At 30.4% G+C, this 72,089-nt stretch overlaps 4 protein-coding genes and 1 long non-coding RNA gene across 5 annotated transcripts; 2 read left to right on the forward strand and 3 right to left on the reverse strand.

Moving 5' to 3' along the window:
- The first annotated feature begins 13,337 nt into the window (after positions 1 to 13,337).
- LOC115698992 (protein GLUTAMINE DUMPER 6) lies at positions 13,338 to 14,219 on the forward strand. Its single transcript, XM_030626203.2, has one exon. The coding sequence runs from the start codon at positions 13,496 to 13,498 to the stop codon at positions 13,922 to 13,924; it is 429 nt and encodes a 142-aa protein (XP_030482063.2). The 5' UTR covers positions 13,338 to 13,495; the 3' UTR covers positions 13,925 to 14,219.
- Positions 14,220 to 26,450: 12,231 nt separating this feature from the next.
- Positions 26,451 to 27,144, forward strand: LOC115700833 (protein SOB FIVE-LIKE 4-like). The gene has a single exon (XM_030628498.2). It carries the CDS (start codon positions 26,618 to 26,620, stop codon positions 26,972 to 26,974), a length of 357 nt encoding a protein of 118 aa, XP_030484358.1. The 5' UTR covers positions 26,451 to 26,617; the 3' UTR covers positions 26,975 to 27,144.
- Positions 27,145 to 30,614: 3,470 nt separating this feature from the next.
- Positions 30,615 to 33,602, reverse strand: LOC115701244 (6-phosphogluconate dehydrogenase, decarboxylating 2). Its single transcript, XM_030628990.2, has 2 exons — positions 33,122 to 33,602; positions 30,615 to 32,339 (listed from the first exon to the last, which is right to left on the reverse strand). Exon 2 carries the CDS (start codon positions 32,329 to 32,331, stop codon positions 30,865 to 30,867), a length of 1,467 nt encoding a protein of 488 aa, XP_030484850.1. The 5' UTR covers positions 32,332 to 32,339; positions 33,122 to 33,602; the 3' UTR covers positions 30,615 to 30,864.
- Positions 33,603 to 48,105: 14,503 nt separating this feature from the next.
- Positions 48,106 to 49,271, reverse strand: LOC115698978 (ocs element-binding factor 1). Its single transcript, XM_030626192.2, has one exon. It carries the CDS (start codon positions 49,056 to 49,058, stop codon positions 48,381 to 48,383), a length of 678 nt encoding a protein of 225 aa, XP_030482052.1. The 5' UTR covers positions 49,059 to 49,271; the 3' UTR covers positions 48,106 to 48,380.
- Positions 49,272 to 56,040: 6,769 nt separating this feature from the next.
- On the reverse strand, positions 56,041 to 58,552 carry LOC133029957 (uncharacterized). Its single transcript, XR_009683889.1, has 2 exons — positions 57,097 to 58,552; positions 56,041 to 56,312 (listed from the first exon to the last, which is right to left on the reverse strand). It is a non-coding gene; the product is annotated as an uncharacterized LOC133029957 (long non-coding RNA).
- Between the last annotated feature and the right edge of the window lie 13,537 nt (positions 58,553 to 72,089).

Consider the following 72,089-nt stretch of genomic DNA (forward strand, 5'->3'; position numbering starts at 1 on the left):
CAGTGTGAGCGTTAGAGCATTGAGAGGACCTTCCTATTGGATTTTATTTTTTAAAAAAACTAAAAATTACCTTTCAAAAAAATTATCAAGCATAGACAAACAAGAATTCATATTATAGTGATAGGTGTAGTTTAACACTAAATATAATATTATTTAATATTTTTATTCTAATCACAACAACTAAAATTTATAAAAATATATATATTATTATATTATATTTTAAACAAAATTTAATATACATACATATATAAATAATAATAATAATATATATAATATGAAGCTTTCACAATGCTATCACTTTGAAAGTTACATTGATATATGCCTCCAACCGTGTCGACATTTAAGATTTTATCTATTTTTTTTTTTTTTACAGTCGTGTACATTTATAAATTTTCTACAAAATTTAATTTAAAAATTTAAAAATAATTTACAATATAGAAAGTAATGTCTTTTGTTTTATTATTATTATGTTTTAATTTGTCAAAAGTTTATAAGATATCTCAAATATTGATGAATGTTTTTTGTAGGTGAACCATGAAATTTTTCTAATATATTATAAATTTAAACATTATTAAAAAATAATATAAAATAAAAATGAATAATAATATGTTTTAGTTGACACTATAGTACTGTATAATATAGCTAATATAACGTGTAAATGGTGCCACGGTTGGAGATGAAAAGTGAAAGAGCTGCATCAAATTTGATGCTAGGTTGGTCATGTTGCTCTAAGTTTCGATTCCACCTCTTAAAAGTATATTATAACTCGTCATATTTAATTATATAATATTAGTAAACTTAAAATCTAAAAGTGGTGCAACTCAATTTCTCCTCATTATAGGATAAAATATACAGTATTCCATTTTCTACATATATTTGCAACGCATATATTCAAAAAAAAAAAAAAAAGCATTTTTTTTAAAAAAATGAAAGTCATTATTTATTAAACTGAATAATTCTATTACCAAGCTCGGTAACAGCTCAACCGGAACAGTGTCTAAATTGAAAAGGCGATCAGGGTGAGATATAGAGACTCTTGCAAAGGAATGATCTGTTACATTTGTTGATTGTTTCACAAAATTAAAAAAAAAATATTACACAAAGTACTTAAAAAATTTTTGCAATCACTAACAACTTTGCCAAATAAGAAAAGCATAACCACAGATTTACAGATAGCTTGTACCACAGAAAGATAATCCGTTTCTAAAATCACATTGAACCACGAATGATCTTTGATCCAACTCAAAGCCTCCCGGACCCCAATTAATTTGCAACGCATAATACTTGCAACGCATAATATTTTTAGTTCATAATTACCACTTACCAACACACACCAATTAATTTCGTAGTTGATCCACTTTGTTTCACTACTCAATTAATATTCTTGGTTGAATAACATACAACTATAAATCAAACGGGCTCATCTAATAATTTAATTAATTTTGTAAACATAAAATATGTTGACTCACATTTATATGGTGTTTGATACCTCATATGTGGATCATGACAACACTAATAAATAATTGCGGTGTATTAATCAAGCTACATATATATATTTATATACCTTTGTTGATCTTTGTTATCATTACTTTATTTTAAGTCCAAAATAATCAAGTAATATACATAAGTTTGACAAATATTTATAATAGGTTGCCCCAGACGTGGCGTCTCGAACATGCATACATATTATATATATATCTATCTGATTACTGTGGCTAGTGGAGAAGACCCCATAGAAAATTAGTAATGGTTTGTTGAAGAAATGGACAATTAAACTATAAGGCACCACACCACACAACCCCACCCCAAAAGAATAATTTAGGTGCTTTATTTCAGAGAATTCCTACCAAAGCTGGATATATATGGCAATTTAGTCTAAAGAGAAGTGCACTTCCACGTCATGATTTTCTTTAGTGGGAGACATTAAGAAATTATGGATGCTTAATTCAATTCAATTCACATGTTTCTTGATGGTTTTTTTTTTTGGTTTGGGTGTTAGATCCATTAGCTAGACACTAGTTAGTCTTAGTAGTTAAGAAGTTGACCAATTAAGTTCATCTTTCTTTAGCTATTGCTCAATTTGTTTTTTGCTTTGTTCCCATTATATGAGTTGGTAGTTTTGGGAAGCAAGAGGCGCCGTCAAATTGAGCTTATAGCTAATGGGTATGCGCCGATCTCTTCCTTCCTAGATCCCAAATTGGACCATTGGAATAATAATAATATATATCTAAACTAATGACATTGAGAAAAATGTTCAAAGATCCCTCATGATTATTTAGTAGAAAAATAAAAATATTATTTCGGTAGTTGTAGGACTGTTCATCCGATCCAATTCGCACTTTTTTGGTCAAACAATATCCAATCCGCACTAAGTGCGGATTTCATTTTTTAGATCCAATCTAATCCACACAATAGCTCAAATCCAATCCGCAAAAGTGCGGACTGGATCGGTTACTTTGGATTGGTTACTTATTAATATTAAATTATTTAATATTTATGAAAAAATATTTTTTTTTTCACATAACTAGCAACAAAATAAAACAAATTATAGTTATTTTATGTCTCCAACAACACATTAAATAAATAAAATAACATATAACAAATTCAAAGGAAGAAAAAAAAATTTATATATAAAAAAATATTTAATTTTATTTAAAATTGTATGTAGAATTATTCAAAAAAAAATTGTATGTAAAAAAAAAATATATAAGAATAGAATATACATTTTATCTATTAAGTTTTGCAATATAATTGTATTTCGTAATGTTATTTGTATATATAATTTTTTAATTTTGTTATAAATATGTGTGGATTGGATTGTATCAGTTACTTTTACATGTCGATCAACATCCAATCCGCACAAGTGCGGATTTTGAATTTTCAATCCAATCCAATCCGCACAAGTGAGGATATCCGCACTTTGTGGATTGGATTGAATTGGATCGTGCGGATTGGATTGGATCAGATCGGCTATTTTATGAACACCCCCTAAGTAGTTGAGAGAAGTGTAAGTTATCAATTATGATAGTGTGTGGATGGGAATTGATTATTGTTGTTGTGGTATAGTTTATTTAAATATAAAAATCTCAAAAAGTTATTTTTGGAAAGTTACCTGTTTTTCAGAAGTTGATTTTCGGACAACTTTCTTGGTCTCCTGGAAGAAATCTCGCGGAATGATAGTTGTCCTCCTAAAAGGTTGTTCCCGAATGACTATCATGTCTACTTTGGGTGTATCTTCAGGAAAGCTAATCCTCCTCCGAAAAGGAATTCCAGGTGGCTAGTTGTTCCTCCTGGAAGATAGTCCTGGATAGTTAACTTCAGCTGGCTCGTTCCTATCCTGGAAGGACCTTCAGCGAGTGCCTTGAACCGTGACTCCAGAAGCTCTCATACTCGCTCTCGGATGCACTCTTACTTAGGCTGACAGGGAGGCCTCGCTCATAGGAGAGTTGGTTAAGTTACTTATTTCCTAACTAACTTAACAACCTCGATTCTTGCAGCCACGGATTTTAAGATTTTGATCGTAAGCTTATATATAACCACACACACTTATTATTTCGAGAAGACGATCAGATTAATAATGAAAAATAAAGAGAAAAGATTGAGAGGTAAAGAGAGAGGTACAGAGAAAAGAGAGATTGGATTGTGTAAGAAGTCTTTTATAGATGATGAAGATATTTGGGTAAGAGGGTGAGAATTGAAACACTTTGAGAAAACTTATTAGAGAATCGATCTCGACTGTAATGTACCTGTTCTTAAATCATTAAAGAAGATTTGGTAGTATTTTAAAATTAGAGTAGAGTCATAGATTACATTGATTTATTAGACTTGAACCAATATATATCTTAGTATTTATTTTTATTATTTTACTACTTTAATTGTTTCTAGTTTCTCATTGTTCATTTCTATTTTTCCTAATTATTGTTTGTGATTTGGTAAAACCCTCGTGTAAAATATTAATATATAGTTATACCACATTATAGTATTAGTGGAAGACATTTATAATTATGTATAGTACCACATAATATAATAAGATATTATATATGTTACACTAAAATTACACATGCAATGTGTGGTAATATCTTATACAAATACAAAGATCATTATTCACTTTGAAAAAAAAAACACTTTATATATTGAGAGTTTGAGAATACACTTAATTTGGGCGAACTTTGAAAAATGTCATAGGCACATATGTATTTTTTTTTAAAAGAGTATTATTATTGAGTACTAATATTTTTATAGGTATCGTCTTATAATTAATTAGTAAATCACTACTACAAACCAAGCTTTTAGAGGCACTTTTTTTTAGCAAATATTAAAGAACCGACGTCATAGGGTTGGAAATTTTTGGAAGGGATTCTGACACCACCTATGGCGTCGGTTTTTTGGAAATAACCGACGCCATAGGGTGTCCCCCCTATGGCGTCGGTTATTTCTAAAAAAACCGACGCCTAAAGGGTTTATAACCCTAGCTCAGCCCATCATCTTCCTCATTCGACCAGCCAACCCAGAAACCCCCAAACCAGAGAACCCCAAACCCTCTCCGCCAACCACCACGAAAAACCACCCCCATTTCACCATTTTTTCACCATTTTAGCTCATTTTTGTTTCTAAATCTTCTATTTTTCATACCTAAAACTATATACCTGAAAAGATCACATTTTTCCTCATTTTTTAGGGTAAACCGAAGGTAGAGGTAGTGGTGGTGGTGGTTATACCTGCGGCCACCGTTTTTAGTGGAGAAAATATTGTATTTCAACGTCTATTAAGGTATAAATCTAATTTCTACTAATTTTATTACTGTACATTGCTTTATTTTTTATTTTATAAATTTTTTTAGGGTTTTTCTATATTATTAAATATGTATTGTATTTATATATTGTGAATGAGAAATGTATTGTGTGTATATATATTGTGAATGAAAAATGTGATATAGGAGAGTATATATGTATGTATTTTGTGTTGTATTGAATATGTATTGTGTGTGTATATATTGTGAATGAGAAATGAGATAAATAGGAGAGTATTTTATATATTGTATATGTATATATTGAGTATTTTAAACTAATAGTTTTGTTAAATATTGTGAATGAGAATGAGATAAGAGAGTATTAAAATAAAAGTTTAGAAATTGTTTTCTAAAAAATTAGTTTAGAAACAAAAGTTTAAAAATTAACTCTATTTTGTATCAATTTTTTTTCTATTTTCAATTTTATTCATGTGTTTTTATTTTTTTTAGTAGCTAGTAGATAGTTAATTACAACTACTTAGCAAGTTACTAATTTTCATTCTATTCATGTATTTTTAACTAGTTAGTAATAAATTAACTAGTTAGTAACTAAATACTCATAAATTATATAACTAGTAAGTAGCTAAATAAAAAAATTTGTAATTTTGTAGTATTTCTTTATGTTGTAGGTTGTGAGGTCAATTTGCAAGGATCTGACTTATTTGGTATTGATCGGTTTCTAGTTAGCTCGAGGTATACACTCACTAAATTTTATTATAAATTAATTATGAATGCTTAGTAGAGTATGAATATCTTAAATATTCATCTGTAGTGAAGTAGGTTCTGTAATATATTGTAATGCGCCGGATCGATGGGTGAAATAATATGCCTGTTAGATGAGTTTGAATATCTTCAATATTCATCCTTAGTGAAGTAGGTTCTGTGAATACATGTACTGATCGAATGGGTGGTAAATTTTTATATTGCTAAATGTTGTTGTGATTATTTCATATTGTTTTGAATTGTGTTTTGTTGTTATTAATAGGTTTGAATTTTTCGGAAACGTTCAATTATAGTCGTTATGCTGCCGAAATTTCAGTAAAATTAGGACAATATTTGATTTTAATTTCTCTTAAACTTGGTTGTTAGGATTTTATCGGAAGTGACTTTATCGGAAGTCAAGTACATAATTTTTGGTATAAGGTATGCTTTCTTTAACCTACTTTTATAAGAATATTTTTCATATATATTTAGATAATCTTTAAATGCTTAGAGTAATTTTAGAATAATATTGATGTAATACATAAGATATATATTGTTGAGTGCTAAGAATAGATATAGTAAGCTATAAAAAAAATACAAAAAAGGTCTATATTGGGATTTGAACTTGTGACCAAAAGGATAGATTGATAAGTTTTTACCAATATACCAAAACACAATAGAATTAACAAATACATTATAAACATTGATTCTAATACTTAAAATAAGAATTCTATTATGTTAAGTAAAATAGCAAAATAAAACACAAAAAATACACAAGTTCAAAAAAAAAAAAAAATCGCCTCCAGCGAACAACTCGATCAAAAGTTATTAATAATGTTCAAAGTTTTCAAAAAATTTCATGCAAATTTTAACCCTTTATCTATAAAAATACAATACTACAAAAATGATACTAATATATTAAAAAAAATTATAAAAATATACTAATATACTACAAAAATACAAACACATAATATAAAATATTAATAAAAAGATAGCTAATATACAAACACTTAGAGTAATGTAGATGTGTATTTATTCAACTTTTCAATTTAATTTGTATTTATGGTTATTATATATAATTTATACTTAATTTAATTATATTAATAATAAAATAATATATATATAAATTATGCTAAAATACAAAATTGGAAGCTGAAAAAAAAAAACCATAGGAAGACCCTATGGCGTCGGTTATTTCATAATAACCGACGCCATAGGACCCCTATGGCGTCGGTTATATGTAACAACCGACGCCATAGGACCCCTATGGCGTCGGTTGGCGTCGGTTGTTTTTAACCCTTTAGCGTCACCCGGAACAGCGTCGGTAGCGAATTTCGCCAATACCGACGCTGAAAGCCCTTAAAAACCGCCTCTAAAGCCCAATTTTGTAGTAGTGAATAATATTTTTAAAAAACTATTTTCTTAAATAATATGAGACCCGATACTTAATTTTATACAAATAAAAATATGATACCGAATAAGATGCTACCAATATTACTTTGTAACAATTTTCTTTTTTAGATTAACACGGTTCATTCACAATATAATTTGTCTTTTTCTTTTGTAGTTTATCCGTCAATAACTATTTAAAAATTCAATAAGTATGTTTAGAAATATTTCTCTCTTGTTTGTAAGGCGATTAATTAATGTGGTGGTTCAAAATTTTGCTAAAATTATTATTTTGTATTGATATTCATTTCTATATATTAAAAAAAAGTAAACTAAAGAATATGCCTAAACTGCAATCAATTAATTATGAAGAAGATGGAGGAAGCTTCCCTTTGTGGTCTTATCTGTTCTCTTTTAACTTTATTAATTTGACAATTGATAATATTTCTACTCACCTTTATTTTTTATTCATATATATGAACATAAACTATGAGCTACATATATACATACGCGACTACTCGAAAACGCAAGGGGGAGAATGTTTTATTAATTAATATATTAAATGGTGTATATCATGATGAGTAGTAGTACATCTGTACTAATATATCCTATATGGATTAATTTATATATTTTTTATATATATATTGGGTAGGGTAGGATTCAAATTGTTATTGTTGGGAGGGTGAGAAGCTTTTTTGGTGAATAATAAAAAAGGGTTTATCTAATATTAGTGGAAAAATCACTGAGCCACAAATATTTAAATTATTTAAATATATCATGTAATAATAATTTAATTTAAATATATCATGTACACTGAAAGCAGTGGTTCAGAATCATATTCTTTTGTGGGAAACATTAGTTGTTTTCTAAATCTTTCACTCTTGTCTCCACAAGGATTTCTTATGTTTGTTTGTTTCTTTTTTTAAAATATATATATCTACCAACTTTTTTTTCTCTACAAATTAAAAGTTATAATTTATAACCCTACTTGCTAAATTTATATATTTAATTATTTTTATTCGACTTATATAATTAAATAAGTTACTGCAAATCTTGAGAGGAAATTAAAATCTAGGGATTTGCTAGCTAATTTTTAACTTTGGATCTAGTAATATTTGCATGCAATAATAAAGTTTACATTAAAATATTTGAATATTGAATTACTTTCCATAATTTCATATATAATAATTTTCCAAATAATAGGGTAGTAATATTGGATTTGAAAATATAAAATACAAAACATGAAAGAATATAAATGGGTTGATTTTTTTTTTTTTTAAAAAAAATCAATTGAATTAAGTTCTCCCATAGTATACTAGAGATTATTTTTATTGTTGGATTATTTTTTAATATCCTCTCCCCTCCAATTTTATAATAAAATTTGTTATTCGCGATTCCAAATTAATGATGTGTACATTTCTACGACCCAATATCAATTAAAGTAGACCCATTCTTGGCCCTATTAAATTAATAAATTAACTCACAAGCAGATATAAGTCCAGCTTATAGACGCGACAAGGCTGGCCAGAGACTAAAAAGTCCATCAGGACAAATCTCGATAATCTCATGGGATAATTTGAAATGGGAAATTGAAGAGACATCCGGAAGACTCCAAATATCATCTTACGTGGCATCCTTCAGACAAGGCCCCACCATGTCGGGGGTTTGTCTCGTATGTCAGACCTAGGGATTGCGCTCACCACAAAAATAAAACTATCTATTTGTCCAACGACATATTCTCTAACATTCTCGGTACCAACATGGTTATGCATGACACCTGACATCACCAAAAGATCCTCACTTGCATGGACGACCGTTATCTTGTGAATTGACCCAAAGTTAATGTATATTGTATTTTACCCCGTCAGTAGGCCTAGTTGACACCTCTAAAATCTACCGATCGAGTTTGGGTTCACACATACTCGATTCTACCCTATAAATAAAGCATTAGCCCTTCATGTAAATGTTTGAAAAATCATTTATGCTATCAAGAGCTAAGAATTAGGGTTCTTCAGTTAGGGACAAAACACTCGTGTAAGAATAATTTGAAGCTTTTATAGCTCAATAATATTGACTTGTGAACTAAGGCTCATTAACGCCCTAACCATGTAAAATTATTGTTTCTTCTTTTTAATTATTTCTTTCTTAAGCTTATTTATTTTACAGTTGGTTTCTAACAATCTCGGTAAATATTTTAGTACTTTAATGGAGAGACAAAGAAAGATTTACCATACAATTTGTCTACAACAATGGTTGCAACCCGAAAGGCAGTGGTGAAACTACCTGCTCGAGATGGTAGGGAATGTTGCCAATGACGGAGAGAATCATGTCCCCCATTAAATGCTCAGGTGGGTGTCGTGGGGGACGAGGAAGCATCAGAGATAAGAAACCGTCTGCACGAAGAAGACCAACACCGTGAAGAGCACATCGCTGATGATTGCATCGACGAAGATGAGCAGAAAGGTCACGAAGATGACCCTAAGGATGACCACAACAAAAACCAAAATAAGGATTATGAAGAAGAGTACTATGAGCAAGACCATGAAGTAGTACTTCTGCAGCAAGAGCTTGCGGATACCCAAAGGAGGTTAGTGGATCAAGAGGAAATCTTACATCAAATGCAAGAATCTCTTGGATGTTTACAGGCTCAATCTAACCTCCCAGAAGAAAACCCTTCTGCTAAGAAGTTTAACCATCTTTGAGCTAAGTCGTCCACCCTAGGAAATGACAAAGGAAATGGTGTAATGGGCGCCCCTTCGAGAAGACCCACATACAATGTTCCACGGAACAAGAAAAAGGTAACTGCCCAACCCCAACAGAATGAAACAGACCAGTCAATCTACAGGCTAGAGTTGTGCAGAATAATGGGTCGGGTACTCAGGAAACAATAGGGGATGGAAAAACTGTCCATGTGATTCTGTTAATGAGAACATTCATGTGGATGATCTAGACCTGGAAGAAAGCATGCCAACTGCAGACCTCAGGAACTGTCTGAATGCGAAACGGGAAAAACAAAGGGTGAGAAAGCAAGGCCTCGTGGAGGCATTTTAAGAAAAAGCATCATCGATAGAATCTGTGGACTTGAGCTCCTAGATGATTACACCAGATGACTAGAGGATCAAATAATTGCTTTAACATAACTCACGGACAGTTTGGCCCGGAAACAAAGTGGAGCCAAATTCGACTTGAAAGATGAAGATTCAGAGCCATGTGTAAAAATAATCATTAAGGCACAACTGCCAGAGAAATTCCCAAATGTCGCAAATGGAGCTCTATGAAGGAAAGACGAACCCCAGAGCCCACCTGTCCAAGTATAATAGGCCGGTGCAAGTGGCGCAAGTTAGTGAAGATGGGAAATATTTGTGTTTCTCTTTAAATTTTTCCAAATATGTCGAAGATTGATGGAAAAGGTTGCCGTTCGACTCTATCTAAAACTGGAAAGATCTACAGTCCATGTTTTGGAAGCAATTTTTAGCTGCTAAGAACTTTGATATGGAGGTCAGCTCAATGACCAACATCAATCAGCAATCTTGGGAGAGCCTTAAAGCCTATATCCAACTAATGATGGAGGCAATAGCCAAGACGAAAGTCAATGATAACATGAAGTTTGTGGGCCTGTAGTCAGGGATTTTGACAGGATCCCTGTTTTAATACCTGGCCCTTTAAATTTCTTATTTCCTATTTTTTGAGGGGTAATCTAATCCCCACACCTTCTAGACTCAACTTGCTTTGGTTCAGTATCATCTTTTACCTTAGCTTCTTTGTCTTCCTCTACAATTACTTGCTTACGAGGCATGTTATCTATTTCACAATTCTGCTTATGTTCATTAACTTTATCCTTCCCCTGATCTGGGTTTTTCTTCATCCAAACTATTCCTTTATCTTTTGCAGAATTACTAACATTATGGCCTAGGAATCTACAAGTAGCATAGGTGGCGTTTGGTTGGGAGGAATGAAAATATAGGAATATAAATGGGAATGAGAATAGGAATAGGAATGGAATGAAATAAAATTTAAAATGCATAAAAAACTTGATTAAAAAAATCATTAAATTTATTTTCTTGTTACATTGGAATGATTTTTTTTTTTTTTTAAATGGAATAGTCATTCCGCCAAAATAGTGGAAAGAGCATTCCATTGGAATGTCATTACAATACTTTAAAATGCAACCAAACAAAGGAATGGAATGAAAATTGTTTCATTTCTATTCCATTCCAATCCATTCCATTTCATTACTTCCAACCGGACGCCATCTTAATGGGAAACTATTCATACTCCATATATTTCTCAACCAACTACTTCCTTTCAGTCACAAAACTAATAGAGCAAGGAGGCTCATCTTTAATCTCAATCTCTACTAGAACTCTCGCAAATTGAATCATCGTTTTGTCTCGAGTCACTTTATCAATCATAATAGACTTGCCTAAAGTACTGACTAGAGCACTAAGAGTCTTATTTCCCCAATATTGAAGGCCTAGACCATTCAATCTAACCTAGATAGGAACTGAATTCACCCTTTTAATCGACTCCAAATCAGTGGTCTAAGGAACAATGATTTTTTTTTTTTTTTTTTTTTTATGGAAATGGATCACACTAGCTTTGAGCACCAGATCTCTGGTAATTTCATCAAAAAAACTTACCAAGGTAAAACATGAGTGCATCCTCATAATTCGATCAACGCCAAGATTGACCCAAAATCTTTTGATAAAACCTTCAAAAACTCGAAAGGGAGACTCGGTCCCAAAACAACATACAAAGCACAGAATTCCTCCATAGTGAGGCCTAAGACTCAACCTCGTCCAAATCGACTTCCGCAACAAGTTGTTCAACATATTTCAAGGTTTCACTATATTCAAGCTTAGTTGATGGAGTTCTTACCTGATTGGTTGTAAAATTGGTGCACGAATCCTTCGCATTAGATTGAAAATTAGGTTTCTTAGAGTTTTCAACCTCGTCGACTTCAACAACTCATGATTTGTTCCTGAGCGACTGTTTTCACTCGATAACAGGATCAACTTCCAACTTTGACCGTGAATCAAGGAAATCATCTTGTTTCTCATCAACTTTTTGGTTCAAAGGGAGATCCAGTGTCAGTGCCATAAAACTAAAGATCTCAATATCAAGCTTGCGTGCCTCCTTTTTCCTCTACCCCGTGAAGAAATAAGAACACACTCGCACGCTTATGATTGGTGTGGTTTATTATTAATTTATATTTTATTGTACTTAATTCAATAAAGTTTTTAATTTTTTTTGGAAGTGTCCATACAATATAAAATTATGTAACAAGGCTAATGCAGGCTCTCAGTGTTGTTTACATGGCTTTCATAATGTTATTTTTTAGAATGATTGTCTTAATTTAATGTCTAAGTTTAATAATCATGTATTATTGGAGTCTTCTTTAAAACTTATTTTGGATGAATGTGGTTCGTTATTTAGAAACTTTAATATGGTGAATCTTGTGCATTGTCCTAGAACTATTAAGATAGCAGCTCACATTTTGGTTAAGTATGTTTTATTGGCTATTGTTAGTAAGATTTGATGGTCGGACTATATTCTCTTTTATTCAGTCTCTTATTTTGCATGTTGCAATTAATGAATGAGTACAGCTTTTGTGTCCCCTTGTTTCTTCTTAGAGGTTTTTCGATAAGAAAGTAGAGTTTCAACCAGGATCGTTTGTTTCATAAGAAAAAAAAAAAAAAACTAGGATCGTTTGAAAGAAAAAAAAAAAACAACATTAATTTTCACACGGTAAACGTTTGTGTGCTCTTTTATGAGAGAAACAGTACTTATATGTAATACCATTACAATATCTTTAAGGACAATTAAATGTTTAATTTTTTTTTTTCAAATAAATACATATATATATTAGTATATAATTAAATATTAAATATTAAATTTTACAATTTAATAATTATTATAGAAACAATTAACTATTCCCAAAAAAATCACCAAATTAGTAGTGTTATATATGTAAAGTAGTATAATGGCTAATAGCAATATGTAAATATAATAATATATATGTAACTTTTTGTAAATATATATTTTTTAATACATTCAAGTGTGCATCTAGTAGGACAAATAGTTTCTGTCCAGATGAGCCTGGAATATATCATTAATTACATATTATATCATATATCTTTCATAAAGTTAAAACTAATGATAATAATCTATTGATTATTGAGGAAAGAAGTAAACTACAAATTAGAGCGAAACTCATTTTGTTTGGTAGATAGATCTACACAGTATTGCTCCCCTGAATCAACAGTACACTTCATTATGTTGCACAGAAATTCGAAGAACCCCACCACTTTAATTTTTATATATAACCAATAAAAAGTCACTTAGGCACATCACCATATTAAAAAAAAAAAAAAAAGAATCTTCCTCTTAAACCCTCCAAGGACAATATGGTCAAATATCCAATTCAATCACAATTAGCTAAGCATTTCATTCTCATCCAACTTTTCCTATAAATTCAAACTCACCAACCTTGAGTTTCATATCCCAAACACCAAAAAAAAAAAAAAAAAACATAAAACCCCATAAACATATATTTAACCAACTACCCTTAATTCCTCTCCTCCTTAAAAAATCATAATATATATTTTTATAACCATGAGAGATTTAAAGGTAATGGGAGGTAGTGCAGAAACGACATCACCAACATCAGCAGTAGTGATTAAAACGACAACAAATGTATGGAAATCTCCAATCCCATACTTGTTTGGAAGCTTAGCTATCATGTTGTTACTCATCAGTTTGGCTTTACTCCTCCTCATTTGCTCCTACCGCAAACGCTATTCTTCTTCTGTTGACGAAAATGATGAGAACAAGTCTAGTACTAATCATAATAAGAACGTTAATGGTGAAGATGAAGATGATGGCCCCAAGATTGTGGTCATAATGGCCGGAGACGAAGCCCCAACTTACTTGGCAACTCCTTCACTACTTGCTGTTCTTCCACCTTGCACTTGCTCATCAGCTGATCGTGATGGTGATGATGATGATCATGATCATGACCAAGCCCCCCAATCACATGTTTGATTAATCTTATTATTAGTTTTTGGTCGTATGGATGATATTAAACGACATGTCGTTTTGATCTTCAAAATTTTGTTCCAAATGAGGCAGTTTTGTTATGTCTTTTCTCTTAGCTTTTTTGGTTTTAATTTGGTTCTTATTCTTGCGTCAAATCATCATCTCGCGCGAGATATAGAGAATATATAGTGTAGTATATATTTATATATATATATATATATATTTATATATAATGAGTTGTACCTTTCTTATGTTATAAATGTTCCGAGGAATCGAGATATATATCATCATTTAAACACTACACAATTATTTCCTATATTTATGTATATATATGTGGTATAGATTTCTTGCTGGCTTCTGCGTTGTGATCGTAAACATAATACATGTCTTATTATGTAGAAATCAGCATTACAATATTAATTGCAAATTGATTCACTTTTTTAATGAAAAGATTTTGTATTAATTAAGTAATTAATTAAGGGTGTGTATAAGCTAAAGGAATTTCTCTCTCTCTGACGTATATATTTTATAGTTTAAACAAAATCGTGTCTTTAGGAATAAAGGAACAAATTTAGTGTATTTTTCAGGGAAATAATGCTTCTTATATTTTAAACATAGTAGTGGTTTACTGGTTTTATCTTATCTCATACATAATTAGCAGCAAATTAAAGAAAAAATATTGAATTAAACACTTTTTTATTCCATGCCAAGGAATAGTACTATATTGTATTTAAAAATACTTCAATGTACTTGGACGCAAAGCATAATGAAATTAGAGAGTTTTTTCTTCTTTTTTTGTGTAGAAAACTCTTGAAAAAAAAAATGTGTGCTATATAGTGTCATAGTGTGATTGGCCAGCACAAGGCATCTTCAAGATCACGTGACTAAGATGATCGAATACCCCATGATGAGACCTCTAACTCTAATAATACTAATCCTACTTTTTTTTTTTTTTTCTGATGTCCTTGTTTCTTTTCATATATAAGGCATAGAGACCATTTTCTTAGCTTTCTCACTAAAAAGCTCTACAGAGAAAAAAAGAAGAAAAGGAAAGGAAAGGAGGGATGTTGGGTTAAGCACTAAAAGTACTTTTTTGTAATATAAAAAAATAAATATATGTATGAGTCTTGTTGGAGTTGAGTGGGCAGACGCGGCGGCTTGAGATTGCATTTTGGGATGATCATAGTCATGTTCATTTTTTATTTTTATTTTTTTTTTAAAAAAAATAAATAAAGTTTTTGGTGTATTGGAGGGCACTGTGAATAAAGGTAGGGTGTACTGTACCCCTTGGAACTTGACCCTATTGGTATAAAATTATTATCCTTAGGCGTCGTACGTAAATAAAGGGTTATATGGAATTGATAATATACCCAAGAATATTCTATGTTTGTATAGTTTCTATATATACACGTAAAACTAAAAGGCATTATATATATAAGATAGATAGTAGGTAGAGTAGTGATGTACATGTACCTCTATCAAGTCTCAACTCAATTCACATGAACCGTTACTTTACTATCCTTATAGAAATAAAAGTAAAGATTTCTCTTCTTTCTTCAATCATCATTTTCTTGATAAACCTTATAAAAGAAAAAAGATTTTCGTACATATGTAAACGTGGCTCCATTACCATCACGACATGGAGAGTGAACTACTATAAATTTTATGTGTCTTTCTAAATTATTTACTTAAACTTATTATTCATCTGATCATTCTAGCGAGCTGATGTTGGCCACTTTTTCGCGTCAACACTTAAAATGGAAAAGATGCCTAGAACACTTTTTAGGAAAACTGGTTGGAAATATCCTAAGTTGAAAAAATGTTAGCGTGGGCACTGAGCCTTGTGTCAGTGTCAACTTGAGCGCCGAGTCTAGATTTTTTCTACCAAATGGTTCTATTTGATTCCCAGAATTACTCATATCTCAGTTATTTGTGAAAACAGAGAATATGCCCGACAGACTTCTTGAAAGGCCTGACTGGAAATGGCTCAGGTTGACTAAATGTCAACTTAGGCGCTGGGCCCAACGCCAGTGTCAACCTAGGTGTTGGGTCCCAATTTCGGCTCCCAGATGACTCTGTTTATTTCTCGAAAGCACCAAAATCTTAATTGCTGACAAAAATAGAGAATATGCCTGTAAGACTTCTTCTAAACTACTGTTGAAATGGACCAGGGTGAAAATATGTTAACTTGGGCGCTGGGACTAAGCACCAAGTCAACCTGGGCGCTGGGTCCTAATTTTGGCCTCCAAGTCGATCTGTTTCTTTCTCGATAGCACTTGATTCCTCGTTTTGGATGGAGACAAAGAAAATGTTTGGGATACTCTTTTAATAATGTTGTTGGAAGTTCCCCAAGTTGACAATATGTCAACCTGAGAGCTTGGGTGCATCGCTAGGTTGCCCGAGCACCGGGCCCCCAGGTACCCCAAACGGAAAGTGTTCAGATTCTTATTGCGATGCCTCTAACATGTTAGTGGCAGGTCTTATTCATGTAAAAGTATGAAGTTTGAGACATTTGCACTGAGACAGACTCAAAAATTGAAACCCTAGTTGGAATGTCAACCTGGGCACTAGGTGAAATACTAAAAGATGGTGAGTTGGAAGCTACTTGGCGGGATCTAAACACCCGTTCTGGAGGTCCAGAATCAATCTGGGCGCAGGGCTAGGGACCCCTCCCAAGTCGACTGCTATGACTCGGGACTACTCAACTCTGAGATATTTTCTTTCTTCTCACATGTAAAATATTGATATCCACGTCACCAGAATCAGTTTCTAGGCAAACATAATTCATATCAATATTTATTATTATTGTTATTATTATTATATGAGTATTTAAGTGTAACAAATGATACAATTTAAGTAGTTTAACCGTTAAAAAACGGATATTTAAATGTAACAAATGTTGTAGTTTGTGTAGCTTTCAGTTAAAAATAAGTTTGGAAATCTAGTCTAACAAACCATAAAGGTAAGTAGTTTAACCATAATTAATCGTTCTTTTTTATCGATGACATATTTGTTTAGAACTCTTTTTCAATTGAGATTTTTTCACTGAGTTTGTTATTAGAATTTTAACGACGCTAATTTTTTTTTTCTGTAAACAAAAACATAAAATTGAAATATTTATTTAAAGAAGTTTTGGTTAGAAGAAGAACAATTAGTGGGGAAAGGGGCAAATTCGATCTTTATTTGAGCGAAAAATAAAAATAGAGTCAAGATATGTACGAATGAATAAATTTAATTTTAATTCATGATGCATCCCTTTTTTATTCACTTGTCAAATTTTTTTGTTGCCATTGTGACATTGTTAGAGAATAAGTTCATTGTGGTCAGCTGACACTCATTTTTCTTCTTCTTCTTCTTCTTTTTTTTTTTCTAAATGAAACACACATTTTGCTTCTAAACACAACTTTGTTGTACACCAATAACAGAAATAACTAACACCTAACCGAAACCTAATCAACATTAACCAACTTGATATAATGTGTATTGTACATCTTAAGGGAAAGTCTTAAAAATAGTTAGGATTGTTAATTTATTTTGTTATCACTATTTCTATATATACTCTAAAGTCAGCCTTTAGCACTTCACATTTTGACCTATTATCAATAAAAACATTTTTTTATTCTATTATTAACATTAGCTTTCAATATATATATAGAGAGAATTGGCGAAACCAAAAAATGGTGTACTATTATGCATATGTGAAATTTATTCTAGCATATACATATCTATTCTATATATAAAATATATAAAATGTGGCTATAAAATTTTACTAAATATTTTAGATAACTACAATTTATATAACTATAAAAATAAAATTGGATTAAAAAATTGTCCTAAATACCGAATCAGATAAAGTCAATCGATGGATTTTTTAAGGGTATACCGTACAATTTTCTGAACTTTTATTTATGTTCTATTTATCTAAGAAAAGAACAAACAAAGACCACCCTTAGAAAGAAGAGGAAATTACACTCTATACTCACTTTTTGTCTCATATTTTAATTTTTACCTTCATTTTACTACTCTTTAATTTATATCCACTTTTATAAGTTATATTCCCATTATGTACATTAAGAAGTCTAATTTTGATAAGTTTTATGAGGTTATATTTGGTACTTTAATTATAAAAGAGGGTATTTATCAATTAAAATTATTTTAGAGTTATATTTGATTAATGTGTAATGAAAAGGGGTAGTTTTCAACTTATCCCCTTATAGAATGGGTTGAGTCCAGTAAAAGCCCAATAGGCCGAAGAAGCAAGAGCTTAACAGAAAAATGACAATATAATTACAAACTCTAACTAATTACTCTATAATATGAAACTCCCCGTATTACTTGAAAAGGCGTACTTATTTAAAAAGATTGAGAGTACCATACAAAAAAGATTGAGAGTAGAAATGTGTATAAAGCTTCAATAAATTCTTTGGAAAGTTATAAATATGTGCCTAAACTTTAACGAATGAAAGTTGTAGATGCAAAATTATGTACACAAGCATCACTTCACATGCTAAATTTCTACATTTTTTTTACTCTCGTAGACTAGTATTGTATCCCACATGAAAATTAAAATAAAGCATATAAAAAGAATAAACAATAAATAGTTTAGGTTAAGTGCATAGCATATTCCTAAAAAGAATGTTATGGTTGATCTTTTTTAAGCAGGAGGGTGTTTTTACTCCCTTTTGTTATCATGATTATATACGTTTTAATTATTTAGGATTAACTCTAAATTTTTAAAAGAATATAAATAGTTTATATATTAAAAATAAAATTTTATTACACGCACGACTATTTTTTTTTTTACGAATAATAAATAACTGTTTGAACGTTATTTTTAACATTTTAAACTAAGAATTGTCTAAAATTTACAGATGGTCTCAAATGACTACAATGTATACAATTATAGAAAAAAAAAATTAGACTAAACAACTCTTTTAAATACCGAATCAGATATGAAAATCTACCAAAACAACTCTTTAGAAAGTGTATCAACAAATTTTCTTAATAGTTTATACTTCTTCCATGTATGCTTTTCTCGAAATTATGAGGGTGAAAAATACTAATTACACATCTAGCTATATGAGAAAGGATAAGATGGATGACATACGTTATGAGAAAGGATAATGGGTTAAGGCCAGGGGCGGACCCACATTGTAGCGAGGGGGGCAGTCGCCCCCCCTGAAAAAAAAATCGAGAAAAAAATGTATATGTATTTTAATTAGTTACGACATATATTTGTATTAAAAGATGATATTTATAGATATAATAGTAACCTTGGTGTAATGGTTAAGGTAGTTGTTAAATAGGTTAGAGGGTAAAGGTTCAAATCCCACTAACTACACTTTATATTTTCTTTTTAAATTTATTTACGCCCCCCCTCACTTTAAATTCTGGGTCCGCCACTGGTTAAGGCTAATTTAGTATATGGTAACTATAAGGTAACTAGTTTCCCTAAAATGATAACATATTATCTCAATCGTATACATTATCTAGCTGTATAACTAAGATATGCATGTAAGTTTAAAATTAAGTTTGTGCAATCGATTACTATTACTAGAACACAGGTGATTAGTTACCTCTAAAATAGTAACAAGCTATCTTAATGGTACAATACATTAACTTGATAGGCTAATATATTATATAAATTATATTTATATATGTATAGCTAAATTGATGTCTCTCGTAACAAGTTACTAAAATATAGGTAATTGGTAACCCCTAATGCTAAAACGAGAGGGAGGCGTCAAGTATAAACAAACATGCACAAATCATTCAAGAGGTTGTAGCACAGTCAAGTAAATAAGCTCCCTTACATCCGAATAAAATGATGAACAAATAATAAGAGGATGAGACCGCTTAAAGAGTAATACTCCCTCAAGCAAAAACCTACTTACCATAGTAGGGACCTTACGAGATCATAAAAGAAAAGAAAGACTAACAATCACTTGGCAAAGGACAACATCAAAGGTCTCTCGGTCAAAGAGTAACCCTAAGGGTCACTCGACCAAGGATAGCATCAAAGGTCTCCCAGCTAAAGAGCAACACTAAGGGTCACTCAACCAAGGACAACATTAAAGGTCCATATCGGCCATAGAGCAACCCTAAGGGTCACTCGACCAAGTTTAGCTTCCCAAGTCACTCGGTCTTGAGTGACTCAAAATCACTCGGTCAATGATATCTCAGCTTTGTAGATCTTTCTCATATTTCCATAGCAACTTGAATCATCCAAATCAGATTAGTATTGATGGATTTATGCTCAAATATAGGAGTACAAGGCTTCAAGGAAGTCACTAGCCAAGGTTTCCAAAATATCATTTGGCCAAGACAATGAAATGTCTCTCAACCAAGTACATTTCAACCTTGTAGATCTCTTTCTCAGCTTTCCATAGCAACTTGAATCATCCAAATTGGATTAGTGTTGATGGAGTTATACTCAAAATACGGAAGGAGTACAAGGCTTAAAGGAAGTTACTTGGCCAAGGTTTCCAAAATGTCACTCAGCCAAGATAATGAAATGTCACTTGGCCAATGACATCTCATCTTTGTAGATCTCTTTCTCAGCTTTTCATAGCAATTTGAATAATTCAAATCAAATTAGTTTTGATGGAGTTATGCTCAAAATACAGAAGGGGTACAAGACTTCAAGGAAGTCACTCGGCCAAGACAATGAAATGTCACAAAGCCAAGGATATCTCAATTTTATAGATCTTTTTCTCAACTTTCCATAGCAACTTTAGTCATCTAAATCGATTAATAATAAAGGAGTTATGCTTAAAATATGAAAAGGGTGCAAGGAGAGCAAGACCCACTCGACAAAGAAGCCTTGGGCCATATCTCCCGAAGGTCACTCAACCATACATGACTTGAAGACACTCAACCATGACCATTCAAGAGCACTCGACCATGGTGGCCTTAAAGTCACTTCGCCATGATGGAAGCCACTTTCTTTCTTGTCTTAGGAAATTAAGAAGGAAGAAAAGGAAAAGAGAGAAAGGCCAAAGTTAGATTCGAACTAAGGATCTCTTACAAGGAATCTTTGAAGATCACCATAAAGTTATGGAGGAAATTGTATAGAAAAGTCGAAAAAAAAGGAGGCTTCTTAATTAAACCATTTTTTCCCAAAGCGCGTGCCAAGGGAAAAACTTACAATTCAGTTAAAAGACACTAGAATAACTAGTCCACAACAACACTTAAAAGAATTCTTGTAGACTAGGGGTCAAGTGTTAAGCCCAAAAATTAGCACTTGTAATTTTTAAGGTTAGCTGACCAAGGTATGAAAGATGGAAGGATGAAAGTCACTGGACCATGATTTTCCCATGGTCACTCGACCATGGCCTTCTCGAAATCACCCGGCCATGGCCTTCTCGAAGTCACCCGGCCATGGCCTTCCGGAAGTCACTCGGTCATGCCTCCTTGAATGTCACTCAGCCATGCCTCATTGAATATCTCTCGACCATGCCTCGTGGAATGTCACTCGGCCATGACCTTCCCAAGTTCACTCGGCCATGACCATCTCGAAGTCACTCGACAATGCTTCCTTGAATATCACTCGACCATGACTTTCCCAAGGTCACTCGATCATGTCCTTCCCAAGGTCACTCGTCCATGGCCTTCCCAAAGTCACTCGACCATGCCTCCTTGAATGTCACTTGTCCATGCCTCATGGAATGTCACTTGACCATGCTTCATGGAATGTCACTTGGCCATGACCTTCCCAATCGGCCATGGCCTTCTCGAGGTCATGAATGTTGCTTGACTGTGGCTTGGCAAAATTGAGTGTAATTTTCCCCAAGAAAGAGGAGGGTGAAACAACAAAGGTATGGTCACAAGGACAAGGTATGCACACGAGGAATGCACGGCCGCACCTTCTACCAGTTCTGAAAGAAGAGGGTACAAGAAGTGGGAGCATCATTTCTGCGTAGCCTAGTAACCTGATTAAGGGCACACTGCAACCACTACCCTACAACCCGGGACTATCTAACACCAGACAAAGGTACATGGCATGAGGATTCCACCTACAACCTCCAGCTCGTGGATGCCCCTTTATCCCTTGGGATCACCATGTATTCCAGGCCATTAAAGTTTATAAATACCCCTTTCTTAGATAGAAGAGGGGGTTGGAAAATCACCCTTGTAACCATAATATTGAGAGTAACAGAAAGTTTTTATTTTCTCTCTACTTTGAGATAGAGACTTGAATTTATATTTCATCTTTTTCTTCCTCTTAGTTCTAAGCTTGAAGTAGAGTTCGATTTACCGGCCAACAAATTAGTTGACAAGTTCTCACTGTCAACAGCCTGGAAAGGGTTTACGTAAGTGTGATCCCATGTCTCCGTATTTGTTCCTCCTTTGTGTTAAGGGTTTGACTGCTTTAGTCAAGCGTTATTGTGCTAATGGTTTGTTCAGTTTCTCTTGTGGGACTTCTGGTCCTTTCATTTCCCATTTGTTGTTTGCTGATGACAATCTATTTATTTCAAAGCTAATGTGTTTGCTTGCTAGCACTTTAAAACTCTTTTAGCTTGGTATATGGTGAGGCTTTGAGGCGAAGTGTGAATTTTTCGAAAATTGCGGTTTGTTACATCTCCAATATTGATCACGTTGAGAGGAATAACATGCATGATTGCCCTGGGTGTAGTGGGGTGGGGGTTGGAGTGCCACAAGAAATACTTGGGCCTTCAGTGTTTTGTAGGTTATAATAAATCAACTTTATTTGATTCGATTCGTGACAGAATTTGGAACAAGCTCAATGGATGGAAGTCGAAATCCTTCTTTATGGTTGGACGAGAAATCCTTATTAAGGCGGTAATCCAATCTAGTCCCACCTACACTATGAATATATTTAAGCTTCATATGCGTCTTGTAAGAGAAATTCATAGGATGTGTGCCCAATTTTGGTGGGATGTGAATGATGGTGGGAACAATGTTAAATAGAAAATGTATTGGTGTACTTGAGAAACATTATGTTGGCACAAAAATGATGGTGGCATGGGTTTTAGGAGCATCCATCTTTTTAATCAAGCTTTATTAGCTAAACAAGCTTGGCAGCTCTATAATCATCCTAATTCTCTTGCAGCTAGGGTGCTGAAAGGCTTGTATCATAAAAATAAATCATTTGGTTCCATCCACAAATCTAAGAGAGGATCTTATGTCTGGGAGAATATTTAATAAGGAAAGGAGCTTTTTGATTCATGTGCTATTTCGAGGGTTAGAGATGGATGTATGATTAGTATTTATAAGGATGCTTGGGTGCCTTCTTCATCAAGTTCTCTTATTCTTTCCTCTCCGACTCTTGGCATTGATAGTGTTTTGGCTAGTCTTTGTTCCCCTTCTGGATGTTGGAATAGGCCTTTGGTTTGTGAGTCCTTTTTTCCTGATGAAGTTGCTGCCATTCTTTCCATCCTGTGGCCCATTTCCCCTACTCGAGATAATTAGTTTGGGGCCATGACTCTTCGGGCCTTTATAATGTTAAAAGTGGTTATTAGTTGGCTCTTCATTTGGAGAGTTTGGATAGGTCCTCTTCCTCTACATGTTTCTCTGGTTGGTTGAAGAAACTTTGGGAGCTTAACATTCCTCCAAAGATTAAATCTTTTGCTTGGAAAATATCCTTGAATTGGATCCTTACAAAAAGTAATCTCATTAGCCATGGTCTTTTAAATGATGATTTATGCCCTTTTGTGATGATCAATCGAAAACAACTCATGATGCCTTGTAGGGTTGTTCTTCCCTTACTCCTTGTCAAAAGTTGAGTGGTTTCAAAATTAGCGATCCCCTCGCAGTGTGCACAGATTTTTAGAGTTTTTCACTAATTTATTGATTCTCTCCCTACGAAGCAAATTGAGCAGATTTTGGTTATTCTTTGGAAATGTTGGTTTCAGAGAAAGTGGGTACGTAACCAGAAGATTCTTTCTCTCGAGTTGGTGATTAATTGGGCTCACAATTTTTTGTTGGACTACCAACACGAAAAAGATTTACCCAGTTTGGAGGAAGAGAGGGCGCCGACTGGCGGTCTACCAGTTTCTCACATGCCTCATCAGGAGATGATTACCCATTATGTGTCGCCTCTGTTAGATTTTGTTAAGGTTAACACTGACACAACTTTGAACTTATCCTCAAATTGTTACAACTTGGGGATGGTTTGCCAAAAATAAAAAATGTGAGGTCTTGGCATCAACCTCTTAGTTCTTGGAAGGAGGCTATCCACCAAAAATGGTTGAAGCTTTGGCTCTCAGATGTGTTGGCAACCAATATCTTGTACTTGGTTTCATCAAGGTTATTTTTGAGACCGATTGTCTTAGTGTAGTATCAAAATTTAATAATCATGTTTTGTTGGATTTTTCTTTAGGGTTGATTTTAAATGATTTTGGTTCGTCTTACAAACTATCTAAAAGGCGAACATGTGGCAATGTCCTAGAACAGTTTATTTGACGGATCACACTTTAGCTAAGTATACTTTATCGACTATTATTAATAAGGTTTGGTGGCCCGATCATCCTCTTTGTCTTCAATCTATTATTTTGCATGATGCAATCAATGAATGAACAGAGGTTTGTGTCTCCTCTCCATGTTATTGAGTTTTTTGGCTCATCCATGATGGAGTATCTTGGGACCTTTTTCTTTCAAAAAATGATACAATTTAGGTAGATTAGCCGTCAAAAAAATTGGTACTCATATAATAAATAATGTAATTTTGATAGTTTTTTCGTTAAAATAAAGTTTAAATATTTAAGTGTAACAAACTATAAAATTTGATTAAAAAAACTATAAATTTGATTAATTTAATTGCAATCAATCCTAAAATAAAATAAATTATTTTACTCATTGCTAATTAATTTTGAGATAAAACTACAAGTCTAATTATCTAAATATCTTATGTCCGTATATATTTTTAAAAAGAAATATCATTATATGAATATTGAATTAAAAATGAACAAAAAAGTGGTGAAACACATCCAAATAAAAGCATGATTAGTGTTGTGTGTTGTTACTTAAATATAAATGCCACCAGCAATTCTAATACAGCTCATATCCAGCTAAATGATCCTCCCAACCCTAACTAAAAACGTGGTGATGTAATTTTTCAAGTAGATTCGGTTGGGTATGTAAGTCAAAGATTTTGCAATGATTAATATATAGAACATTAAAGTTTTTTTTCCTTCTTTTTGGGGGTAGAAAATAGCTTTAAGATTTGAGAAACGGATTAGGCATTTTTTTTAAGAAAAGAAGAAGAGATTTGGGTGAGTAAAAGTAACAATCCAAATCACCTAATGTCGTGTGCAAATGAATATGTACTTAACTTCATATCTTGTCAATCTCAAGGTAATACACATCAAGTATAAAGCATACTATACCTTCACAAGCCTAATGTAAAAATAAGAAAAGCATTAGTTTTTTTTGGGGTTTTGTTGAATCTTAGGGAAATGAAATACAATCACAATTTGTTTTGGTTTTCCTTTGGCCTGAAGATTTGAATGTGGTAAGTAAAAGGCATTGAAAAATAGTGTTAAAGTTAAAGTTGTAATATTTGACATGATTACCACCAAGATAAAAAATAAATAAAGTACAAGGAGTTGGTTGAATAGAATGCTTTACAAATATTGTCATTTGAATAAACACCATTCAAGTGGAGAACAGCCTAGATTATATTGTGTTCTGAGATGAAGTCTAACCCACCACATATGTCCTTTATTATTATTCCCTTGTCTACTTGTTTCTTCACTCTACCCAATCCAAGACCCAGAATGATCAACTCAGTCAATCTTGTACATTGACATGAAAAATGCAACAACAAAAACTTTACCATATAATATAATAACATAACATATGCACACACAACAGTTAATCAGAATTCTCTTTTTTGAAAATCTCACAATTTTTTTTACAAGAATCCAATGATAAGAAAGAGACAGAAGAAGAAAAAAAAGTCACTTGTTTTCTTTTCTCTTTAATTATTGAGGTTGTACTGTCCTAATTACTACCTCCAAATAGCTAAATGACAGTAGCCAACTTTCATAGTACTAGATAGAATGAAAGGACAAAAGCATTGAAAATTCAAGACCTCTGATTTTTTTCATCATCTGATTCTCATTAGAATGAAGAACAAACACCCAAAACCATTGTTAAGATAACACAAAATGAGATGGAAAGGAAAGCCAAAGAGGGGTATTGTATGTATTGATATAAATATATAGAATTATATAGAATGGGCTGGCATGTATGCCAGTCACAAGACAGAGAATTATATGTTAAAAGGAAAATTATTTGATGATATTAGTGAAAAATAAAAAATAAAAAGAGAGGTTATGCTCTCTCTAACATATGAAAGAACATGGGGGGAGCTTTTGGTTTTCTCCAGTTGTATAGTAGTGATCAGCTCATCTGTATTCAGCACAAAAAGCCGTTTGTTCAATTAAGTGTTGACAATGACAAAAAGTGAAAATGACTTTTTATATATTCTTTTTATGAATTTGCTTAACAACCCTTTTGTTTTCTTATGTTGATTTTTATTTCTCCCTTCTTTAAATTGAATTTCCATTCTGTCCAGCATAAAAAAAGAAAATAAAAATCCAGTCTTTATAGGCCATATTATTAGTTCATTCACATATATATACATCATTCTTTTACTTCCTCTCTTCTTTCTCTTCACTTCACCTATACAAAACACACACATATATAAATATATATAGATATATACATAAGAGAATGAGTTCAGAAGGCTGTAGCAGCAGTGAATCCGGGTGGACAATGTACATAGACTCTCCAATGCAGGAAGATGAAGGTGATTGCAGCACTAGTTATAATAATAATAATGAAGGTGAGAAGAAGAAGTTTCTTACTAAATACCGCCACACCGATGCTGAGGATGAAGATGGCGTTCGCAGTGATGATTCAATGGCTTCTGATGCTTCTTCTGGTCATACACATCATTACAACAACAATGTTAAATCACACCATAGTAAAGAGGCTTCTAGGCTCAAGCAGGATAAGAAGACATTTTCTACTACTAACAAGAAAGGTAAAAAAGAGAAAACAGTTAGTGAAAAAAGTAGAAGAAAATGAACATCATTTAATTCATGTTCAAAGGCTTCATAGTTTTGTATTATGTGCATCCCACCCATCTTCCTTCTTCTCAGATTCAATCCTTGAAAAATTGATGGAAATGGAAATATGGAAATACATTGTGAAAACTTTTCAGTTTTCATTGTAATTGAATGGAATTCTTTTTCTTCTTTAGTGGTTATATTGATCAATAATTGTCATTTTTTACAGCCTAAGAGATTAGATCTTGTTTCATTTTTTTTAACTTTTCCAACTATTTTGAACAATTAAAATAATGTCATTGTCCATATAACATGAACAAAAACAAGTGATATTTACATAATGGGGTCAATTTCAGTCAAACTTAAATGGGTGATAAGTAGATCAATTAGAGGTAGATGGTGATAAGTAATTTTGATAAGATAAATAATCTAAGATAAGGGAAAAAAAAAGTCTTTTCATTTAAAATATTGGATACCAAATTATGTGTTGTGGAATGTTTGGTGTGTATATAATAAGGTAAGAAAAAACAGGGTGTAATGTGTATGTTGTGCTGGAAAGAATAAAGAAGAAGCTAGAAAGACAAAATGCCAACCTATTAGAAGTGAGGAAAGGCATTTGTGACTTGTATAACCTCATCCTTCAATTTAGGTGATCCAATATGGTAACAGCTAGGCAAGTACTATGTATATTGGTTGTATCTCAAGTGTAAGAATCTTATAGCACATTTGGAATTAATATATAAAATTAAAAAGATAGAAGATGTAGGTGGTGGTGGTAGGCTTGCTCTTTGGAAGAAAAGACAAAAAGGAATATCATAAAATTGTAGATAAAGATTCAGCTTTGTATAATTGAGAATATTATCTCTAATTTTAATACAAGAAGATTCAGGTTATGTTCTCTGCACCCATGGTCCATGGAGATGCAAATAGTACAGAAAGATAGTGCAATATTTCAGGTTTGTCTTATCTTTTAAGTAAAAAATATTCAACATAATATCATTTTTAAGTTACTAAACCCCTTTTTGTTTTTAAATTACTGAAGAATTTGGATGTAATTGAAGTCCAACCTAGGTCAATTTAGAAGACAACAATTGGGCTTGGACAAATTCTACCCTTTTTGAAAACGAATGTAACTGCAAGTCAATGCAAGGCTAGGTGGGTTGACTTACACTGTTACACACACAAAAAAAAAAAAAATGAAATTGGAAATAGTACCACATTGAATTTGTTTTATTTTTTACTTTTGTCCTTTATGCTTATAAATGCACATTTTGTTATTGATTTTCCATTGAAATTTAATGTGTAAGAGTGCATTTGTTTGCACAATGGAACAAATTTAATTTGGTTGGATCACAATAATAGAAGAGATTCATGTTTTTTAACACCTGAATTATTTATTTTTAGAATAATAATTCACATAATTTTTTATTTCTCTTTTTTTTTTAAAAAAAAATGAGAAAGTGTTAATGAGACACTCTCTCTTTAACCTATAATATTAGTCATTTCTCCTCTCAATCAAACTAAGAGCAAATTAGATTAAGATCAAATTAATTATATTTTTTTAAAAAAAAAAATGACAAAACAAATCATATTTCTCCGACATCAGTCTGTACAACCATCGCCATTACCACTAGAGATGTACGTCGGTCGGTTTGATCGGTTTATGTTATATTTTATTTAACTAAATGTAAAGATTGGGTTACAAAAATCTAGGTGCAACTCGTTCAATTAAGAAAAAAAAATAATAATAACCCGCCCAATAAAATTTATCGATTTGGTCAGGTTAACCCGTCCAAACCGACCACTAATATTTTTTTTTAATTTTTTTTTTATTTTTACATACAATTATTATGTTTTAGTTAATTATAATAATAAAACAAATATATAGATTGAATTTAATGTTCAAATCAACCACCATAAAAAAAATAAATTAGTTTGAAATTTATATTTTTAAAATAGTCATATAAATTATATGATATATAAATATATATAATAAAAATATATAAATATATATTAAAAAAACCTTCTTAATCGGGTTAATTGGGTTAGTTCGGGTTAATTGGGTGGGTTAGTATTATTTTCAATCCGCCCAATATAAAGATTGGGCGAGTTATATTTTCGTCAAGTTTTTCGGTTTATATTTTTCGTTTGTGGCATCTTAAAATTTATTTTAATTAATAATTTATGAGTTGGACCACTAAACAATCGACCTGTGGCATCTTCAAAACAATTAATGGAGTTGTAAGTGTGAGTACCAATTTGGTGTATAATATGTTGTGCCTAAAGTGAAATTATATGAAGATTCAACACTAATTTTGTGAAATTGTATGAAAATTCAATACCAATTTAGTGAAATTGTACACTATTAAAATGCTCTTAGCAGTATTTTTTTTTATGGAAAACAATAGAGTTATCATGAACACGTTTGAAAATTTTTAATATAACATCATGCATGAGTTTTTGGGACATTATCTAATATCTAGCTATGCAGTCCTAAAGTTAAGTTTGTGATAATCGGTTACTATAATGACATAGGTGATTGGTTACCCCAAGTTACTAATATGTTCAATTGGCTTCCCCTAAAATAGTAACAAGTTTTCTTGATGGTACTATGCTAACAAGTTATCCCATTAAGATGGTAAAGAGTTATTCCTATGAAAGTAGTCAATTACTTATAATATATGCAATTGATTATCTGTAAGATATTTACATGTTACCTTGATAAAAACATTTGGATTGAAGAAAAAAAATATGTGAAGAAAATTATTTTATGAGGTAACGGATTACAATCACATTTGGACCCGGAAATTGACAAAGGATTTGCAATCAAATTTGGTCAAGGCCAGGGCATCAAAATAAGAAACTAATTGCTTATGTATTTGAATTTAAACTTAGGGGATAGCTCCCAAGTAGGTCAGATTTATTTACTCATTTTAAAATAAATACATTGCCAAATATTATGCCGTTTTAACTTTTAAGCTTTGGAGAAAAGTTATTGAATTCAACTTCTCTAATTCTTCAAGGTCTCCTAAAATAAGAAAGACTAGTGAACTATTTAACAAACCACTTGAAAACCTTTTGTGTTCTTTAATTGTGTTTTTAACATAAAAAAGTTGTTTGAATACAATTGTTGTCATTTGCGTTTAGTTGAGAGAAATGAAAATATAAAAATAAAAATAAGAATAAGAATGCGGATAAGAATATGAATGGAATCTTATTTAAAATGAATAAAAAAAATTGATAAAAAAAAGTAATTTAAAGCATAAATACTTAAATTTAACTTCTAGTTACAAAAAAATATATAAGTAATTTTTTGCGGTAATAATACTTAAATTTAACTTGTATTGGAATAATGCTTCTATTTTAATTCCACTAAAATGATAAAAAAGATTCCATTCCATTTTATTACCTCTAACCAAACGCCACTTTAGTGTTATCAATTGAGTAGAAATACCAAGAAAAATAAGCTAATTCTCCCATTTTACCAGCTTACCAATGATGTTGTGATGTTATATCATCACATAATATACAAACTAAAATGTGATGAGAGCATATAATATCATCACCAGAAAGCAGCATAAGAAACTTCTTGTTATTTTCATCTCCAAACATAGCATTGCACAGAAGCATGTCCCAATATATAAATATATATAAAGATCTTTTGGAGTCAAAAGTGGGGCAATGAACTGATTAACAAGAACCTTAAAACAAATGACAATTTTTGAAAATATATAACATTAAAAATTAAAAGATCACACAAGGAAAACTTAGAAATTGAGCTAACAATAAAATAGAATTCAGAAAGTTCACAAAATAAATTTTCTGCACAGGGCATGAAAGTCAGCAGAAATTATTGAGAGGGAAAGGAAAGATCACATTCAGTAGAGTGCCTCCACCAAGAAAGGACTTTTAGTACTTTGACTGTCTAGCGATCTTGAACCATTCCGTATGGAAAGATCCTTCAATGTCAGTTCTTTCATATGTATGGGCACCGAAATAATCTCGTTGGGCTTGGACCAAGTTAGCTGGCAACCTGTCCCTTCTGTAAGAATCAAAGTAAGCAAGACTAGAGGACATACCAGGTGTGCTAATACCAGAGTTGATGGCAAGACATACAACTCTTCTCCAGGCAGATTGCCTCTCAATGATCTCCTTTGCAAACTCGGGGTCCACAAGAAGGTTTGCGAGATCAGCATTTCTGTCATAGGCTTGCTTAATTCTGTCCAAGAAAATGGCCCGAATAATGCAACCTCCCTTCCAAATCCTAGCCAATTCTCCCAACTTCAAATCCCATCCCTTTTCAACACTCTTTGCACGGATCAGATTCATACCTTGTGCGTAACTACAGATTTTGGATGCGTAAAGAGCTTGTCTCACATCATCAATCAACTTTGCCTTGTCCACCACTTGGTCAGTCAGCACATCACCAAAGCCACTGGCTTTAAAGACTTTGGCAGCTTCAACTCGTTCATCCTTTAACCCACTAAGAAATCTAGAATCCAAAGAAGATGCAATTGTGGGAGCTGCAACTGATAGATCAGCAGCTTGTTGTACTGTCCATTTACCAGTACCCTTCATGCCTGTCTTGTCCAAAACCTTGTCAACCAAATAACCTTCTCCCTTGTCATCCTTGATCCCGAAAATATCTGCTGTGATTTCAACCAAGAAGCTGAGAAGCTCTCCCTTGTTCCATTCTGTGAAAACATTGTGCAGTTCTTCATTTGACAATTTTCCAACTGATTTGAGCACATCATAAGCTTCTGCTATCAGCTGCATGTCACCATATTCAATGCCATTGTGAACCATCTTAACAAAGTTACCAGAACCCCCTTTGCCAATGTAAGTCACACAAGGTCCACTGTCTCGAACTTGGGCTGCCACCTTAAGAAGAATATCTTCTATGTAATTGTAAGCCTCAATGGATCCTCCAGGCATAAGAGAAGGGCCATTTCGGGCACCCTCTTCACCACCTGAAACACCCATTCCAAGGTAAAGAAGACCCAACTCGGCCATGGCTTTCTCCCTCCTCTCAGTGTTTTCATACCACTCATTACCGCCATCAATGATACAGTCACCTTTCTCCAAGTAAGCAGAGAGGGTCTTTATAGTCTGGTCAACAGGTGCCCCAGCCTTGACAAGCATGATAATGACTCGTGGCTTTTGAATTGAGTTAACGAAAGATTCGGGGTCATGGAAGCCGTACACAGGAAGGTCACCTTCTAGTTTTGCTCTTTCAACAGTCTCATCAACTTTGGAGGTAGTTCTGTTATAAACAGAAATTGGAAATCCTTTTTCTGCAATGTTGAGTGCCAAATTCTGGCCCATGACAGCCAAACCAGCAAGGCCTATTCGAGTAGGTGTTGAGGGGGGTGCCATCGTTTTCCCTGCACATAATTTGAAATTGCTAATAAGACAAATGTTTCTCATGGCTACAAAGAAATCTAGGAACCATAAAAACTTACAAAAATAATTAGATTATATCAAACAAAAGTCAAATTTTCATGTCCATACCAAATAGAGTTTCAAAGAGCGAAAATAGAAACTGAAACAATGAATTTCATCTAATTGAAGTCCAACTAATATAATAAATCAATATGACAGCATCATGGTTTTTTCACTAAAATAAAATATATTTGTTTCCTACAGAATTTTAGCAGAACTCCACAATCTTTAAGATGCAAAAAGATCTAACAATTGCAAGGTAAAGATCAGTTGGAACCCTAAACAAGATTAGTGGACCTACACACTTAATGAAAGAATACTAAAAAAAATTAAAGTAGGTGAAGCCGTTTTTCTATCTTCAAGTCCAAATAATATTAACATAATTTGATCGTATTTGAAACTTGTCAAAAGGTTGGTCAAAATAGACCAAGTATTCATGACAAAGCTAACATTTCAAGGGAGATAATCATCTGATGATATCCCAATCCAAAGAAGTAAAATTTTGTCAAATAATTTTAAAATCAAATAAATCACAATGAAGAAAAGAACACGCAAATTGATTATAAATAAATAATTTTGCAGTGCTCAAACGCATCAACCTAAATACAATTACAACAATCAGAGGCATCTCACAAGTGTAGAGATCATCAAATCCAACAAAGGAAACAAAACCCAGATGAGCAATGTTGAAATTAACAGACGAGAGAATAAAGAGAATCGATACCTGAAAGTGTGGTGACCTTGTTATGTTTGAGAAAGACAAAATTGAGATTTGGGGTTCGGATCGGAATGGGGAAAAGAGATGAATTAGATTAGCTGAAGGAGTTGTTGAAGAAGGTCTATATATAAAGATCAAGACTTTAATTAAAAGTCAGGTCAAAATTGGCCGCCGTTGATTGGGTTAGGTGTGGATGTGGTGGTGGTGAGAACAAACCCAATACCATCATGATTCATGGTTGGTGAATTTTGCTATATGTATTAGAATAATATCACTTTTACTTTCATTATTGTTATTATTTATAATAATACTAATAATTGAGAATGTGCTCTTCAATTTTATTTATTTATCATTTTTTTTTTTTTGAAAATGAATTTATTTATCATTCAAAATAAACTTTTCCCATTTTTAACAAGTGGTTTAATTATTAAGAAACTTTGTTTTTTAAAAAAAAAAAATCCAACAAACAAGTTAATCATGTATATATTTATACTAGGTTGATGTCACTCCGACGACTTTTCCATCACCAACCGCTATTCCGACGACTCTTCCAATACCAACAGCAAACTTAAAAAAAAAATCGTCAGAATTGGCATTGTCCCTGGAAAAATTACCAAGAAACAATTTTCTTGTTTCTTTGTGATTTTTCCGGTGATAATACTAATTCTGACGACTTTTTCGGTACCGACAGCAACTCCGACAACTTCTCCGACACTTGTAGTTGTTCCGGTGATTTTTTCAGCACTGACAGCAAACTCCGATGACTTTCCGGCCCTAGTGACAACTCCACGATCACTGTAGTTTCATTTATTTTATTTTTAAAAAAAAAATACATGAAGGGAATTTTAATATTTTTTTTATGGTAATTTAAGGTGACACATAGCTTATATGTTAAGTTTTTTATTTTAAATGCCATATTTTTTTCCTACTAAGTTTCCTCACCATATATATATATATATATATATATATATGTAAACTAGCTTTATTATTTTATTTTTTTTCTGTTATAAATATTAATAATTATGTGGATGTCCAAATCTTTTATTTATTACCATTAATTGTAATTAACATTCCTCTTTTTCTTAGTTTCCCTTTTTCTTAGTTTCTTATTATCTCACTCTTGTATTTGTATAAATAGGGGTTCACCCCATTGGAATAAACAACTCAGAAATTCTCATATTCACTTTCTCTTTCTCTCTTCATCTTCTTCTTCTTTCTTCTCATCTACTTTATATTATTTTATATTATTTTATAACACGTTATCAGCACGAGTCTCTGCCCAAGCTTCAAGCATGAGTCTCTGCCCAAGCTTCAAGCATGAGTCTCTGCCTAAGATCCAATGTAAGTATTTTGTTAAAGTTCTTGAATTGTTTCAAAGTCACGATACACTAAATATATATTTATATATATACTCCTCTGACTGAAACAATTTCAAGAATCATTTGGTTTCTTTTTTCTTTTTATCTATATATCTATATATTATATATGTATGTGTATATTTTTATATATTTATTATTGATTTCATATATATATAATGGTCTTATCATTCATAATATTTACAATATATGTGTGCTTATGATATGATAGAGAAAATCTATATAAATTATACATATATCCAGAAGATTATGTATCATCGATAAAATATTGCATATATCCTAAAGATTATGCATCATCGATAAAATATTGCATATATCCTAAAGATTATGCATCATCGATAAAATATTGCATATATCCTGAAGATTATGCATCATCGATAAAATATTGCATATATCCTGAAGATTATGCATCATCGATAAAATATTGCATATATCCTGAAGATTATGCATCCTCGATAAAATATTGCATACATCCTGATGATTATGCGTCCTCAATAAAATCTTGCATATATCCTGAAGATTATGCAAACGTAATATTCATTATATAGTTGATGAATATATAATGAAAGAGATGAATACATATTTATATATATGTTCTTGTATTCTTTGAGGACAATGAAAAATAATCTAATATCGATATAGATTTTGACAAACATTTCTGAAGTAAATATTTTATATTTATCGAAGAAAAAAAATGATTGTATTTATGTGAATACAACTAAAGAATCATTAAAAATGATTATTATTGATGCAATTTTATAGTGGGTTTTGAATACCCAAAAAGAATGTTAAAAAAAATTGCATTGAAACATTAAAGTATAAGAATAACAATGAGCATGACTAATGTTATTTAAATACATGAGGCAGTATTTATTGTTCATCATTCCCTGCAGAGAATGATACGAATTGAAGTAAATCACTTTTAAAGATTCCTCGTATTAGTCATGTTATTATACATTGTTATTACTTGCAATGTTGGAAATTATTGAATCTGACATATGTTAAAGATTAAATTTTGCATACATCTTGGAGACTATGCAAAAATTGCATTCATATATTCTTTGAAATATCGTAAAAGAAATTGTTGAATAATTTCTTATATTTTTTATGGATGAACAAGTAATAAATTTTTAAGAAAATTATAATAATGTTCTACTTGTTCAACGTCATTCCCCGAAGTGAATGTAATGATTTTAAATAATCAATGACATTATTTACTACTCAAATATTTCCAGGAAAAAGTGGAAACAACCAAAAGATGAGATACCACACACAATCAAAGTGCATGAAATCTATATATCATGTGTGGAATTGAATAATAGTGGTCGCGTACATGTAGTACGGACACACTTATAATCAAGATAAAAGTATACTTGATTATTTAATAGAATGTGAATTGTACAAATTTATTGTACATTTAGAATATTTAAATATCATTCCCTGAAGAGAATGAATAGACATGAAATTCTATTTCAAAGAATATAGATTTCACATATATTGGCAATGCCAGAAGTAAATTAATATATACATATTTTATTATTTCTTGAAATCAATAGTTTCAAACTATTGTTAGTGCAGAATATGTGTATATATAGTTACTATATAATTTAGTTTGCATATTCCCAAAAGTGGATATATAATTTACTAATATTTGTTAGTGATCTAATATAATCAAAGTGATAAAGAATCACAAAATGATTATTTGAAAAGCTTCCTGAAGAAGTCTTACATACAATTGCTACTTAGAATAGTAAAATATATTTGTATGTACCTAGATGTATAACTTTTATCTAGTTATGAAAGTATAATAAGAAATAATTTATTATATGTACTGGTTGTACATTTAAATATATAATATATCAAGTCATGATAATTGGAGTGATGAATAGTCTATTAATAAATTAGACGACTTGTTAAAAAGATATCAGGAAACATGAATGATATATTATGGTTATATCTATTTGACCATTATAGCAACATGATGAAGTTGTCATGTACATTTTATATTATACACATCATTAAATTTATGATAGTGATTCCTGAAGAAATATAAAGTTTGATAAACATAATAGTGACTCCTGAAGAGTGTATATGTTTTGGAGAATAATATAATTATATTATTCGTGTATATAAAATGAAACTTGTAATGATTATGTTGTAATGAATTTACATTACCTTTTGAAAGTTTCATTGAAATACAAATTATAGTGAACCTGAAGTTCATGAATTGAATTATTTTGACATGATCAATCATATGCAATAAATTGTCAAAGAATTTGACTAAATTTTGTTGAAGAACCAGAAGATTCTTCTCATTATTAATTTATAAGGCTCAAAAGAAGAATATGCATATATTTGCACATAAAAAATATTTAAATTATATTTCTTTAACAATCTTGAGCCATTGTTAGATTTTTATTGCATAGTTTCTTATCAATGTGATAAGATTTTATGATCATGCATTTACAAAATGTGTAAATTTATGTATTTCTTATTATACACGTGTGACTCATTCTTAGAAATGAATTAAGTTCATAAGTATTGAACTTGAAACTAAAGTTTATTGAACCTGAAGTTCAACGTCATATAATATATATGAGTTTAAATAGATATTGATTCATTGTGATATATTGAAATCCCTACAGGTGTATTAATATTATTAGATATCACAATTTCTTAAAATTCTCTCGATCAGGGGGAAAGAAGCAGTTGGGATCGATGATAATTTTTGAAAAATGATCCTTGCACAAAGTATAAGAACGATATAGTTCAAAACTATATATACCAACTGCAAATCAATATTACTCAAAGTTGAGATAGAATGAGTTGAAAACGCCTGAAGCGTATATGAACAATATAGAAATTATTAGTAAATGTTCATTTGATTTGCCCTGAAGTTGTTCAATCTAGAGGTACTCATGGAGATACCTTAATGTTATAAAGTATTGATGATTTAAAAATGATAACCGTGATGGAAACGGTACTCTAGAAGAGACTCCCAAAAGAAGTTAGACATAACACATTTGATCATAATTGAATCCCTAAAGTGATTCTATATAGGTACCTATAAATGATAAACATATTTGAAAATATGTAATTTAAAGAGATCTCTATAAGTTATGTCAATATGGGAGGAAATTATCATATACTAAAATTTTTGTCGACAATAGAAGTTGAATGTTTGCATATGCAATAAACTAACATGAGATAGCAAGGATCATGGTATTAGATTTGTCGAGAATCATCGACATATATTTTGTTTTTGGCCAAAATATTATGACGCAATCCAGGCAAATTTACTCACATAAAGTGAAGTAAGACCTGTAGGGTGTGCAAATAAATATTTCTAATGAAAAATTTGCATATATGTATTTGTACATAATGAATTGTTGTACAAAGTTTGCATAGACATGAGATTGATTGAAGTAAGGCTTAAATATTGAGAAAATATAATCATGATTTGATTATAGCCTGGAATATTTTATGAGGATTTATAAGCGTCACATAAATGTTGCAACAAAAGATTATTCATTTGGAGCTCCTAATATAGTGAGAATTTGAAATAAGCCTTATCTAAAAATTCTAGAAGAATTTAATACATGTCTTAAGTGATATAAATTCAAAGTCGCGCGCACTATATGACAAAGATCTTTGTATGAAATAAAGACATGTAAGTAAATTATTATTTGAAAAATACCTATGGTTGTCTATGCAATATAAATTCGTAAATTATACGTTGTGATAGACTCTTGAAGAGTTTTTGATTAATTGAAGAACAAACTTTTATTTCTTTTGTATTTCGAGAAATATTAATGTATAAAGTTTCTTCATTAGTATTGAAGTCCTGAAGTACTTCATATGTATCAAGAATTATAGATATATGATCTTTTGATATGGAAATTAAGATCATACAACAAGATGGAACAAATATATGATCTTGGAGTACCATCATTGTCACAAACGAAAATTTATAGTACCATTAATGTGTTATGTTCATGTCTACTTGAAATTTTAAATTTTCGTATGAATAAAGTTGTGTACACACATGAATGATACAATTAGTTGGATAAAGATTAATGTTCCACGAACCCCTCATCTATAATTTAGAAGTCCATGCATACTCTAGAAGAGTTATAGAAAATATATGATCAAAGATTATATATGGTAATATTTTAAAAGTGATAACAATAATCTCATGAGATCTATTATCACCAAAAGAATTATGGATCATATGTGCATGAGGGGGAGACATATTTATGTTGCACTCTTTTTCCCTTAGTTCAGGTTTTGTCCCACTGGGTTTTCCTGGCAAGGTTTTTAATGAGGCAACTTACAAATAGTTATGAATATGAAATATATATTGTACTCTTTTCCCTAGCTCAGATTTTGTCCCACTGGGTTTTTCTGGCAAGGTTTTTAACGAGGCAACTATAAATCATGTTAACATACTTGCATTTTATGAAGCAAGTAGAAAATGTGTGTGAGTGAGATCATTGACATAGCATATTCGGGAAACATATGGATTGCACTCTATAAAGAAGTATCAACACAAACAGTTCTCTATGAAGATAATACTGATTGTATCGCTCAACTAAAAGGAGGGTACATTGAAGGAGATAGAGTTAGAACACATTTCACCAAATTCTTCTTTATACGCTTCAAGAAAATGCATATTGGTGTTCAACATATTCAATCAAGTGTCAATCTTACAAACTTATTCACAAAGTTATTACCAACATCAACATTTGAGAAGACGGCAGACAAGATCGAAATTCGTCGATTAGAAGATCTCCACAAATGCCTAAATGAGGGGGAGGGAGTTAGTTTACACTATACTCTTTTTCCTTTGACCAAGTTTTCAGCAAGATTTTTAATAAGGCAACTATTATGGACATCCAAGGGGGAGTGTTATAAATATTAATAATTATGTGGATGTCCAAATCTTTTATTTATTACCATTAATTGTAATTAACATTCCTCTTTTTCTTAGTTTCCCTTTTTCTTAGTTTCTTAATATCTCACTCTTGTATTTGTATAAATAGGGGTTCACCCCATTGGAATAAACAACTCAGAAATTCTCATATTCACTTTCTCTTTCTCTCTTCATCTTCTTCTTCTTTCTTCTCATCTACTTTATATTATTTTATATTATTTTATAACATTTTCATATTTATATAAATACCTCTTTATTTTTTTACCAGCAATCAAGATTCATGATGAAGATTATAACTTTTTTTACTCTCTCAACATAATTGAATTTCATTCATATAAAGAAAATAAATTAAGTATGCTAAAGTGAATTTTAAGTTTTTGTCACGATATGTATACAATATAGTTTTATAATAGATTTTTTTTTAGAAGACTAAAAAGGTGGGACCAAGTACAATATTAATGTAGCATGATATTGAGCTCTTAACTATTTTATTTTATATATAAAACATCTCACGGTTATTAGCTAATATTATAAGAGGTGGCATCTCACAAATAATTTATTTTTTAATTATTTATTAAATTGAAATTAGAGAAATTTAGCATTAAATGACACTATAAAAATGTAATACTCCTTGTAAACAAAATGTCCCATCCCAAGTTGGAGTCTTCTTATTTATAAAAAAAAAAAAATAAGAAGATATCACTCATTTGTAGTGTTGTATAACTTACCATTTTAGCATTTATCTTAAAGAAGATAAAAGATATATGTCCCCATTACTTTAGAGCCTCATTTATGATCTTATATAACATATAATGGGAACCTGTGAGAATTGCGGCATACGAAGAAAGTCAATATTTTTTTGTCTTTCTGACTTTTGAAAAGAAATTGCAATTTGGAAATGAAACTTAATTTCATACCTCCATTGAAATTCAATTAGAGGCTGATAAGAAGGTATAGTCACATTGAATTTTTAAAGTTTTTCAATTTGGGTGGTCTTTCATAAACTAAATATATCCAAATGCATAAGGTGTGGATTGTTGATTCTTGTTTGATTACTCTGTTTTGACTTTCAAATTCAATAATGACAACAACCAAAAACATGATATCTCTAATTTGTAATTTCTTTTCAACATTGGAATTGGAACGTTCTCAGATTATAAAGATTTTTATATCTTCTTTCAAGAAGATTATTGTTCAGCTTATTAAATGACTCAATCTCCTCCCTTTACCAAGAAGGAACCATAAAATGCCATAGCTAATATGAACTAGCAGCCTAAGCCTTGATATAAAAGAAACTCAAAAAAAGGAAGAAATTAAGATAAGATAAAAGCACCTCCAAGTCATGAATCAAGAACTCTATGAAAATATTAAGGCATATCAAAAAGTTTCCTTTTACAATTGAACTTGATATCATCAAACACACAGTATGGGAAAAGAATATAGAAGAACACTAATTGGATATGATTAGTCATATAAAGCTTAATCTTACAATATGGTTAAATAGCCAAAAATTCACATTGAACAATAAAAGAAAGAGAGATGATGAGAGATAATAACTACAAAAATTTCTGTATATAATTATGTCACCTGAAGAAAGATTCAGAGCAGTAGTAAAATTGGTCATTTGCAGGAATAGCATTTCCATGTGGATGTGATGATTATATATCCTGGTATAAGTATATGCACTACAAAAAACTGCTACTTTGACAATTTTTTAGTCACAACATAATTTTTTTGTGATTAAATGTGATTTTTAGTCACAACAAAATGTTAATTGTGACTAAAACATAGTCTTTAAATACAAGTTGTCACTAATTTAGTTTTAGTCACAACAAGTATTGTGACTAAAAATAAATTTAGTCACAATAAATTGTAACTTTTGTAACTAATACTTTTTGTCACGGACCTTTTAGTCACAACATAGAATAATAATTTATAATTAGTCACAATGTTTTCACTTTTAGTCATAAATTTTGTTGTGACTAAAAGTAAGATTTTTTGTAGTGATGGTGAAAAGAGTTAATTAATTAATACAGGTTCATAGCAATGTCGATCGAGACAAGAAGGAAGGTTAATTAATTGATGTTGTTTGTCATCGTATATAGTGAATGATTTTGAGCTTTGTTGATTTCATCCAATTATTAACACATCCACGATTAAGGGCAGACCCCCTGATTGGTTTCTATGGAAGAAGCGCATGCATTGCTGTCATGCTCAAGGAGTAAATATTGGACGATGAATTTGGATGTCGAACTCAGTGCTTGAGGGAGGCACCTGTAATCACCAGGATAGAACCAACAAAGTATTCCCTTTTTACTGCTGCCACCATGGTAAACAATGAAGATCATTCTTGGGCCTATATCACCCAATGCATCACTTCTGCTACTGCTTTGGAAGCCCAAGTACAAGCCATCTTTCTTGTTCTCTCTTGGGCTCATAAAATGGCTTGGGATGATATCTCTTGGGCTTATAACTTAATTTAATTATTATATTTGTTTTAAAAAAAATAATATGTAGTGTTGATATAAACCTCCACTTACACTGATACTTAAACAACATACAAGGACAGAACTGTAAATACAAGTAAAAATCCTAAGTTGGCCTTCGACCTCTAAAAACCCTAACAGAAATTAGTTAGAATGGATTTGGTTAAATCCACACCTAACTAATTTCTGTAACTACCTAACTAACACATTCAGAAGCAAAACAGAAGCTCTAAGTGCTATATATACCTGCATCTGAGCCCAGATCTACACGGTTGAGTGTGTTCTTCAAGATCCAGGGTTTGAACACTTGAAGAAAGTCAGATCAATGCTCGTACATGCACAAGAACAGGAAGAAAGTTAGTATAGTTAGAGAGAGAGGGATAAAACACAGTATATGTAATAACTAAAGAGATTACCAGTCAAAAACCATATCTGTGACTTGGAATCTTCATTTTTGTATGTCTGAAACCTCTTTGATAGTGGAATCGAGCTCTCAAATTTGAGGAGCAGCTCAACGGAGACGTAGCCAATTTATTGGTGAACTTTGGGAAAATCTGGTGTTTTCTAACTCTACTTTTTGTGATTTTGTGTGTGTGGTTGTGTATAAATCAGATCATTGTAGATCTGATCTTGGATTAGTGTTTGTGTGGTGATTTCTGAGATTTCTAGGGTTTGGCTTCGAGTTTCTCAGAGAGAAACTCTTTGCTAGGGTTTCGAGGAGAAACCTAAGGAAGAGAGAAAGTGACTGAGAAGGTTCTCGAGTCTTGGGGTTTTGTTCAAACACAAAACGCAGTCGTTTTGGTGTTCTGGCTTTGAAAAGTCATTGAACAGTGAAAGGTCAAAATTGACCTTAAATATTGATTTGTTTGTTTTGTTGGTGTAGGGGCAGGATAGTAAAATACTATCTTAAATTTCCTAAATGTAGTAAATATATTTTATAATTTTTATTAACTAATTTATTATATTTGACAATTTTTGTAATTTTTTTTTTAAAAATAAATATTTATTAACTTAATTTTTAGGGTCATTTTCCAGCCAAAAAAATAATAATAATAATGTAATTTCTTAAAAGTAATTGGCATTGGTCCATTAACATTGTATAATCTCCCAATTTATGAAATGATAATAGATTCAACTTGTATGTGTGAGATCAAAAGGTAATACATTAGTGGGCAATGGACTTATAATGTCAAGCAAGTAAGAATTATAAAATAGGACATGTTAATTGTTTATGCATTGTAATTTGGACCAAATATTGATTATTTGCATCAATTTAAAAGTAATGTAAAGATAGCAACCTCAACAATTTTAATTCCCTCAAGAATGAAAAGCTGACTTACACAATAAAGCAATCTGCTTCTGTACTTTTTTTTTTTTACTAAAAGACTCTCAACCTTTTTTAGCACTATTATTTGTGATGTCTACCACTTTAGCTATAAAATAAAATGCATTCAATATGATAACTTACCAAATTGTTTCGTACCTTTTTCGAAAATTAAAATTATAATGACTTTCTTTCTTTATTGCCACATTTTTTTAATCAAGCTTATCCTTATATGGAAACTTATCACCTTATCAACTTTCATCATTTAATAATCTTCAGATAATGCGTTTAATTTGAATTCATTTTCTATAGCTGTACGGCAAATACGGTTTGAGCTTTTTTTTCAATTTCCATGTGTAGTGTGATTCAACAATTTGTCAAATGTTTTTCTTCTGAGAAATCAAACTTGAGAAGAAATAATTTTGGTGATAAATTCACCTCCCAAAAACTTAGGTCACAATGATAAGAATTCACAACACTCCATTTTGCCAAAAAATAAGCAGCAACATTAAAGTCTCTAAATAACCAAATCATAGCCAAGTTAGCTTCTAAGACATTTAAAAGCTGAAAAAAAATCAGTGATAACACACTTTAGAAGCACAAGCTGGGACCAGCCCCTGGTAATCAGAAATAAGAAACCTCCATCCACCCGAAGCTTCTCCAAAACTTTGGCTAGCTGCCTCCATAACGCCTCCAAAGGATCTGAAGTGTGTATCTTCTTGGAAACCAGAGAAAACACCCTGTCATGTGCATATATCCTTGGCAACAAATCCATCATTAAAGGCCACATCAACAAACACATAATGCATAGTCCCATATTGAAAGAATAGTCCAGAGTTATTAAATCTTGAATATAAGTGTTTTATCTATTTCATTAGCATGAAGGCCTTTTGAGAAGGTGCCCAAAAATAAAACCGTGAGCGTTTAGGTCTAAAGCGGACAATATCATATTAATGTGTGGGGGCCAACATTTCCAATCTTGACATCGTCCTCAAACTTGGTGATCAACTTACCTCTGCTAATAGTTTGTTATTTTCTGTTAAACTATTAGTTACAAGTGGTTAGTGTTAGTTAAATGTTACTTATTCTAACTTTGTATAGATACCACTGTAACAATGAAGAATTCTTTTACAACCATCAATGAAGTTTTGTTTAAAGTATCTATAAATCTAGCGTCATGTACATGTTTCATTCTTCTGCACATGATATTGGATATGCTGACATAAGAGTCGTGCTGAGATTATGTGAATTCATAGATACGACATTGTTAGTATTAATGTTGAAATTTTGACTTAAAATTTCTACACAAAACAAATTAAGAAAATGTTAGACAACTTGAGGTCAATCTTGACCTTTCACAAGTACTTATGCATGCACAAAAAAGAACCACACATACATAACACCCACTTGTTTTTATTTTTCTTATAAATAGGGAATTTGATTTAGTATGCCTAAATGTAAAGTATAATCTTTTAATTTACCATCAACTAGAAATAGAATACTTATACTTTTAATATATTTTTCTCCTAAAAATGCCCTTATATTTCAAAAAAGTCTCTCTCTCTCTCTCTCTCTCTCTCTCTCTCTCTCTCTCTCTCTCTCTCTCTCTCTCTCTCTCTCTCTCTCTAAGTCTTGTTGTCTCCATCCCGGCCGAAGTCCCAAAATCCATGAGTTCAACCACCATGAAGCCCTTGAAATCCCTATCCATCACTAGTGTTCTCAACTCACTCGTTTTTTGCGTTTTTTTTTTCTAGTTTTTGATGATGTTGCGAAATATCGCTAAATGTCTCTAATTCGCAACATCACTAAATACCGCAAAATCACACTCAAGTTTTCACGACAACTAGCGATGTTTAGCGGTGTACTATGCATTTTTTAGTCTGATATCACAAATAAATCACTAATATCATCACTAAATATCGCTAAATATGCAAAATATCGCCAAATATTGCTAATTATCACTAAACTTCATTCCTAACCTCAGATTTAGTTTATCATTACAAATACGTCGCTAAATATTATTAAATATAAAAAAATATCGCAAGAAACTAGAAAACTAGAAGAAGAAAATGTAAAAAATGAGAAAAGTCGTGAGTGAAGACGACAACGGGGGCTTACAACCCAGGTTCTGGGTCTATGTGTTCGACGACAGAGATTCTAGGTCGGGGTTCAACACTAGAGAATGAGAGAGTTAGAGAGAGAAGTTTTTTGAAATGTAAGGGGATTTTTGAAAGAAAAATATATTAGAAGTATAGGTATACTATTTTTAATAGGGTGTGGTACATTAAAACACCATGTTTTATATTTAAGCATACTAAGCTAAATTTTCCTTCTTGAATTGATTTTAATTAATTGATGCCTCTATTTTGTTTTGGTTAAATGGAAGGAAAAACACAATTTGAAAGAATTTGCAAAAAAAAAAAAACACAAGTAGATGAGAAGAGAATAAAACTAAATTGTTGTGAAACTAAATTGTTGTGCATAAATTTAGATTGGATCTAAATTATACTTTTACTAGTGAATTAACGGTATTAAAAGATAAAGGAGTAACTAAAAGAGTAAATGGTAATTTTACCAAAACTAATGACGAACCGACACAGAGAAAGCTAATTACTGAAATTGATTATATCAATGGATATTACAATAAAACTAGTAAATATATAATTCTATAATTACTAAGAGTTCAGTTTCATATTTATAGTGGAGTAATCATGGAATTAATAAATAAAATTCTTTGGCTGATGAGATTCAATAAATAATATAGTTTATTAGAACTTAGAATTATAGTTTCATGGTCGCCGGATCGCTACCTTAAAACACTGTCTAGGGGAGGGATAAAAATTGTATATGGAAGTTTGAAAAAAATTATTTGAATTGTCAAAATAGTAATGATTTATTTTGTAATAAATAATTTATTTTTTAAATTAAGTAAATTGGAAAAAGATAAAAGTTGTCAGGACAAAAGACACATATCTTGTCTTAACCAAGACAAATGAGGCGTCATATGCACTATGCCCAAACACAGTGCATGTGCCACTATATAGGATGTCCCCATTAGTTTTGTTTTGAGTTAATTAATTAATTAATTCAATAGATAAGTATTTGAATTTGAAAAGTAGTTGAGATATTATCTCAAGTGGTTGAGAGATTCTCTCAATCGGTTATAGAATATAAATATCTATAACAGAATTCAGTTGTATTATTTATTCAAACAATTATTTAAGATTTAAGAAAGAATTTAAATTTAAATAATTAGTTAAATAAAACTTTTATACAGTTGATTTAATATACCGTATAAATTAAATTTTATATAGTTTTTGAAACAGAAGAATTTGTACGTAACTATTCTGAAAGGCTAAAAAGAATTAACCAACAAATTTTTTTCTCTCTATCACTAAAAAGATAGTTCTTGCTCATGTGTTAAGATTTTATTAAGGACTTTATATACACTATTATCCTACTAGTGCCCACACTAGTCCTTATGTGTGGTAAAAAGTCTGGAAGATCAAGATATGAGTTTTGTCATCACCGTTTCGAGGATACAACATACGAAAAAAATCGAGGATGATATATAGACTTCAAGAGGTAAATATTCTTCTCAGCTATTTGCTTTCAGTTTAATATGTGTACATATATGTATGATGATGTTAGGCATGTGAATAAATGTAATAAATGATAGAGTATCTATTTTGGTAATTATATTATTAGTTTTCTGAAATATCATTTACAAAATAATAAGTACATACATTGAAGGGTAAAACGGTAATTTTAAATAATGTATTTTTGTAAAAGTTATCGATCATAACTTTTTTTTTATCAAAAATCAAATCGGATTTTGTATTTTTCAAAATGTTATAAAATAATACTTTAAGTTCAAATTTTACCAGTAATATTTTTAATATAACAAATTAGAAAGATTGAAACTAATTTCTTATATGGTAGATGAAAAAAAAAATATAATTAGTCCGGTTATAATATTTTCAACTTAGTTCATTATTAAGTTTTATTTTGGTGAAAATTAAATTTGAAAAATTATTTAGAAAAATATAAGATCTGAATAATTATTTAACAAAAATCTGAAAGTTGAATAAATATGTTTTGATAAGAAGATATTCAAAATATTATTTATCCTAAAATTAATAAGTATTTCAGTCATGATAGATTTAAAATTTGATAATTACAAAAGCAAGCTAATTTAAAATATATTCTAAAGCAATAAACTCCAATACATATATGGATCAATCCACCAAAATAGAAATTGTAACAAACATATCATCATTATTTAAGAGAAGGGGTGACAAACAAAACAAACAAAATAATATATATTGGGTTGGAAAAAAAGAAAAAGTTTATATAATAAGTTTTGTCCAATTATATTCAGTCAAGGTAGCTCTTGAAGACAACAAACAACACCATAATATATATAGGTAGCTAACTATAGTAAATAGTAATTGGATTTATACATATAATAGTGGATATATAGCTTCCCAAATTAATAATTTTTATTTATTTATTCATGTTTTTCTTTTTATAGTAGTTAGCTTTTGGTGAAGAAACAAGGGCCATATCACCCACTCCACCACCCCCATCTTTATTTATATGCGTCATCTTCAACTCTCTCTATATCCACCCATTACCACTCATTTATTTTCTTTTATTATTATTCGTACACCTGATATAATTGCTTCTTCTTTTAGAGTCTCAGTCTCCCTCTTAAAAATCTGGGTTATTAATTTACTCATATCAACTAGTGCTTTCTCCATAATCATATTTCTATAGAAGGTTCTCAGAAATAATTAATAGTTTGGTCTCTAGCTAATTTGGTTTTTTTTTTTTATTGCACAAGAGGGTTAATTAATTAATATAATTAATGAGACAAAAATGCTTAGAATATATTTATTGCCATCAGGGCATCTCGATACATATCTATATAGTAGTACTGATCAGGCAAAGACCTGTTTAATTAATTGGCTTTCTAATAATTTCTATATAGAAAGAAACCAATTAATTAGATGTCCCTAGTTGGAAAATGTAAAAATCTAGGAAACACAATACTATTATAATAAAGAAATTAGAAAAAAAAAAAAAAAAAAAAAAAGGCTATATATAATTAATTTTGCCTCTTTATATATAATATATTATTTAATTAACCAAGTAAATCCATAGAAGTTGTGATGGTGGACTGATTATTTGAAGAAGACTCAGCTCTGAGATAAGCTGTGTTACATGGCAAATCATCTAAGACATCTCTGAAGGAAGTGTTGGGAGGAAAAGGGGTTGTGATTTGGAGATCAGAGAGCATTTGTCTAAGCTCAGTGGCTTCTTCTTTCAACTGAACATTTTCTTGAACAACTTTGTCATGACTTTCAGAGACATGATTGAGCTTATCAATGAGTTGGTGGTTCTCATTCCTCAGCCACACCACCTGTGACCACAGTTCATCAAGGTGTTTCTGCTTCCTCATTCGAGACCGACGAGCTGACTCGCGGTTCGAAATCATTCTTCTTTGCTTTCTCTCGTTGATCAGACTCAGTTGCTGATGCTGATCCTCAGCTTCATCTGAGGTAGATGAGTTATTACTGAAACAGGATGATTGTGGAACAATATTAAAGTTGTTAAACAATGGAGTTGTAGTAGTACTAGAGAATGATCTGTTGATCAGCTGATGATGATGATGATCATCAAGGTTATCAATAATAATGTCATTACTATTATTATTCATGATGCTGAATTGGTCATGATGAGGATAATAATTAGGAGAAGGGTTTGAAGAAGGAACAAGGAAATGGAGGCTTGAAATCTCACCAGAATGAAAACTTTCCATTACAAAAAGAAAAGAGAGAATAGCTAGTTTTTCTTAGTAAAAGGGATTTTGTTTTTTGTTATATTAATTTTGTTTGGTGTTATAGAACGAGGAGGGTGGCTTGAAGGGAATGAGGTTTTTATAGGATGGGAAAAGTTTGATTTGGCCCCACTATTGGCCAATTCTCTAATATATACTAGTGTGAGTGACCCAATTAGTGCCTTGAGCTTTCAGACCATTATATATTAATAATTGAGATTAATATATATATATATATGTTTCTTTCGGATTATGTATGTCTTCTGTTAACTCTCTGTAACGTCATATTTCATACGAACAAACTTTTATTAATTTTTCCTTTTAATGTTATTTATTTATTGCTGTGCGTAGCTATTTCATATCATCATGTTATGTTATGTGTCCATATCATATATACATATATATATGTGTGTGTGTAAGCATGCACACATGCTAAACATATATATACGCATAGAGAAGTACAAGTTGCGGTTGTGGATAATCATTTTCAGATCAAACTCTGCTTACATCAGAGAGAGAGAGAGAGAGAGAGAGAGAGAGAGAGAGAGAGAGAGAGAGAGAGAGAGAGAGAGAGAGAGAGAGAGAGAGAGAGAGAGAGAGAGAGATCATAATGTGGGGAGTATGATTATCTTAATGAGTGTTTTTTAATTTGATCCCAAAAGTAAAATTCACATTAAGAAGAAGAAAAATAATAGTGGAGAAAAATGAAAAATGGGTTGAAAAGAAGTCAATCTTAAAATTTTGGTGTTTGCTATTGTTAAAAATATAAATATATATAAAATATTACACTTGGGTTGCTCCCTAACCAATAGGGCATTGTGACGTAACAAATGGAAATATATATAAGTGAAAGAGAGAGGTTGTTCAGAAAGGAAAACCTTTATTCTAATTAGACTAAAATAATTGTTTTAAGGAGTTTAATGACTCATAAACCACTAGTATTAGGCCCTTGATCATTGTATTATACAATTAATCAAACTTCATTATATTAACAACAATTGGAGGGTCATTCTAGGCACCAATCACATTCTGACACTTAGCCAAATTGGAAGGCCCTTGAAATTAATTCATAATTGCCCTTAGAAGAAGTACAGTTTGAGTGAACTACCATAATGTACAAATTACCTTTCCTACCTTATATTTATAGTATAGAAAAATGACCAATCAACAATGAGTTCTTATCTATTTTGGAAGTGCTATACAAGGACTTTCTTCACAAAATAAATTTGTGTGGCTCTGTAATTTTTAACATACAATAGGGCAATTTGCTCAGCTTTTATGTGGACAAGTTTAGACCACGAGATCATTAAAATATATTAAAGAAAACTAGAAATGTCACTACAAAGAAGGTGAACAAATTAATTCTTAAAGGAAAATAATAAACTTATAGTTGCGTATACAAATAGAAAGTAACCAAAATTAATATATATATTTACATGAAAAGCATGCATGGAAATAATGGGAAACGAAGCCTAAAGATATATATAGGTTATTTTTAATAGAACATGAGATATATATTAATTGCTTTAAATTTATATATAGACACCATATATAGTACTCTTATATGTGTAAAATATATATATATATATATATATATGTGTGTGTGTCTTCAGAAGCCCACTTCAAGATCAATGGGTGTGTCAAGTTTATAAACAACCTTATTTTAATTGATTCCATGAAATGGATATAGACATATATATAATGAGAAACACACTATACTAATTAAGTACTAACAAAGAAGAAAAGAAATAGTAATTAAACTCTACGTACGTGGTGGTCCAAACTCCAAATTGTCTTAATTATAATAATATTAATTATTTATATTTATTATATGTGTACATATACAATTAATATAATAATTGTAATCTGCGTCGAGTAGCTTCTATTTCCCACTTATTATATAATTGTGGTACTACTTTATTAATTTCATTGAGGATTTAGATAAAAAGGAATATCGATCTACCTGCACTTATTAATTTGTATAATGATCAAACTAATGAGTCAGAAAATATACAAGTACTCACATTGAAAATTTAGTTTCCTCACTCACACACACATATATATATATATTATATATATATGTATATGCGATTGTCTTTTCATGAAGAATATGATGAATCTTTTTCTTTTGAACATATATATATAATAATACTATACTACTTGTGTTCTATGTTGCATCCACTAGGTAGAATCATTTTAAGTGTTAGAGCAATTAGTTTGTTTACATATACTCTAAATATGTACATGTGAGCATGGAGAGCACAAGGTCCAGGAACCAACACCCAAGTTGGTGATATAATAACTCAACTCAATTATTAAATATATATATATAATGGATATATATGTTGATGGTGGTCTGGTTGAACTAAGCATAATGGTGAATTTTGGGGTCATATATATATTTTGTCATGGGTATTTGAAACATATTAATATAGAGAAGATTGGGATAACAAATTGTACTACAAACCACTCAACTCAGCAGGTGTTGCTGAGTAGTGGAGATAAACCTTTGTTCTATATTTACTACTGTACTCTACTGTGTGTTGTGGTGGTGATCATATTAATTAATGCATTTCAGGAATATATATATATATATATGGACGTGTACTTTGAATTTATTCCAGTCCTTCTATAGCTCCACCACTAGCTAATTATTATAAAAATTCTATTTTTTTTTTCTTTTGATCTGATATTTATATAAATATATTTATTATTATTTATCATATATATGAAAGCCATATATAAATCTTGCTCAGGCCAAGCAAATTGGTTTGTCGATCACTCTGCTATAATATTAATTTGATTTTAAAGGATCGGTTGGATTATCTCAGGTGGGTGTGGTATGTAAAAGTCAACAATGTCATTAGACAGATTTGGACCTTTCTTTCTTTTCTTGTCTTCAGTTTGTTCTATACTCTTCTGTCTCAATTTGAGCTCTCTCTCTCTCTAGTATTTATTATTATTATTATTATTATTATTATTATTATTATTATTATTATTATTATTATTATTATTATTATTATTATTATTATTATTATTATTAATTTATGTATTTCACTTTTTGTTTGTGCCAATGAGTGTATAAAGATGGTTGAAAAAACAAAGATCAAGCTATATGTCTTTTTGTCCAAATGTACTTGTATACCACCGTACATTGTATTATATTGTTTAATATATTTACAGTTAATTAGGATAGATGGTCAGAATTTAGACTCCATGAATACTAATACTACTGAGGAAAAACATCATAATAATATTGATTTTTTTTATTAATATAAAATTAATATCTCTAATCAGGGTGCCTTGATGTGGTTCTATCTAAGAAAAATAAAACTCTTGTTTATATTTAGTAAATTTTGATCCACTTGGTTTGATATTTATAGGGATTTTTTAAAAGCTAAAAAATACAAGTGGTTAGTTAATTAATAGCATTGAGATGGGAGCATATAATTGAACTAGTAGTAAAGGCTCATGCATGCAGTTATATGAAAACAAATATAATATGTATAACAATACAAATTATTTTAGAATAATTATACACATGATAATTATAATTTTTTGTGATTGAATAAAGAATGTATGGTAGAATTCCTTATCACTTATTATAATAATATGTAATATGAAGATTAATTTTATTTAAAATATATCATATTTTATTATGAGTGCATAACTATAAATTTAAAGAAAACATGTCTTAATTTATTGATAGAGATGATTGCTGATTTTGGGTAATAATAATTTCCAATAAGACGAGACTTAAAGTTCTCTACTTTTTTCTCTAGATGGAGGAAGATAAGAATAGAGTGGCTCTTGTTTCTTGGGGACTACATATATAACCTCACAGCTAGGTACATTATTAATTTTAAGTATTTCTAATTTAGTCCCTAAATTAGAAATATCCCTTACATACATTTAGTACATGACACTTTAATACCCATGACCCACAATTACTAAAATGATCATTTTATTTGGGTCAAATTTCAAATAGCAATACATCAATTGTAAGAAAATTTGGTTGCACGGCATAACTTTTGTCATCAGAATTACTATTGATAAATGACACTTTAATAATCCATTTTATATAACTGAAGACTATAATGAGCAATCATGCTTGTCCTGAAATAGTCTTCATTAAACTAAAAGAAATTTTAAAATCAATATATGCTTTATGAGTAATTCTTTACATACAAGACATAATGTGCACCTCTCCACATTGCAATTTGCATCTCTCTCAATTATAAATATTTATTTATAACCAAATAGTTTTACACCCTATAGCAATAGAAAAATACCAAAACTTTATTGTCTCTCACATCAATTTGTACTCTTTATTTATGATTTAAATCCAATTTTGAGAATTGTAACCTTCATTGTATGATAAAAGTTGATTGGATCATCATCTATCATTCTATTATTCTATTATTTTGATTATGTGAAATATTTACTATATCTTGAATGAGAAGTTGTTTGATATTGTCTTATCAAGGTTCTAAATTCACTTCTTAATCAATAAAAAACATGGAAACCTAAACCCTATCAAACGTGATAGTTGAAATTGAGGTTTAACGTCAATTTCTCTTCAAGAACAATATCTATAATAATTTTATTTCTCCTCCCAAACTCAACATCCTCAAGATTATTAACGTTTCTCGTCTCAAAATTAAACCTTAGTGTGGGATCACAAAAATTGTAGCTGTTTAATTATTAAGAGTATATTGTATAGTCTAGATTCCTTTTATATTCTTATAGGACATTACATCTAATTTTTGTTTATATGCCTAAATATATTATACGTATAATTTGTATAAATATACATACACATAGAATTTTTGGTAATTCTTCCCGTTTGAAGGTGTAATTTATGGTGCAAAGGAGTTCTCCACCGTTAGGCTAACCCGGTAGGTTTTATATAATTGAATATCTATGCTACCTCCTAGCTAGGTGTATGATGAGTTCAACTAGAGATGGCAAATTTAATTTCCCTAAATGCTCTGATCACTTTAGTAGTTACCACAAAATATTTATTTTTGCTCAAAATTCTAACACGTGCCTTTTATTTTTTTTAGAAACTACTATTTGGGAATTGTCTGCAAATAATGAATCTCAAGTACTTGTACCATATTTTAATATTATATATATGGATTTAATTACATGATCTTCAGACAAATGTAAAAGTAAATCATGGGCAAGTAATAACAACTTATTCATCATCATCATGTAAATGATCATGATTCAAAATATTTCCAGATAAAGGACTGTGCCAAAGAAAATGAACTAAATAATTAAGTAGAATTTCCTTCTCTAGTTCAAGTATATATATATTGGTTTTAGCTTACCTCAAAATTAATAATATATTACAACTTAATTAATTAGCAACAAAGAGGGAGAATTTCTTTAGCCTCATTAACAAATAAAATTAAGAGTCTCTGTTGATAAGAAATAATATAATGCATAAAGAAACTTACTTTTTTTGCCCTGAAATTAATTAATTAATCCGCAATGCTCAACCATCAGAAAGAAGCAACTTATTATTACATATCTTATCCACATATTGAGAAATCATACATCGTATCTTATTCATACAAATTTACCATATTACCCTCGTACATACATAGGCTGAAAACTAGGAGTCGAAGAAAATGGTAAGGGCATTTAGAGAATAAAAGTGATATGATTTCGGGACAGTACCCTAAAATAACGGTCAATGTAATGCACGGAAGGGTACTTGATTTGACGACTACTCTTTTTCTCACCAAACACTTGCAAAAATAATGTAAATATATAAATTTCAAATCAAAATGATAACCTTCAAGAATAGTAATAAATAATAGCTAATACATATATTATACGTATATATACTTAAAAAATTATGAGAGGTAGGCAGACGAGAAAACGCGGGCGCATGATAGATGTCACTTGTGGGACCCTTGCTAACAAGCGCGCGTGGGTGCTTAGTGCACCTTCTCCTTTCTCTATTGCTTATCATGTCGACTTCACCCAATCTCTCTCTCTCTCTCTCTCTCTCTCTCTACCTATATGTTTATAGGGCTCTCTAAATTTTTGGACTTATTTATTTTTTTTTCAAGGTTCTCCACCCATTGATGGGGTTGTGGCAAAATTTTGGGTGTTGTCATTTGGTACCCATATGTGCACCCCACTAAGGCAACCTATTTAAAAATTCAGTAATTAATGTATATATATTGTTATGAAAACTCTTGGCTCAAAATTGATATGATGATGATTTCTAACACGGGCGTCAACCTATTATCCAATCACCTAAATACTACTCCATATATATACCTTTCAAATTTATCTTCCTTAAAAAAAAAAAATACACAATTAATAATTGTGATGACTCGATTATAGATATGTTGTTTCTTAGAATATATATATATATATATATATATATATATCACAAGACATATTGAATTCAATTTAACTATTGCTATATATATTAATAAGATATATATGAAATAATATAGTTAATTGTTTTTTTTATTAATGATATTTAAACTAGATCTTCATATATAGTGTCATTGCTCTATTCATATATGGTGAATCAAGTAATTAATGAATTCAATTACAAAGAAGTTCAATGGAGACACAATAAGCTCTACTTCTAACTTGTCCATTATAAAATTATGTCATAATATATATTTTTCATATGAAAATTATCATATATTTATTAAATATATATAATACTAATGATCCACTTTTTTTTTCATTATCTTTTTGTTTATTTTGGAATGGGACCGAAGATGGTTTATATTTTTTTATATTAAAATTTTTATTATCTAAATTTTTGGTATCTCTTTCTTATTTATGTTGCAATTTTAATGTTGTGATTCATATAACTTAATTTAACATATCTTTAGAATAAATAATGATTTTTTTTAAATGAAAAAACTCCTCCTGTAACGCCCCGATATTTTGCCTTATTTTACAAAAATACTATTTTCATGCATAATTTGAAAAGATAAAAAAAAAATAATTTAAATACAACAGTGGATTTTAAAAAAAATCAAAATGCAACAGAGAAGGATCCTTCATTTGTAAAACAAGATACAGTAAGTAAATAATTTTAAATAATGCATTTCCACTGTGTTAGATTTATCAACTGCTTAAAATAAAACTAAGGCACCACTGGCGTTCTAGATCGTTTGTCCGCCCGTAGCCGCTCACAGTATACGTACCAGAACTGACCCTGCTCACTATACATACTTCCCTGTCTAATACCTGTAGGGGGAAAGTAAGGGGGGTGAGCTAAAAGCTCAGTAAGGAAATGCTTATCAAACAATACCATATAATATCACACATACCATTAATGTATTTATTAAGTTTTAGCAATATCATACATGCTCTTTTATAACTATAACCAAATAACTGTACATATGGAAACCTTTATCATACAAGTCTATACTATTTGTTCACACCTTACACATATACAGAGATCATAACTCCAATATCATACTCATAACATAATCATATCAATACTATAGATAATAATAACATTATCACAACATTGGCATATCATAGCCATTACTTACATATCCTGGGCCTAATCTGCCCATACAATAACATGGGCCTATGCAGCCCTACCATTGTTATAGGATAGGGTATCTCTATATTCAACAGTAACATCACTGTATCATACCCACCATAACAATCTCACACACGACTCAGTAAAATGTAGGGTAGGGTATCTCTACATTCAACGGCCTTATCCCGTATCATACCCCACCATGGTCCCTCACTTTACCTGAGACGTTAGCATACAACATATAACATACAACATAAACCATACACCATACAACATACAATACACAACATACAACATACACCATATACAAGTCATACAACCATAATCTATGTATCAATTCACAAACTCATATTGTGTCCATACCACACATTCTCAGTACCATATACATATTCATAAAAACAAATCATAAGTCATATTTCAATACATAAAGAATTTAAATTTATGTAGATAAACACATACAAAACTATCTAATTTCCTTACCTCAAATCCCGCTGCTTAAACTTGTTATCTCGTCACTACTACCTATAATAACACATGGGTCAAGGCCCTAACATTAAAATTCACACTCTTACAGTACAGCAGAAAGAATACTATTTTTGACCAATAACTACACGAATTCAGTAAAAGTTTCCTTCATAAAAATTATAGGAAATTCAATTATCTTTCCAACGATATATAGATCATTAAAAATGGATTAAAACTGAGGGAGTTATGATAGTTTTACTGAAACTATTTCTGAGAAGGAATATGGAGTAACGAATCACAGGAGACATCGGAAATACAAAGTTTTGATACTGCAATATTCCAAATCAGAGAATACTCTCTTCATAAAAGTTTTAGAAAATCAAATTCCCTTTCTAATGACACTAAAATCTTTAAAATCGGAGTTATAACGTAAGAGATATAGATATTATACCGAAACAGTTTTCTAGAAATCCTGAAACAAATGGATTTCGAACTACAGCAATAAAACAATAATTTTAACTTAGAATAATCAATAATTAGTGAATAGTTTCTTCATAAAACATTTGGAAAATTGAATTATCTCTTCAACAGTACCAAGATCGCTAGAATCGGATCATTATTCAGAGAGATATTCGGATTTTACTGAAACAACTTATATAGAAAATATGAAAAACGATTTACAACAAACAGCATAAAAATACTAATTTTTGACATAGATAAATTTCAATTCTGTAAAATCTTTCTTCATAAGAATTATAGGAAATTTAATAAGCTTTCTATAGACACCAAGATTGCGAGAATCAGATGAGTATTTAAAGAGATATGACAGTTTTACTGAGACATGTTTCATTCTGAAAAATAAGAAAAGGAGACCTACGAAAATTCTCCTATTGTGATCAATAAATAAGTAAATGTAGAGTTTCTTACCTCAAATACATCAAGCTACTTGGATCGATAGACATAAGATGATGGTGATCAAAGATGAGAGTGAAGAGTGGTATAGATTTGGCTAAGGATGTAATGGAAAGATGACTTGAAAATTTTTAGGGTTAGTCTTGCTCAGATAGGTGGGAAGAATAGAACGATATAATTTTAGGGTTAATGAAACCTATACTATTCTGACTCTTATTAGCTTTAGTTTTATGAATAATAATAATATTAACATAATAACAATAATAATATGATAAATTATTAAATAAACAAATATCTAACTTTTAAATTTAAATTGTAAGCTCTCAATCTCGTAACTTTAGGGCTTAGTTTTGACCTAGAAAAATTACGAATTCTGATATAGTTATTTCTACAAAATTTATAGATCTTTAAATTATCTTTCCAACGCCACTGAAATCACCTCAATCCGAGCTCTAGAACTCCAGATATGATCATTTTAGTAAAACAGTTTTTAATCCTGCGAATTTATCCAAACCTACGAATTTTTAACATTAATTAATTAAACTCACTAAATATATTATAAAACCCTAATATACAACTTTAACTCTCTCTAGAAAATTGGTACAACTACTCTAAGCAATAATATCAACTCACTAACAACACAAAGAAACAAGATAATTATCCTCGCTCAATTAATATCCAAAAAAAAAAATAAAAAATTAAATACTATTTTAATCTGGATATTACATTCTACCCTCCTTAAAAGAAATTTCGTCCTCGAAATTTAACTTACCAACACTCGGGGTGTTGAGTCGTCATGTCTTTCACCACTTACTGCATTACCTCATTATCTACCATATATATATGGACCCAATAAACATGCATTTAACCTATGTCTTATCGGTCAATCCATAACACATAAAATATACACAACTTAATTAAATATTATTATTTCTCTATACATTACTTTAAATACCAAAATATACTCCATCATAATAACTTACATATACATGCTTTGAATACATAAGTTTTGCAATCACATGCTCGTAATATATGAAAAGTTTTTCTTTCTCTTATGACCATCCTTACATGCCATTAAGAGTGAAATTATTTATTCTTCTATGAGCATCCTTACATGCCATTAAGAGTCACAGTATTTATTCTCTAAATGAACATCCTTACATGTCACTTGAGAACACATTAAACAATACAAAATAACAAACACAAAGAGTAGGGTAAAAGATCTTATGCAAACTTCTCTTTAATTATTCTCATTCTCTCGTTGAATGTTATTACAGACTAAAATCTTACTCTCTCTCTGTCTTTTTTTTTTTTTTTCCACTGTAAAGCTACGGTGTCATTCTTGCAGTTTCATAGTTGTTACTCATCGATAGATACTTTTTCCATGGCACTTGGAAATAAACATGGAATCTCTTTAAAAGGTCTTCTATGTATAAATATTTAACTATCTATCCGACCACCTTTTTGTCTAACGTTCACTTCTTAATTTCTTTTATCCATGCATTCGTTGCACTTGTCATGACTTCCCATTTTCCAAGATAATCGTCTTTGGATCCTTTTGTTGTCTGATTTTTGTATCACTCTATTGTATTTTCTTTGCTAATCTCTCTTATGGTGCTTGGTCCTCCATTACCCCCTTCAATCAAGTTGACTTGATTATGAGATTAGCTAGTTTTCTATACTAACTTTTATCTACTTTGGTATTACATCGATATAGTGATGAAGTTTAAATCTGTAATGCCGATAGATTCTGATAGTTATGTTCAATGATTGCTTCTTCTAATATACCAGCCATCTGAGGTATCACATAACTTCATACTTATCATAGCATTGATTATTCCAGCCATATTCATATCCTATATATATTGTAGCCTTCTTTAATTCACCAAAAAAAAAAAAATATCTCAACTTCTTAATTGTACCTCTAAATCTTCCAAATCTCTTAAACATACACTCCAATACTGATTATTTACTTAAGACTATAACATATATGTATTAAAACATAGAAAGCACACTAATAACCCCTTTAAAATAAGTTCAATCCTACCATAGCTTATCGTAGCCCAACTATTTATTATTTGTTGACTTTTAACAATAAGTCAACCATACCAATCTCATAATGTATTGATCATCCAAGTTATCAGGGTAAGGATACTATATATATAATTTGCAAACTATGCCGAACAGACCTTACTCTGTCCATCACTATTATACCTCCTATACCCCTACTTGTATTTGGCTTATTACTGGAGACTCACTATTTATAATTCCTTAGTCAGGAATTTTTTATTCTTACTTCCCATACTACCTTTAAGCACAAGTCAATAATTTGTTCAAGCGTCTCATTTTACATCCAAACGCCACCAAATTATCAATACCTATCTTGTTTTTTTTCTTCTTCTAACTTTGCACTTTCAATTGGACAAGACTTAGTAGTGTGCAATAAGTTAGTTATTGTCAGCTTGAGAGAGTCCTTCCAAAGATCTCTATTACTGGCTTTTTAGATTGAGAAAAATATCTAATATTTTTCCTTTTTTTTTTTTGCTCTTAACAATTTTAGCTTTTGACAAATCCATAGTCATTTTCTTCTCGGGCACTATAGGGCCTAGAAACACCATCTCTTTTCACAGGTGGACTTTGTGAGTTTTCCTCTTAGTTTCTCATTAGATGACACTCCAACATACTTATACTATTGCCCATAATATAAGTCGTAATTGGATTGTAGTATCATTTGCTTACGTTGTGCCTTGAATTCCTTTATGTTGCATGAGTGTATTTTCTAATCCCAACACTTATCAAAAACTTGTATAGTCCTTGACATGCCATGACATTTTTCAATATATGTTACTTTGGTCCTAATTGTGTCTCACTTTTCTCCTGTCTCTAAGTGAGGCTTTCCTAACATTTTCTCATTGAGCTATACTCCACACCATTGTTGTTGCATCAGTGAGTATTTGGAATCTAGGGATGTCACCCTTGAATGCTAATTCCTCCTCTTTCTCAAGTTTTGAATTTGCGATCTACTCTCTATAGTTGTTTGTTGTACACCCGCCACAAAGCTGCATCCACAATCTCTTAGTTGTGTAGTTGTGATCAATTCCGAGTAGTCACCCTCTTAGTTGTCTCTCATTCATGTTGTACCCAAATTGTTAGCCGTGCCTGGACCTTTTTTTGTCTTTCTCCTTTGAAAATGTCTCGTCGAAGCCATACACATTTTTCTCTATTATCTCCTCCACCAAGTAGATGACCTTGAGTTTAAAGTTTACAACTTTCCTTCGGTAATCTAATATTTGTTGATGCTCTGCTTATCTCTTAGTGTTTAAGATACCTTCATAAGTTATTACCTCTAGTAATTTTATCATGTCTCTTTCTAACTTCTCATTTTGGATTCTATTCAGCACACTACACTCCTTTTTATATGATGGCATCGTCCTCTCCTGACTCATTTCTATAACATACTTATCTCCAATGTCTTTGCATACAGTACTCATACTTCTTACCATCTAACTTAAGAGTGTGTAACTTATAGAATATCCAACAAGATAGTACCTTCTCCTTAAAGATCTATTATTTCATCCTTCTTAATAAGTAGGTTTCGTAAATTATCTTGTCCCAAATGCGGTATAACGTCTACTATTCTAAGTCATCCCTACTTCCTATATGTTGGGCTTCCATTCATGGCTAGGTGTAGAGACCGCTTCTTCAACCATTCATAGATAGGTGAAAATATATGCGTCGGTACTTAGTTGGCTATTGGTACATTTCATTATGTGCTTCAAGTTCCACTACTAGTGTTGGTGATATTTTGCTGAGCCTGTGAAAACTCTTCAACAAATTGTCTTAGTCATGCTCGTAGTCCTTCCAATACCTCTATTAGATCGTTAGCCTTAACTATTATTGGGTTTTCTAGAACATCAACCATCTGTGGGTCAGCGGAACACACATCCTTAGCCCCCACCTCTATTGGTCGTTCTTTTCACATTGATTCTAACTGATCTTCTAGTTTCATGTGTGAGCTCTTACAAGAAAGGTTAATTTAATAGAAACAAAAGAGTTCAATTATAGGGAGAGAAGATTCCATGAATATATCTAAACTTAATGTTGTCAAGCTTAACTAGTAATATTCTATTTATCAAACAAAGTCTTATGAATTCCTAATATAATTTATTCTAAATTTTCAAGAAAGGAACACTGTCCTTCCTAGTTTCAATTCAAGACAATAAAGAAAAATAAAACCTATTCATATTCTTCATAAAAAGTGTAATCAATCATAACAGGTAATATACTCTTAATTTCTCTAAGCACCCACTACAGATGAGGCACTAATTCTAGGAAACATATTTTAACAAAAAAATCTATGTATCACATATAAAACTATTAATGGCAATACCAAGAAAATTAAAACTAACACTTACATAATAGTGAGAGGGATCTTTTTCAGTCTTCTGTATGTATACCGTGAGTATCCTTCGGGCTAACGGACGATCGGCTCTGATACCAACTGTAACGCCCCGATATTTTGCCTTATTTTACAAAAATACTATTTTCATGCATAATTTGAAAAGATAAAAAAAAATAATTTAAATACAACAGTGGATTTTAAAAAAAATCAAAATGCAACAGAGAAGGATCCTTCATTTGTAAAACAAGATACAGTAAGTAAATAATTTTAAATAATGCATTTCCACTGTGTTAGATTTATCAACTGCTTAAAATAAAACTAAGGCACCACTGGCGTTCTAGATCGTTTGTCCGCCCGTGGCCGCTCACGGTATACGTACCGTAACCGACCCTGCTCACTATACATACTTCCCTGTCTAATACCTGTAGGGGGAAAGTAAGGGGGGTGAGCTAAAAGCTCAGTAAGGAAATGCTTATCAAACAATACCATATAATATCACACATACCATTAATGTATTTATTAAGTTTTAGCAATATCATACATGCTCTTTTATAACTATAACCAAATAACTGTACATATGGAAACCTTTATCATACAAGTCTATACTATTTGTTCACACCTTACACATATACAGAGATCATAACTCCAATATCATACTCATAACATAATCATATCAATACTATAGATAATAATAACATTATCACAACATTGGCATATCATAGCCATTACTTACATATCCTGGGCCTAATCTGCCCATACAATAACATGGGCCTATGCAGCCCTACCATTGTTATAGGATAGGGTATCTCTATATTCAACAGTAACATCACTGTATCATACCCACCATAACAATCTCACACACGACTCAGTAAAATGTAGGGTAGGGTATCTCTACATTCAACGGCCTTATCCCGTATCATACCCCACCATGGTCCCTCACTTTACCTGAGACGTTAGCATACAACATATAACATACAACATAAACCATACACCATACAACATACAATACACAACATACAACATACACCATATACAAGTCATACAACCATAATCTATGTATCAATTCACAAACTCATATTGTGTCCATACCACACATTCTCAGTACCATATACATATTCATAAAAACAAATCATAAGTCATATTTCAATACATAAAGAATTTAAATTTATGTAGATAAACACATACAAAACTATCTAATTTCCTTACCTCAAATCCCGCTGCTTAAACTTGTTATCTCGTCACTACTACCTATAATAACACATGGGTCAAGGCCCTAACATTAAAATTCACACTCTTACAGTACAGCAGAAAGAATACTATTTTTGACCAATAACTACACGAATTCAGTAAAAGTTTCCTTCATAAAAATTATAGGAAATTCAATTATCTTTCCAACGATATATAGATCATTAAAAATGGATTAAAACTGAGGGAGTTATGATAGTTTTACTGAAACTATTTCTGAGAAGGAATATGGAGTAACGAATCACAGGAGACATCGGAAATACAAAGTTTTGATACTGCAATATTCCAAATCAGAGAATACTCTCTTCATAAAAGTTTTAGAAAATCAAATTCCCTTTCTAATGACACTAAAATCTTTAAAATCGGAGTTATAACGTAAGAGATATAGATATTATACCGAAACAGTTTTCTAGAAATCCTGAAACAAATGGATTTCGAACTACAGCAATAAAACAATAATTTTAACTTAGAATAATCAATAATTAGTGAATAGTTTCTTCATAAAACATTTGGAAAATTGAATTATCTCTTCAACAGTACCAAGATCGCTAGAATCGGATCATTATTCAGAGAGATATTCGGATTTTACTGAAACAACTTATATAGAAAATATGAAAAACGATTTACAACAAACAGCATAAAAATACTAATTTTTGACATAGATAAATTTCAATTCTGTAAAATCTTTCTTCATAAGAATTATAGGAAATTTAATAAGCTTTCTATAGACACCAAGATTGCGAGAATCAGATGAGTATTTAAAGAGATATGACAGTTTTACTGAGACATGTTTCATTCTGAAAAATAAGAAAAGGAGACCTACGAAAATTCTCCTATTGTGATCAATAAATAAGTAAATGTAGAGTTTCTTACCTCAAATACATCAAGCTACTTGGATCGATAGACATAAGATGATGGTGATCAAAGATGAGAGTGAAGAGTGGTATAGATTTGGCTAAGGATGTAATGGAAAGATGACTTGAAAATTTTTAGGGTTAGTCTTGCTCAGATAGGTGGGAAGAATAGAACGATATAATTTTAGGGTTAATGAAACCTATACTATTCTGACTCTTATTAGCTTTAGTTTTATGAATAATAATAATATTAACATAATAACAATAATAATATGATAAATTATTAAATAAACAAATATCTAACTTTTAAATTTAAATTGTAAGCTCTCAATCTCGTAACTTTAGGGCTTAGTTTTGACCTAGAAAAATTACGAATTCTGATATAGTTATTTCTACAAAATTTATAGATCTTTAAATTATCTTTCCAACGCCACTGAAATCACCTCAATCCGAGCTCTAGAACTCCAGATATGATCATTTTAGTAAAACAGTTTTTAATCCTGCGAATTTATCCAAACCTACGAATTTTTAACATTAATTAATTAAACTCACTAAATATATTATAAAACCCTAATATACAACTTTAACTCTCTCTAGAAAATTGGTACAACTACTCTAAGCAATAATATCAACTCACTAACAACACAAAGAAACAAGATAATTATCCTCGCTCAATTAATATCCAAAAAAAAAAATAAAAAATTAAATACTATTTTAATCTGGATATTACACCTCCACACCTATTGTACAACGTAATTATGATCATTGTTATTTTAACATTAGTTACCCTTTAATAAGAGAATTACTAAAAGGTTTCATCTACCACACCTTCTTTCATGTTATACTGCTATTTGTGTAATTAAGTATTGAATCTTATAAAAATAGCTTTTAAGGATGGTATCGCTAACCAATCATAGTGCGCCACCTATAAAAAGTACTAAGTACTACTAGTGCCTAATAATAATGTTTTTTAAATAATTATAATAATAATAATAATAATAATAATAATAATAATAATAATAATAATGAGTTTGTAACATTTGGGCAAAATTGATCCCAAAAACATATCATTTCAATGGAGCACTCTAGTCCACACATTTTCATCACTCATGAAAATATCTCAATAGATTTATTAATTGGTTAATGAAAGGATAGTAAAGTCACCATATGCTAATAAAATACACTCTTAATCACTTTTGTCATCTCTAATTAAATATTGATCCACTTTTGATTAGGTAACTACTTAATCATATATATAATATAAATGCCTTTAATTAACTAATGTTTAATCATTTCATAAAAGGTTGTCATCTTTGGTGCAATGCATATATATATAATTGTTGAGTGTAGTGCTTGTGCATTTGCTTACGTACTTGTAATAAGGTTTTAATTAATAATTTGTTCCACTAATTAATACAACTATATATGCGGATAACAATGCTCGTTTATATATATAAAATATATAAATATATATAATGTATCTATAAATTTACTTTAACCAAACGTCATTTGATTTTCTGCTCATTTTTTATTAAGCGTGTTCTTAATCATCGTCATCGTTTTTCTTGTTCTATATATATTAATATATTTCAGAATTAATAATATTAAAATAGAATAATAAAAATATATTGTTGCACAGTACTAGCAATAGTCTTAGGTTATCCAACACTGTTTAATATATATTATTAGTATATAATTGTGATTTGTCTTTGATGTAAAATATAAAATAACTATCATTCAATAAGTGATGAAGAATAATATTTGTAAGTGCCATATTTTTTAGTGGCAAATTATGTTAATTGCTTTTATGTCTTTTGTGTTATTAGTTCGTCTGATTGTTCGTCTAATATTTTGTTAGATGCATTTGTTTTCTCTGCAATTATTTTATTGGTTGCTAGGCTAGCATCGAGTACTTCTTCTGTGTTAGTTGGAACAACTCATTGCAAGTTGTAATGACTTAGTTTTATATCTGGTTAAGTTGATTGTACCGAAGTAGAGGTTATAAAAAGCTTGTTAAGCTTTCTCTAACTAATTCTCTTCATCTTTGTTAGAATCTTCTTGTAATTCTTATTTTGCATGTGGTTAATTAATCATGTTGGCCCAAACTCTTAGAGTATGTTTGGTATTGTTTTCTGTTTTTTGTTTTAAAAAATTGTTTTTAGAAATGAGAACAAAAAATAGTTTTTGAAATTTTTAAAACACAAGTCACGTTTGGCTAGTGATTTTTAAAAACAATATTGACCAAAAGTAATTAGTTTTTAAAACTGTAAACAACATTTTGTTGTTTTCAAAATTCTTGTTTTTTGTAACTTTGTTTTCTGAAAACTGTTTTTAAAAAATAAGGTCAAACAAGCCAAATTGTTTTTAAAAACAATTTTCTGTTTTTAAAAACAAAAAACAGTTTTTTAGTTATGATGCCAAACATTCACTTAATCTCTTGTTTTTGTTTTGATAATTAAAAAATATTTGATTATTATTTGTTACTAATGAGTTGTCGATTTTGTAGCACAATTAAAGATAATTAACTTTTTAAAGACAAATTAACTCTAATGGTAAATTGGTAATTTTACCAAAATTCTGAAAAGTAACCCGAAGTGAATTCTAAGACTCAAGGAACTCAAGACAAGACTCCATGAAGGTTATTTACATTTCCTAATCTTGTACAGTGATTTTTAATTCTATACTTAAAAAGTTCTAAGTACGAATTTTGGTCCACTAACTTGTGTGATAAGTTATTTCATAAAAATGATATCTAAAATTTCTAAATTGAATTTTAAGATCACACATATCATTTAACTAAGAGAAAAAAAAAATTAAAATTTTTGAAACCAAATAAATGAGTAGAAAGTTATGCGCATTTTAGAGCTGAAAAAGTAGCTTTTTGCCACTGCCCTAGTTTTGGTTTACTGTTTTTCACAGAAACGGTAAATCGTTTAAAAAATGGCAAACTGTTTTTTCCTAGTATTCCTTTTTAAAAAGCATGATAACGATTATAAACTGTTAGTTTTTGTTCCTACACTATATAAACTCGTTTTTCACTCAAAATAAAATATTAGTTGAGTATTTATTCCATATACCAAACATATTCAAGTGATTTTAAGAACCCCCAAGTTTAAACTCCAACAAAATAATTTTCACACACTTTGAGCCAAATTTCGTATTTATTTTTCTAAATGTCTTTGTTAATCACTGTAGGTTCTTCATTGTATCATCATACTTCTACAGTGGGTTTTCTTGTACTTCTAAACACATTTTTAAATTGTGATTGACGTTAGGTTGGCACCCGTATTGTAAACAACCCAACTAGAGTGAGATTGACACTACAACAATCCGAGGAAGTGGTGGATAGTCCTGATTGGCATTGGAAAATTATTGTAAGAGATTTGAAAACACCTTGGTAAAAAATTCCCAGTTGTAAGGGTTAGTCAAGCCCGTTAACTTGGCTCGATAGTGGAACTCAAGGATATAGGTGGCTTTGTTCTACCGGACCTTGTAAAAATTGAGAGTTTGCAATTTCTTACCCTTAAACTCTTTACTTTACAAGCTTGATTATTTGCTCTCTCTATTTGCTTGCCATACTATTTACATTTATTCAATTAATTTAATTAATTGCATAATCTTGAGTTAACAAATCATTGGATCTTCAGGGGCCGTAGAAGAAATGATGATTTGCATTATATGAGAGTTCAGATGAAACTGCTGAAGGGATTTCAACTGAAAAGAAGCAAGGGAATCTTAGCTTCAAAAATCTAAGGGAACTTAGACACTTGATTTGAAATCAAGTGTTTGGATAACCTTTTGTATGAATTCATTTATGTTTACTTTGATTGAGTTGTAATTAGAACTGGATATTGTATCTTAATTGATTTTATAATGAAAGTTATTTTACTTGGTTCAAGGGAACTTACCCAAGCAATAATCACTTAGAATATGTTTCTAAGGTCAGATAAAGTTTGTAAATCTAGTATTCTTGATTTACTTTTTATTTAAATATTCAAGTTACAAATCTAAATTCAATCAATTAGCATTCGAATAAATTAGCATATTATAAATTATCAAATGAGGCTTATATTATATATTGCCACAGGCTGTAGATATTGTATTATTACAAAAAAGAAGTTATTTTTAATTATAATTTTTTTATTATAATATAATTTTTTTGTGATTAAATAGAATTTTATTAGTCACATAATAAAATGTTATTTGTGCTTAAAATATAGTATTTAAATATTAAATATATTACTAATTTAATTTTAGTACATTGTGATTAAAATTATATTTAGTCACAATAAATTATAATTTTTATAATTAATATATTTAACTACAAATTTTTTAATCACAATATAAAATAATTTATAATTAATTATAATTTTTTTACTTTTAATTATAATTTTATAATAAATTTTTTTTATAGTGCATATATATATATAATGTGGATTTCTCTTAGTCTTGGAAAATAATTAACTTTTTCACATTCGGACAATTCTTATAGATGAAATATATATCCTATGATTTATATATATACCTACCTATATATGAGGACATTTTATATAGTATATATAGCTAGGTGATGATGATGATGAGATTATTAGAATAATTATGAACTAGCTAGCTCTAGGCGGTAGCTGCAAATATATATATTGATCCAATTATGAGAGCAAGAAAACTAAGATGAGGAGAATCTATAAGCTATATATTAATTTGTCATTTAGTTCCAACACTTTTAAGCATGTATATATACAAATATTCCTTGATCGAAAAAAAAAAAGAAAAAAATCACTATAATTTATTTTTCACCGTATATAATTCTGTGAATACGGATTAGGATTTTTAATACTCCATGAAATTAGTATGAGCTCGAGATGTACGAACATAATTTCGATACGAAAAAATATGTGCTTAAACACAACATGGTACGATATGAAAAAAATATTGACTTAGACAGACGAAAAAAAAATAAATTTAGACACAACACGACAAATCCAAAAATATGAATAAATTAACTCGAAAATACAACACATAAAAATGTCTAATAATAATAATAATAATAATAATAATAATAATAATAATAATAATAATAATAATAATAATAAATATTTATTTACCAATTAAAATATAGTAAATATATATTCAACTTATTCTTATTTTAATTATTTTTTATATGATTATGTAACTATTATTGAAAAAAAATATAAAAGTACCTAAAACTATAAAATACATATATTTTAGCGAGATTATCAATTGTAATAAAAATATAAAGCACGAATTTGAGCATGTATAAAAAATAAGTTAGTCTTTTTAAGAAAAACGGGTCAGCTCGAATAAAGCACTACACGTACAAAAATAATGGACTCCCATATATAAGAGTAATTTGCGGGATAAATATAGTTGTTATTGCATCTGGTGTTGAGGCTGTGCAGATGATTGTTAGCTTTTTAAAATTCTTTTTTTCTTTTCTTTTGTTTGATTTGTTTTAGTGTTGTTTTACAATTGTTTTGTCATGATTATTTATTTAACGTCGATTTTAATATTTTTTCTCAATCTCACCAGAATTAATAGTTGTTTTCTGGCTGTTCTGGTATTCCTATGGTAGTTATGTCCGTAAGTGTAGAAGATGGAGGTTTCGTTTTTTTTTTTTTATAGTATAAAAGAAAAAAAAAAGAAGAGAATTTGAAAAGTATAAATGTAATTTCTGCCGTATGACAGTAAAATTGAAAAATTTATCCAAAATTCAATATTTGTAAAAATCCCTAAAAAAACTATCAATCAATACTTTATATTTTGTTTACATTTATTTAATAAAATTAAATATACTTAGTTTTTAAAGAAAAAAAAAATAGAATAGACAAGAATTTGAAAATAATGTGCACTGGGACTACACATTTTATCAATTTTTTTTTAATATACAAAAAAAAAAAAAAATTATAATATTATCTAGATTTATATAAAGGGAAGATGAAAAAAAAAAAATGAGTCTTTTAATAAAGGAGGTCTTATGTAATAGTCCAAACTATCTAATACTTAGGTTGGCCCTACTCTACTATCACTTTACTAATGTTATTGTAATAGGATTGTTATGAATTATGATTATGGAGAGGGGTAAGTTTTGTCCCTGTTTAGGTCACTATTGTGTTCTCAAATGACTCAATATACTTTTGTAATATGGTTGTCCCTCTTTGTTGAATTTAGGGGATCTTCAAATTTTTATTGATCTCTAAGTTTTTGGATCGTTCTTTTTATCAGTATAATCAAAAAATATATAGTTAGTCGTTTTGTTATTTCTTTTTTATTCTAATATGAGTAAGGTTATTTATCCAATTTTTATAGGGAGAATTTTAGTTGATAATCATTAATACATGTTTATTTGAGTAAGAAATCTAATATTTTTTGCACTTTTTTGATGATTTACTATTAACAACTTATTGGTTTTTCAGTGAAGGAGCTAGGATTTTCTAACTTTTTATTGTAAATGATATGATTTGTGTTTATTGTGCTTTGTGAGTACTATTATTATGTACGTAATGAATTTTATCTGATTTGCTTATTAAAAATAATTTAAAGTTTTTCAAAAAAACATATTAAGTAGTTGTTAACAAAAAAATATGTGGAGTAATTTATCACACTTCTTAATCAATCAAATGGCTTGTGTGGGTGTTAGAAACCGTAATAGGATAGGATTTGATAAAGTTAAGTATAGTACTTTAGACTCTCACACTGTCTTTGTAAGTCCATTTAGTGCGTATTAAATTATTGAGGATTGCTATTAGGAACTAGTGGTGTTTAGCACTTTTAAATATATCGTCTTGTCATTGGTTAGTGATACTTTCTAAAAGTTATTACATTAAAGTATATGAGACCTGATACTTAATTAGATCAATAGCGATAATGACACATAGGAAGATGTTAGACATCACTAGTACCTTTTAATTAGCATTTTTCTAAATTATTACACTGATCAATTATTATAAAATTTAACAATATTTTAGTGGTTTGCGTATTAATATATTGAATTATTTTTATATGTAAAAATTTATTTATTGATTTATAATAAGGTGATTAAATTACTATAGGAGATGCAATATGGAATCAGTTTTTTGAGTGGGGAATTAACAACTTTAAGAGGATTGTTGCAATTGGTAGTGGCACCTCATTTCTCATCACACTTTTTTTATTAATCAATTAATTATTTCCATATATATTTATTAAAGGAATTTTTTTTTGAATGAATAATCATAAGTTTTATTAGACTTCAAACTCAGCTACCAAACATGATAATAATTCAGTTAAGACATTTCTCATACTGAAACTACATTTAAGATATAAACTAGAAGCTCTTGCAAAAGAATGAACTATACTACGCTTGTTGAACGTTTAACAAAATAAAATAAAATATTTTCTAACTCCGCAAGTAAATTCTTACATTCTTTAACAATCAAACCAAGCAAAGAAAGCATTTCAAATGGACTCCGTAAAGCTTGCACAACAACTAAACGATATGTCTCAAGTGTAAATTGATTCCACATCCTTGATTCTTGATCCAACTTAGAGCTTCTCTAACACCAATAGCCTCAACTATTTCTGGCCGAATAACCCCT

This window comes from Cannabis sativa, chromosome 8 (genome assembly GCF_029168945.1).
Source record: "Cannabis sativa cultivar Pink pepper isolate KNU-18-1 chromosome 8, ASM2916894v1, whole genome shotgun sequence".
Taxonomy (NCBI): domain Eukaryota; kingdom Viridiplantae; phylum Streptophyta; class Magnoliopsida; order Rosales; family Cannabaceae; genus Cannabis; species Cannabis sativa.

Bases quoted from the DNA above. Each gene is read 5' to 3' on its own strand.
- LOC115701244 (XM_030628990.2), bottom strand. From the start codon at position 32,331: ATGGCACCCCCCTCAACACCTACTCGAATAGGCCTTGCTGGTTTGGCT.
- LOC115698992 (XM_030626203.2), top strand. From the start codon at position 13,496: ATGAGAGATTTAAAGGTAATGGGAGGTAGTGCAGAAACGACATCACCA.
- LOC115700833 (XM_030628498.2), top strand. From the start codon at position 26,618: ATGAGTTCAGAAGGCTGTAGCAGCAGTGAATCCGGGTGGACAATGTAC.
- LOC115698978 (XM_030626192.2), bottom strand. From the start codon at position 49,058: ATGGAAAGTTTTCATTCTGGTGAGATTTCAAGCCTCCATTTCCTTGTT.